The sequence below is a fragment of the Lithobates pipiens genome, unplaced genomic scaffold (assembly GCF_037356315.1).
Source record: "Lithobates pipiens isolate NorthernLeopardFrog02 unplaced genomic scaffold, aLitPip1_a1.2 Scaffold_16, whole genome shotgun sequence".
Taxonomy (NCBI): Eukaryota; Metazoa; Chordata; class Amphibia; order Anura; family Ranidae; genus Lithobates; species Lithobates pipiens.
Genome location: NW_027507748.1, coordinates 73,135,214 through 73,196,161, shown reverse-complemented (window position 1 = coordinate 73,196,161; position 60,948 = coordinate 73,135,214). Strand labels below are relative to the sequence as shown.

Sequence of the window (60,948 nt, the reverse complement as noted above, 5' to 3'; positions counted from 1 at the left end):
GCCTATTATGGTGAATAAGGTAAAAACTGACAGCCAGCGGGAGCTGTTATTATGCCAACGAGGTCAGACTATTAAAAACTGACAGCCAGCGGGAGCTGTTATTATGCCAAGGAGGTCAGCCTATTATGGTGAACACGGTAAAAACTGACAGCCAGCGGGAGCTGTTATAATGCCACTGAGGTCAGCCTATTATGGTGAATACGGTAAAAACTGACAGCCAGCGGGAGCTGTTATAATGCCAACCAGGTCAGCCTATTATGGTGAACACGGTAAAAACTGACAGCCAGCAGGAGCTGTTATTATGCCAATGAGGTCAGCCTATTAAACACTGACAGCCAGCGGGAGCTGTTATTATGCCAACGAGGTCAGCCTATTATGGTGAACACGGTAAAAACTGACAGCCAGCGGGAGCTGTTATAATGCCAACGAGGTCAGCCTATTATGGTGAACACGGTAAAAACTGACAGCCAGCGGGAGCTGTTATTATGCCAATGAGGTCAGCCTATTATGGTGAACACGGTAAAAACTGACAGCCAGCGGGAGCTGTTATTATGCCAATGAGGTCAGCCTATTAAACACTGACAGCCAGCGGGAGCTGTTATTATGCCAACGAGGTCAGCCTATTATGGTGAACACGGTAAAAACTGACAGCCAGCGGGAGCTGTTATTATGCCAATGAGGTCAGCCTATTATGGTGAATAAGGTAAAAACTGACAGCCAGCGGGAGCTGTTATTATGCCAACGAGGTCAGCCTATTATGGTGAAAACGGTAAAAACTGAAGCCAGCAGGAGCTGTTATAATGCCAATGAGGTCAGCCTATTATGGTGAATACGGTAAAAACTGACAGCCAGCGGGAGCTGATATAATGACAACGAGGTCAGCCTATTATGGTGAATACGGTAAAAACTGACAGCCAGCGGGAGCTGATATAATGACAACGAGGTCAGCCTATTATGGTGAATACGGTAAAAACTGACAGCCAGCGGGAGCTGTTATAATGCCACTGAGGTCAGCCTATTATGGTGAATACGGTAAAAACTGACAGCCAGCGGGAGCTGTTATAATGCCAACCAGGTCAGCCTATTATGGTGAACACGGTAAAAACTGACAGCCAGCAGGAGCTGCTATAATGCCAATGAGGTCAGCCTATTATGGTGAACACGGTAAAAACTGACAGCCAGCGGGAGCTGTTATTATGCCAATGAGGTCAGCCTATTAAACACTGACAGCCAGCGGGAGCTGTTATTATGCCAACGAGGTCAGCCTATTATGGTGAACACGGTAAAAACTGACAGCCAGCGGGAGCTGTTATAATGCCAACGAGGTCAGCCTATTATGGTGAACACGGTAAAAACTGACAGCCAGCGGGAGCTGTTATTATGCCAATGAGGTCAGCCTATTATGGTGAACACGGTAAAAACTGACAGCCAGCGGGAGCTGTTATTATGCCAATGAGGTCAGCCTATTAAACACTGACAGCCAGCGGGAGCTGTTATTATGCCAACGAGGTCAGCCTATTATGGTGAACACGGTAAAAACTGACAGCCAGCGGGAGCTGTTATTATGCCAATGAGGTCAGCCTATTATGGTGAACACGGTAAAAACTGACAGCCAGCGGGAGCTGTTATTATGCCAATGAGGTCAGCCTATTATGGTGAATAAGGTAAAAACTGACAGCCAGCGGGAGCTGTTATTATGCCAACGAGGTCAGCCTATTATGGTGAAAACGGTAAAAACTGAAGCCAGCAGGAGCTGTTATAATGCCAATGAGGTCAGCCTATTATGGTGAATACGGTAAAAACTGACAACCAGCGGGAGCTGATATAATGACAACGAGGTCAGCTTATTATGGTGAATACGGTAAAAACTGACAGCCAGCGGGAGCTGATATAATGACAACGAGGTCAGCCTATTATGGTGAATACGGTAAAAACTGACAGCCAGCGGGAGCTGTTATAATGCCAACCAGGTCAGCCTATTATGGTGAATACGGTAAAAACTGACAGCCAGCGGGAGCTGTTATAATGCCAACCAGGTCAGCCTATTATGGTGAATACGGTAAAAACTGACAGCCAGCGGGAGCTGTTATTATACCAATGAGGTCAGCCTATTAAAAACTGACAGCCAGCGGGAGCTGTTATTATGCAAACGAGGTCAGCCTATTATGGTGAAAACGGTAAAAAGTGACAGCCAGCGGGAGCTGTTATAATGCCAACGAGGTCAGCCTATTATGGTGAATACGGTAAAACTGACAGCCAGCGGGAGCTGATATAATGACAACGAGGTCAGCCTATTATGGTGAACACGGTAAAAACGGACAGCCAGCGGGAGCTGTTATTATGCCAACGAGGTCAGCCTATTATGGTGAATAGGGTAAAAACTGACAGCCAGCGGGAGCTGATATAATGACAATGAGGTCAGCCTATTATGGTGAATACGGTAAAAACTGACAGCCAGCGGGAGCTGATATAATGACAACGAGGTCAGCCTATTATGGTGAATACGGTAAAAACTGACAGCCAGCGGGAGCTGATATAATTACAACGAGGTCAGCCTATTATGGTGAATACGGTAAAAACTGACAGCCAGTGGGAGCTGTTATTATGCCAACGAGGTCAGCCTATTATGGTGAATACGGTAAAAACTGACAGCCAGCGGGAGCTGTTATTATGCCAACGAGGTCAGCCTATTATGGTGAATAAGGTAAAAACTGACAGCCAGCGGGAGCTGTTATTATGCCAACGAGGTCAGCCTATTAAAAACTGACAGCCACCGGGAGCTGTTATTATGCCAAGGAGGTCAGTCTATTATGGTGAATACGGTAAAAACTGACAGCCAGTGGGAGCTGTTATAATGCCAACGAGGTCAGCCTATTATGGTGAACACGGTAAAAACTGACAGCCAGCGGGAGCTGTTATTATGCCAATGAGGTCAGCCTATTATGGTGAATAAGGTAAAAACTGACAGCCAGCGGGAGCTGTTATTATGCCAATGAGGTCAGCCTATTAAAAACTGACAGCCAGCGGGAGCTGTTATTATGCCAACCAGGTCAGCCTATTATGGTGAAAACGGTAAAAACTGACAGCCAGCGGGAGCTGTTATAATGCCAACGAGGTCAGCCTATTATGGTGAATACGGTAAAAACTGACAGCCAGCGTGAGCTGTTATTATGCCAACGATGTCAGCCTATTATGGTGAATACGGTAAAAACTGATAGTCAGCGGGAGCTGATATAATGACAACGAGGTCAGCCTATTATGGTGAATACGGTAAAAACTGACAGCCAGCGGGAGCTGTTATTATGCCAACGAGCCTATTATGGTGAACACGGTAAAAACTGACAGCCAGCGGGAGCTGTTATAATGCCAACAAGGTCAGCCTATTATGGTGAACACGGTAAAAACTGACAGCCAGCGGGAGCTGTTATTATGCCAATGAGGTCAGCCTATTATGGTGAATAAGGTAAAAACTGACAGCCAGCGGGGGCTGTTATTATTCCAACGAGGTCAGCCTATTAAAAACTGACAGCCAGCGGGAGCTGTTATTATGCCAATGAGGTCAGCCTATTATGGTGAATAAGGTAAAAACTGACAGCCAGCGGGAGCTGTTATTATGCCAACGATGTCAGCCTATTATGGTGAATACGGTAAAAACTGATAGTCAGCGGGAGCTGATATAATGACAACGAGGTCAGCCTATTATGGTGAATACGGTAAAAACTGACAGCCAGCGGGAGCTGTTATTATGCCAACGAGCCTATTATGGTGAACACGGTAAAAACTGACAGCCAGCGGGAGCTGTTATAATGCCAACAAGGTCAGCCTATTATGGTGAACACGGTAAAAACTGACAGCCAGCGGGAGCTGTTATTATGCCAATGAGGTCAGCCTAATATGGTGAATAAGGTAAAAACTGACAGCCAGCGGGAGCTGTTATTATGCCAATGAGGTCAGCCTATTATGGTGAATAAGGTAAAAACTGACAGCCAGCGGGAGCTGTTATTATGCCAACGAGGTCAGCCTATTATGGTGAAAACTGCAAAAACTGAAGCCAGCGGGAGCTGTTATAATGCCAACGAGGTCAGCCTATTATGGTGAAAACGGTAAAAACTGAAGCCAGCGGGAGCTGTTATAATGCCAACGAGGTCAGCCTATTATGGTGAATATGGTAAAAACTGACAGCCAGCGGGAGCTGTTATAATGCCAACGAGGTCAGCCTATTATGGTGAACACGGTAAAAACTGACAGCCAGCGGGAGCTGTTATTATGCCAACGAGGTCAGCCTATTATGGTGAACACGGTAAAAACTGACAGCCAGCGGGAGCTGTTATAATGCCAACGCGGTCAGCCTATTATGGTGAATACGGTAAAAACTGACAGCCAGCTGGAGCTGTTATAATGCCAATGAGGTCAGCCTATTATGGTGAACACGGTAAAAACTGACAGCCAGCGGGAGCTGTTATTATGCCAATGAGGTCAGCCTATTAAAAACTGACAGCCAGCGGGAGCTGTTATTATGCCAACCAGGTCAGCCTATTATGGTGAAAACGGTAAAAACTGACAGCCAGCGGGAGCTGTTATAATGCCAACGAGGTCAGCCTATTATGGTGAATACGGTAAAAACTGACAGCCAGCGGGAGCTCTTATTATGCCAACGATGTCAGCCTATTATGGTGAATACGGTAAAAACTGATAGCCAGCGGGAGCTGATATAATGACAACGAGGTCAGCCTATTATGGTGAATACGGTAAAAACTGACAGCCAGCGGGAGCTGTTATTATGCCAACGAGGTCAGCCTATTATGGTGAACACGGTAAAAACTGACAGCCAGCGGGAGCTGTTATAATGCCAACGAGGTCAGCCTATTATGGTGAACACGGTAAAAACTGACAGCCAGCGGGAGCTGTTATTATGCCAATGAGGTCAGCCTATTATGGTGAATAAGGTAAAAACTGACAGCCAGCGGGAGCTGTTATTATGCCAACGAGGTCAGCCTATTAAAAACTGACAGCCAGCGGGAGCTGTTATTATGCTAACGAGGTCAGCCTATTATTGTGAAAACAGTAAAAACTGAAGCCAGCGGGAGCTGTTATAATGCCAACGGGGTCAGTCTATTATGGTGAATACGGTAAAAACTGACAGCCAGCGGGAGCTGTTATAATGCCAACGAGGTCAACCTATTATGGTGAATACGGTTAAAAATGACAGCCAGCGGGAGCTGATATAATGACAACGAGGTCAGCCTATTATGGTGAATACGGTAAAAACTGACAGCCAGCGGGAGCTGTTATTATGCCAACGAGGTCAGCCTATTATGGTGAATACAGTAAAAACTGACAGCCAGCGGGAGCTGATATAATGACAACGAGGTCAGCCTATTATGGTGAATACGGTAAAAACTGACAGCCAGCGGGAGCTGATATAATGCCAACGAGGTCAGCCTATTATGGTGAATACGGTAAAAACTGACAGCCAGCGGGAGCTGTTATAATGCCAAAGAGGTCAGCCTATTATGGTGAATACGGTAAAAACTGACAGCCAGCGGGAGCTGTTATAATGCCAATGAGGTCAGCCTATTATAGTGAATACGGTAAAAACTGACAGCCAGCGGGAGCTGTTATTATGCCAACGAGGTCAGCCTATTATGGTGAATACGGTAAAAACTGACAGCCAGCGGGAGCTGTTATAATGCCACGAGGTCAGCCTATTATGGTGAATACGGTAAAAACTGACAGCCAGCGGGAGCTGTTATAATGCCAACCAGGTCAGCCTATTATGGTGAATACGGTAAAAACTGACAGCCAGCGGGAGCTGTTATTATAACAATGAGGTCAGCCTATTAAAAACTGACAGCCAGCGGGAGCTGTTATTATGCCAACGAGGTCAGCCTATTATGGTGAAAACGGTAAAAACTGACAGCCAGCGGGAGCTGTTATAATGCCAACGAGGTCAGCCTATTATGGTGAATACGGTAAAAACTGACAGCCAGCGGGAGCTGATATAATGACAACGAGGTCAGCCTATTATGGTGAACACGGTAAAAACGGACAGCCAGCGGGAGCTGTTATTATGCCAACGAGGTCAGCCTATTATGGTGAATACTGTAAAAACTGACAGCCAGCGGGAGCTGATATAATGACAATGAGGTCAGCCTATTATGGTGAATACGGTAAAAACTGACAGCCAGCGGGAGCTGATATAATGACAACGAGGTCAGCCTATTATGGTGAATACGGTAAAAACTGACAGCCAGTGGGAGCTGTTATTATGCCAACGAGGTCAGCCTATTATGGTGAATACGGTAAAAACTGACAGCCAGCGGGAGCTGTTATTATGCCAACGAGGTCAGCCTATTATGGTGAATACGGTAAAAACTGACAGCCAGCGGGAGCTGTTATAATGCCAACCAGGTCAGCCTATTATGGTGAATACGGTAAAAACTGACAGCCAGCGGGAGCTGTTATAATGCCAACGAGGTCAGCCTATTATGGTGAATACGGTAAAAACTGACAGCCAGCGGGAGCTGTTATTATACCAACTAAACTAGGGGGCCTGAGAGGGTTACGTGACTGGAGACATAAGAGAGGTCTTGATGGAGCAATGATTTTCTCTGAAAACTATGAACCCATGAGATCTATGGAATTTAACGGTTTGCATGAACTGTATTAACGAGAGGACCTATTTAAATATCAATGACTGCCTAATAACCCTAGGAGCCGCTTAATTGATTAAACGCTGGAATTACTAAACTGATAGTTGAAACTAGTACTGAGTTTTAAGCTCACTTAAGGACTATGTATTGATACAGCTTAGTACTCACTGAAAAGGTTATGAACTATGTTACGAACTAAGCTGCAAATTAAATGATGAACTCTGCGATTTAACTATGCGATAAGCTCGGAGCGATATCTACTGGAGAGTAACTTTCCATTATGTGGTGGATAGCAGCTGATTAGACAATTGGGTCAAGCTGAAATAGAGCTGCAAAAGTATAAGGACATTCCCCTTTTTTTTTTTTTCCCCCTATGCGTTTTTTTTTTTTCCTCTCTCTCTACGTGTCCTCCCGCCCCTCTTACGCTATATAGAGATCGGAAAAAAGGGACGAAGGGTACGTTTTTTTATAGGTCCTTTACAGGATCTTTACAGGTGCCCTAATAAAAAAAAAGTAAAAAAAATAAAATCCATCAAGTCGCAGAATTTTCAATTCTTAAAGCAAAAGTGAAGAGAAGTATTCCATCTAAACTAGGGAGCCTGAGAGGTGAAACGGCAGGATATTCTTTTCTCCCTTTACCCCTCCTTTCAAATCAATAAAAGCAAAGATTGGAACCGAGAGGTACTCCCCTCTATACAGGACAACTATTTTGTCAAACAAGATAAGTGAACAAGATACATGATGAGGGGAAGATCACATAAAACAACAGAACCTAAATCCCCGAGGGAAAGTTTAAATACTAGTGTAACTGCTAGTTCAATACAAAAATACTTGACAACTAAAGAGGGTAACCAAAAAAGCCCAGATGTAGAAAAAAAAACATCCTTGCCAACCAAAAACGCAAAAAAGGAAATGGCTAAGTTAAAAGGAGCCCAAGGAGATAAAACAAGAGAAGATACATAAACAGAGAGAGAGATGGAAACTAACAAGGGGGAAGGGGAAGAACAGCGAAGTATAGCTCAAATGCCCACAAAGATCGAGATGATGGCAATGTTTGAAAGGATGGAAAGTTTAATTAAGAGTGAGATTACAAAGGTCCGGATGGATCTGGGCCATTTGCTGCGGAGAGTAGAAGAGGCTGAGGAGAGAACTGAGAAACAAACACAAGAAATCGCAGAATTAAAATCGCAAGTGAAAGCACTGCAAATAAACCAAAGAAATACCTTTTATAAAATGGAAGCACAGGAAAATCAAAATAGACGCCAAAATCTAAGGATAAGAGCCCTCCCAGAGCAAAACGGAGAGAAACTGGAAGAAAAAATAAGGAAAATATTTAACCCCCTACTAGGACGAGAAGAGGACGAGGAGTTAAAGATCGATAGAGTACATAGAATCAGAAAGCCTCTAGGAATGAAGGAGGAAACCCCACGAGATGTCATTGTTAAATTCCATCGGTATACAGACAAGGAGAAAATATGGAGGAACCTCAGAGAGAGACACCCGTTGCAATACGAGCAAACAACTTTGCAAGTATTTGCGGACTTGTCAAGTGAAACATTATCCAGAAGAAGACAATTAAAACCATTACTAGAACATTTAAGACAAGCTAATATTAAATATAGTTGGGGGTTCCCTGCAGCATTGATAGTACATAGGGACGGAAAGACGGTTAGATTGAAATCTCTGGAAGAAGTACAGGACTTTTGTACAGAGTAAGGCCGCGTACACACGGGCGGACTGTCTGCCCAACTAAGTTCGGCAGACAATCCGACAGACAGTCCGTCCAAACTTTTGAATGAACGGACTTGCCCACACACGGCACTTTTTGAGCGGACTAATTACAGCGGACTAAGTCCGCCAAACAATCCGCTCAACTTTTGAAATGAACGGACTCGCCCACACACGCGGAGGAAAGTCCGCTCATTTCGAGCGCGTCTCCAGGTAGGCGGGGCCCACGATGGAGACGTCGCGGGCCCCGCCGCCTGGTATGGACTTAAAGGGGAACCCCAACGCCGAAAAAAATCGGTGTGGGGGTCCCCCCCAAGTCCACAACAGACCCTTGTCCGAGCACGCTACCCGGCCGGCTAGGGGCCGGGTGGGGGGAGAAAGAAGACCCGACAGCAAAAAACCTCGCTAAGTGAGAAAAGAGAAAAAAACAGCCTGACTAAAATCTATGTCTATAGTTAATTGTTTGTCATATAACGTTAGGGGGCTAAATGAATCGGCAAAGCGGTTTAAAATTTTGAAAGAAATAGAACAATATGAAGCGGGTATAGTGTTCTTACAGGAAACCCATCTATCATACGAAAGCAAGATTAGAATATATTCCCCTAGGTTCCCGGTGTGGTTTTATGGAGATTCTTACTCAAGGAACTCAAAAGGGGTAGCTATCGGTATAGGACGGTATGTATACTATAAAATAGAAGAAAGATTAGTCGACCCGGAGGGTAGATTCCTCTTTCTGAAGGGGAAACTATGGGGAGTAGACTATACCCTCGCTAACATATACTGCCCAAATAGAAATCCAACGGTTTTTCTGAAAGGAATATTGGAGAAATTATGGGATTTTAAAAGAGGAAGAGTAATTATAGCTGGAGATATAAACTTTTGTATGAATCCGCAAATGGATAGTTCGTCCCGTGTGCAGGGGATTGGGAAGGAGCAGAGGAGAATAATAAAACACAGGCTATATCAGTATCAGCTTATGGATGCGTGGAGAACTATGCACCCAAGGATACGAGACTACTCGTCCTATTCCCCTGTACACGGGACGTACACAAGGATCGACTACTGGTTAGTGGAACATAGGGTTCTGGACGAGGTGATATCCACAGATATAGGAATTAGAACATTGTCTGATCATTCTCCAATATGCCTGAAGATCAAAATCCCAGGATTTCAGAAATCTCCTTTTTCCTGGAAATTGAATAGGGAACTGTTGGACGAGAAGGGAGAGGAAATAATTAGAAAGGAATTGGAGGTTTTTTTTACCACTAATTTAAATGAAGAGAATATGGAAAATATTATTTGGGAGACACATAAAGCTTATATAAGAGGGATATATATTTCACTAGGTACAAATAGGAAGAGAGAAGGTATTAAAAAGAGTAGGGAGTTGAGGGAGGAAATCCATGGATTAGAGCAAGAACATAAAAAGGCAAATGGCAGGGAAAGTGGACAGGTAGTGGAAATATTACATAAACTGGCTATGAAAAGAGAGGAACTTGGGGAATTAATGGAATAGGAAATGAGGACGATATATAATAGGATTACTAAAGAGAGATATTATAGCGGCATTAAAAATAGTAAGATCTTAGCAAAGATATTGAGGAAAAAAGATCGAAGAATTATATAGAGAAAATATTAAATAAAGAGGGAGAGTCGGTCTATAAAACTAAGGAAATAGAAGAAGTTTTTAGAGAATATTATGGGCAGTTATATTCCGTGAGAAAAAAAGAGACAGAAAAACAAGAGATGAAGAGAAGGGGAAAAATCAAAGACTATATATTTCAAGCAAATATCCCTAAAATACCGGGGGAATTGGCGCAGGAATTGGAGAATCCAATCTCAGTCCAAGAAGTAATACAGGCAATAAAAGAGACCAAAGGAGGGAAGAGTCCAGGGCCTGATGGCTATATAATAGAATATCTAAAAAAGTTTGGAGACATACTAGCCCCAATTTTATGTGCATATTATAATGGACTAGGTATAAAATATGGACTGAGCGAGGAGGCCTCCACTGCGACAATCTCCACGATATTGAAAGAGGGAAAAGAGAATACAATATGCTCAAACTATAGACCGATCTCACTACTCAATACACACGTTAAATTGTTCGCAAAAATATTGGCCGCTAGAATAAAGAAGTTAATGCCTAGCTTAGTCCATGCAGATCAGGTGGGATTTATTGAGGGGCGAGAAGGAAAAGATAATGGAGTAAGGTCAATATTACTGCTTCAGAGGATGAAGGAGAGTAGAATCCCCAGTCTACTCCTATCAATAGATGCTGAGAAAGCTTTTGATCGAGTAGACTGGGGATTCATGATGGGTACCCTAAGGGGAATGGGGTTTGGACCCAAAATTTTGAAGTGGATAAAGGCACTATATAACAGCCCCAAGGCAGTGGTAAGAGTTAATGGGGTACTATCAACAGCCTTCAGAATGAACAATAGGACTAGACAGGGGTGTCCGCTGTCCCCCCTATTGTTCGTTCTGGCATTGGAGCCACTCCTGGAGACGATAAGGAGAAACCCAGATATAAAGGGGGTTGAGATAGAGGGGGAAATACATAAGACAGCCGCATTCGCGGATGATATTCTGTTTTATGTATCTAGCCCACAAATCTCCATGCCAAACTTGTTAAAGGCTTTACAGGAGTACGGGGAATTATCTAACTTTAAAATTAACCCAAGCAAGTCAGAAATCTTAAACGTAAATATAAATTCGAGAGAAGAACTTGACATTAAGAGAGAATTCCCATTTCTATGGCAAAAAGAAATTAAATATTTAGGGATTAAACTGACTGCATCAATAGAAAAAATATATCAAATAAACTATATCCCCCTTCTAGAAGAATTGAGAGAAGAAATAAGGAGAATGAGAACAAAGCCCCTGTCATGGTTAGGAAGAATTAATGCCTTAAAAATGATTATTCAACCTAAAATCCTTTATAAATTTCAGCTATTACCAATATATATCCCCCCTCTATATTTTAAAATGATAAATTCTTTAATTTCTAAATTTATCTGGAACAACAAAAAACCTAGAACCCCACTGAAGACTTTGCAAAAGGGAAAAGATGAGGGGGGTCTGAATGTCCCAGACTTTAGAAAATATTACGAAGCAGCAGTGTTAACACGGGTGGTGGAATGGGCAAAATTAGAAAGTAAAAAAAGATGGGGAAAATAGAACACAGTTTATCAGGCACAAATCTAGGTAGAGAAATCTGGACTCCTTTAAAATATAGATCACTAGGGAAGACAACACCTTTGGTCACAAAAAATGTGTTTAGAGTATGGGAGGGAATACACAAACATAACAAGTGGAAATATAATTCCACTTTAATTTATTTAAAAGATAATGATTTTTTTGCACCTGGTAAAAGTACAATAGGAGGGAAATGGATAAAACAAGATAATATGCAATTACGACACAATTAAAGAGGGGAAATTGAAAACACTAGCAATATTACAGAAAGAAAATGATTGGATGGATTTGAATGAGTGGCGATACCTGCAGCTTAGACATTTTGTCTCAAGACTACCACAACCGCTTAGAGATGGAGAAAATTTGACTGCCTTGGAGCGGATATGTGAGGGGAAAACCCCAAGGGCAGGTATTGCCCAGTTTTATAAGGTCTTGAGACGGGAATGTGGAGCGGAGGTACCAACTTTCATTAAAAAATGGGAAGAATAGATAGGAGCACGGGGTGAAAACCAAAATATAGAAAAAATATTGAAGATGGTGCACAGATCCACGGAAAATAGTAAGATGATAGAAACAAATTATAAAATTTTAGTAGGATGGTATAGGACCCCAGATATAATGGCAAAGTACCAGGAGGGACAATCTGGGAAATGTTGGAGGAATTGTGGACAAACGGGAAGTCTGGCCCATATATGGTGGGACTGTCCCAAGATTAAAGAATATTGGAGAGAAATAATAAGATATATAGAAGTAATAGCTCAAATACAGTTACCTGAGAACCCATGGTTATGCCTATTCCATGCAGTAGATACCCCAATTAAGGAGTATAGGAATTCCCTTACAAGCTCATTAATAAACGTGGCAAAAAGTCTGATTCCGAAAAAATGGAAAGAAATAGAAGCACCCAAAGTAAAGGAATGGTTAGGAAAAGTTGAGGAAATGTATAGTATTGAAGGGCTGGGAATGGAGGAAGAAAGAGAAAGAAAGAGATTCCATGTGAAATGGAAATACTGGAAAATCTTTAGACAATCTATGATTTTTAACGAGGTAATGGGTCGGTAGGGGTGGGGAGAGGGGTGGGAGGGAGATATTTTAGAAGAACTCGAGAAGTAAAGAAAGAAAACCAGAATAATGTGAAAAATTGAAGGGCATGAATGTATTTTGGTCCTATGGTTTTCTTTTAATACTTGATTTTGTTTTGTACGCAACTTAAATAAAAAATTTAAATAAAGAATAAAAATAAAAAAAAGTAGTATAAAATACAGAAAAATTCCAGTATATATCCCATAGTTTGTAGGCACTATAACTTTCACACAAACCAATCAATATACACTTATTGTTTTTTTTTTTTTTTAAAACATGTACCAGAATACATTTTGGACAAAATTTTGGAATAAATTAGATCTTTTTTTATTGGATGTTTTATAGCAGAAACAAAAAAAGTATTTTTTTCCAAATTTTTGTTTTTTTAATATATATCACAGAAAATAAAAAACCCAGCGGTGATGAAATCTCTATTTGTGTGAAAAAATATAATTTTCATTTGGGTACACCGTTGCATGGCTGAGCAATCACCAGTCAAAGTATCGCAGTGATAAATAGACAAAAATGGCCTAATCATGTAGGGGGTAAGGCTAGGTTCACTCCTGTGTGGCCATGCAGGCCGTGGGGTCATGAGAGATCATTCATTTGAATGGGCTGCTGTGCCTGCGATATGCAGGAAAGAAGTCCCTGCACTATTTTCGAGGTTTCCAGCATGGGTGCAATCTCCAGTGCGGGCGGAGTGCCATTAGCATTATTGATGGCCTCCCGCAGGTCCCAAATTTATCTGTGTGGGTGGGTGCGGCTGCTGGTATTTGTGGGGGTCCCGCATTTCTCTGTGCAGGTGGGTGCGGCTTACGGTATTTGTGCAGGTCCCGCATATCTCTGCGCGGGTGGGTGTGGCTGCTGGTATTTGTGGGGGGTCCCGCATTTCTCTGTGCGGGTGGGTGCGGCTTCCGGTATTTGTGCGGGTCCCACAGCGGCACCCACCCGCACAGGTGTGAATGTAACCTTCCGGAGCTGAAGCGGATATACAAGGGCGTGAGTAGAAGAGCGTGTGTAACCAACTCTCTCCCCACTTCAACTGACAGTTTCCAGGACCATCTTTAAGGCAGGGCAAAAGGGGCACCTGCCCAGGGTTCTGTCAATGTTGAGGGGCCCAACATCCTAACAATCCATGCCTTTCACATAGTGCAGCTGCAGGAAAAGGGAATGAGTAAGCGGCGGTGTCCATGCCTGACAGCAGAGCCAGCCGAGTGGAGAGATACACTGACAAGCGGTGGCAGGGGCAAGAGGAATGAGGGAGGTACATCTGAATGAGAACATGTGCTTGACTTGTCACCACCTTTCTCTGCCCCTCTGCTTGCTGTTTACATTACCAGCCCTGCGTGTACATAACGCTGGTCGGTCGGCACGGATGAGCGGACAGCTGGTGTGATTAACAATCCGAATGAGCTAGTTTACCCTGCTGTATGGAACATTCACTGCTTTAGCCACTAAATTACCACTGATCTCTGCCTCTCTGCTCATTGACAGTACTGTTTTGAATGTAATTGTCATGGACGTACGGCTCTTAGACCTGCAACAGGGCTCAGGCGCACCCCAGTCAATGCACAGACGCTGATTACGGAGATTGTGCACATGCGCACAATAACACGGCTTTGGCGCCCAGTGGCCTTTAAAGGGGGCTCCTATTGTTCAGTCCTTGCTGTCTTATCTGCAGCTTTTCCTATGACCTGTTTCCGAATCTCCCCCCGATCTCATACTGACCCGACTCTCTGACCTCACTGCTGTCTCCAATCCTGACCTTTAGCTTTCCTTGACCCTGCTCTGTTTACCTGCCGGCCTGATCTTAAACTGCCAGAATCAACCTGAACTCTGACCATCCCTTGCCTGCCGATTCTGCCAGAAATGATCCACTGTGTATGACCTGGCTTGTCTGACCTTGCTCCTGCCTGCTGTGCACACCCACGTGCTCTTGTTGCTTCTTGGCGCATCTGCAACCTGCTGACCTGCATCCAGCTTACCCGCATCCTGCTGACCTGCATCCAGCTTACCCGCATCCTGCTGACCTGCATCCTCAGCACTCCAGCTGGTTCCAGCTCCTTCCAGTGGTCATCATCTCCAGTTGCAGAGAACTCAGCAGGCACTCTTACCTCACTGTGCTTCTACTGTCCCAAACTCCAGTGACCTGGAAACCAGGGCTGTATGAGAGGTCTCCTTCTGCACATCAGGTTCACCTCCGAGGTACGTGTGAGTAATCTCGGTTGGTTTCATTAATCCCATCTTTTCTGTCACATGTTAAATTCTGCTGCAAGAGAGCACTTCCACTCCGAAAATGGGACTGTTGTTTTTTTTAAGTATAATTTATCTAGCGACCAATCAGTTAGCAGTAATGAAGTGCAGTAACCTGTAGCAACTAATAAATTAGTAGTAATGATGTACAGTAACTTCTAGCAGACAGTCAGCAGTAATAATGTGCAGTAACCTGTAACAACCAATCAGTGAGCAGTAATGATGTGCAGTAACCTCTAGCAACCAATCAGGTGTAACCTCTAGCAACCAATCAGTGAGTGGTAATAATATGCAGTAATCTATAGCAGCCCATCAGTTTTCAGGAACCATGTGCAGTAACCTCTAGCAAACAGTGAGCAGCAATGACATAAAGTAACCTCTAGCAACCAATGGGTGAGTGGTAATGATGTGCAGTAACCTCTAGTAACCAATGGGTGAGCGATAATTATGTGTAGTTACCTCTAACAATCAGGGAGTGGTAAGGATCTTCAATAACCTCTAGCAAGCAATCAGGGAGTGGTAAGGGTCTTCAGTAACCTCTAGCAAGCAATCAGTGAGTGGTAATGATGTGCTGTAACCTCTGAGAACCAGTCAGTGAGTGGTAATGATGTGCTGTAACCTCTGGCAACCAGTCAGTGAGCGGTAATGATGTGCAGTAACCTCTGGCAACCAGTCAGTGGGTGGTAATGGTGTGCTGTAGCCTCTGGCAACCAGTCAGTGAGCGATAATGATGTGCAGTAACCTCTGGCAACCAGTGAGCAGTAATGATGTGCGGTACCCTCTGGCAACCAGTCGGTGAGTGGTAATGATGTGCTGTAACCTCTGGCAACCAGCCAGTGAGCGGTAATGATGTGCAGTAACCCCCCGGCAACCAATGGGTGAGAGGTAATGATGTGCAGTAACTTTTGACAACCAATTGCAATCTTATCTGCTGCAGTAAACTGATTTTGTATTTAGCTGCTATTTATTGTATGTTTCAGAGAATGTGGAGAGTGAAATTGCATGGGAGGAAGAGGGGCCCAATAAAATTCTTGCCCAGGGTCCAATCAACGTCAAACACGGACCAGTCCGTTTCTATGCTAGAAGCAGAGGATGGTAAATCTGTGTGTTTAGTGGAGTAGTAATTTACCTGAACAATCTATAGCTAGAATCTGATTGGTTGCTATATATGGCTGCTCCAGTTTGGGTAAATCCCTGTCTGTCTCTTTTAACATTAGCATCTTACAACTGCAGCCAGTAATGCCCCCTCCCCCACACCTCTCCCAGCTCTCCTACTGCCGCCCATTATAGATACGTGGAAGATCGCGCGCAGCCGCAACGCGTGAACGACAACCAGCGCGTTCCCGACATCCCCGCCCACTTCTTCGGTCCCCGCCTCTTCACTGCCTGCGTCCTTTCCCGCCAAGCGGCTGCGCGAGGTCGAGCGGAAGCGCGTCATTGAACATCCGGTGGAGGGGAGCCAGTCGCTCGTCTTTTCCGCCCAGGCTGTGTTTTGTTTCCGTCGGCCGCGCTGCGTGTTGGCGGCACGGTTCATTTTATCCGAGAAGAGTCGGGGAGAAGCGGAGGAGGGAGAAGGAGGTAAGAGGAGAGGAAGGAGGCCGGGGCCTGTGTGCCGATAAAGAGAACCTGTCACCGGGGAGCTTTCTAGTCTCCTGGGAGTGCATGTGACGTTCTCATACCGGCCCGTGCTCTGATCTGTGCGCCCTTCTAATGGGCCGGACACGTCCTGTCCTTGTTATTGATGGTGTTTTCAGTCCTGTGTTCTGGAGGCTTGTCTCTTCTTCATGTGCCCTTCTCTGGTGACCCCGGCCTCTGCCTTCTAGATTGGGTTTAGGGGGTCACTACCCCCATTTATATCATCAGACACCACTACATCCGGGTACGGAAGTGTGGACACTCCTCTGGGGGGGCAGCATTGTGTGCACTCCATTATCAGATCACATTTCCTTACATTACTTCATGAGAATAGGCACTCGTCCTTTTAAAATGGTTGTAAACTTTATTCATGAAATAGGAACAAAGTATATCCCTGTATAGTGTACTTGTCTTAGTCCAGAGCACTAAGTGTCATTTCTGCTTCCTTCCTCATCAGTATGAGACTGTTCTGGCAAGATTTCCTGACACCAAGAGAAGAAAGGTGACGGGAGCAATCTCCAGCTGATTCACAGACTGGGCTTTTATTCTTGTGTGAAGGGGCAGGGGGTGCACTTCCCACTGTCCGCCCGCGCCACCCCCCTCTCTTCCCACTGTCCGCCCGCGCCACCCCCCTCTCTTCCCACTGTCCGCCCGCGCCACCCCCCCTCTCTTCCCACTGTCCGCCCGCGCCACCCCCCCTCTCTTCCCACTGTCCGCCCGCGCCACCCCCCCTCTCTTCCCACTGTCTGCCCCGGCAAAAACAAATCGTGACAGGTTCATTTAAAAAGTGGATGTAAACCCTATTCGTGAAATCTGACCTGGACACATACAGTTGTGCTCAAAAGTTTACATACCCTGGCAGAATTTGATTTCTTGGCCACTTTTCAGAGAATATGAATAGCACAAACTTTTCTTTCACTCATGGTTAATGTTTGGCTGAAACCATTTATGCTCAACCGTGTTTACTTTTTTATTTTTTTTATCATAATGGCAACATAAACTACACAAAATGACCCTGATCAAAAGTCTTGATAAAAATACCCAGGTGATTTTGGCCTGATAACATGCACACAAGTTGACCCACAGGGGTTTGAATGGCTATTAAAGGTAACCATCCTCATCTGTGATCTGTTTGCTTGTAATTAGTGTGTGTGTATAAAAGGTCAATGAGTTTGTGGACTCCTGACTGACCCTTGCATCTTTCATCCAGTGCTGCACTTACCTTTCTCTACTCTGAGTCATGGGGAAAGCAAAAGAATTGTCAGGAAGTGGAAAATGAGCGGTTCTGTTGAAACCAAACTACGGTCAGGTAGACCAACTAAAACTTCAGCCACAAAAAAATGTTTGGGATGCAAAGAAAAACCCAAATAACTTGAGTTGAAATACAGGACTCTCTGAAAACGTGCTGTGGCTGTTTTAAGATGCACAATAAGGAGGCACTTGAAGAAAGATGGGCTGCATGGTCGAGTCACCAGAAGAAAGCTATTACTATGCAAATGCCACACATTATCCCACTTGCAAAACACCAGAGACGAGCCTCAAACCTTGTGGCACAAAGTCATTTGGAGTGATGATCAAAATTGAGCTATTTAGCCACAACAATAAACGCTACATTTGGAGAAGTCAACAAGGCCTATGATGAAAGGTACACCATTCCTACTGTGAAACATGGAGGTGGATCGCTGATGTTTTGGGAATGTGTGAGCTACAAAGGCACAAGAAATTTTGGTAAAAATTGTTGGCAAGATGAATGCAGTATGTCCTCAAAATACTGGAGGAACATTTGCATTCTTCAGCCAAGAAGCTGCGCATGGGATGTACTTGGACATTCCAACATGACAATGATCCAAAACACAAGACCAAGTGGAGCTGTCATTGGCTACAGCAGAATAAAGTGAAGGTTCTGGAGTGTCGATCTCAGTCTCCTGACCTCAATATCATTGAGCCACTCTGGAGAGATCTCAAACGTGCCGTTCATACAAGACAGCCCAAGAATTTATAGGAACTGGAGGCTTTTTTTCCAAGAGGAATGGGCAGCTTTACCATCTGAGAAGATAAAGAGCCTCATCCACAAATACCACAAAAAAACTTTAAGCTGTCTTTGATGATAAATGGGCAATACAAGGTATTAAGAACTGAGGTATGTACAATTTTGGTCAGGGTCATTTGGGTAGTTCTTTAAATCATAAAGAAAACACAGTTTGATAGTAAATAGCTTCAGCCAAACACCAACCAAGAGTGAAAGAAAAGTTTGTGCTATTCATATTCCCTGAAAAATGGCCAAGAAATCATGAATTCTGGCAGAGTATGTAAACTTGATGAGCACAACTGTATATCTGTAGTGATTGTAAAGCGTCGATTTTATCAAAAAAAGTCATACTTGCCTCCACTGCAGTTCGTTTTGCAGAGTGGCCGCGAACATCGTGTGTGTTTTTTTTTTTTTTTTGGTGTCCCTCGACAGCTCTCGTGGCGCATCAGATGACCCCCTAGGAGAATCGCTCTCACGGGGGGGGGGGGGGGGGGGTTTACCTTGCGGGCACGCTCCCCAAATCCATCATTCAGCGTCCATAGCCACCGAATGTATGACTCGGCCCCCGGCGCCCGCATCATTGGATCTGATCGACAGCAGCAGGAGCCAGTGGCTGCGTTATCAATCCAATCAAGAGCAGAGGGACGGCATGTGGGAAATTCCAGGGCTCAGGTAAGTAAAATGGGGGGCTGGGGGGCCAGACATTGCCACGTGTTTTTTTTTTTTCACCTTAATGCATAGGATGCATGAAAGGGGTTGTAAACTTTCAAGGTTTTTCACCTCAATGAATTCTATGCATTGAGATGAAAAACCTACTGTAATACTGCAGCCTTGCCAAGCCCTTGTTTTACTTACCTGTACCCTTTCTATATCGTCCCGGGGATGAGCACACCAGCAAAAGCCGGTGTCTCAGGCCCTAATTGGATGGATTAATAGCAGCGCAGCCATTAGCTCCCACTGCTATCAAATCCAATGACGCGGGGGGCGGGGCAGAGTCCAGCATTTGTGTCTGGACTCAAATGCTGGACTCGGGTGCTTCCGCAAGGTAACCCCTTTGGGAAAGCTGCACATGGGACGTAACTTCTCATGTAAGCACTTCTCCTAGGGTGTTATCTGATGTGGGGAAGAGCCACCGAGGCACCCCAGAAGAGGATGTTTGTGGCCACCCTGTGCAAAATGAACTGCACAGTGGCGGCAAGTATGATATGTTTGTTATTTAAACAAACAAAAAAAAAACTTTTAGTATCACTTTAACCACTTTCAGACCGGACCATTTTGCTGGTAAATGACCAGAGGTCTTTTTACACTTTGGCACTGCGCTGCTTTAACTGGTAATTGCGCGGTCATGCAATGTTGTACCCAAACAAACTTTGCGTCCTTTTCTTCCCACAAATAGAGCTTTCTTTTGATGGTATTTGATTGCCTCTGCGATTTTTATTTTTTGCGATATAAACGTAAAAAGACCGCAAATTTTGAAAAAAAATGATATTTTCTACTTTTTGTTATTAGAAAAATCCAATAAACTCAATTTTAGTCATACATTTAGGCCAAAATGTATTCAGCTACATGTCTTTGGTAAAAAAAAAGTCAATAATTGTATATTTATTGGTTTGCGCAAAAGTTGTCACATCTACAAACTAAGGTACGTTTTCTGCAATTTACGCAGCTTTTAGTTTACGACTGCCTATCTCATTTCTTGAGGTGCTAAAATGGCAGGGCAGTACAAAACCCCCCCCAAATGACCCCATTTTGGAAAGTAGACCCCCTAAGGAAATTGATAAGAGGCATGTTGAGCCCATTGAATATTTTATTTTTTTGCCTCAAGCGATTGAATAATGACAAAAAAAAATTATTTTTTTTTTTTTTTTACACAAAGTTGTCACTAAATGATATATTGCTCACACATGCTATGGGCGTATGTGAAATAACACCCCAAAATAAATTCTGCTGCTTCTCCTGAGTACGGGGATACCACATATGTGGGACTTTTTGGGAGCCTAGCCGCGTACGGGGCCCCGAAAACCAAGCACCGCCTTCAGGCTTTCTAAGGGCGTTACAGTTTTGAAGGCCATAAAATGCCAAGATGGCACAAACCCCCCCCAAATGACCCCATTTTGGAAAGTAGACACCCCTAAATTTAGGGGTACACTAGTGAGACTAGGTAATAAATGGCGGGTGCCCTGAAACTATAAAAAAATAACTAACCAACCAGCGTCACCTGTAACAGTTATATGGTGATCACTGGTGAAAGGGTTAACTAGGGGGCAATCAGGGGGCTTTATGCGGTAGTATATGGGGGTCCCTGGCGCTATAAAAAGCTGCGGCGAACCTAAATACCTACCTGCCTAACTAGCGTCACCTGTGACACTAATACAGCGATCAGAAAAACGATCGCTTATTAGGCTGGGTTCACACTGGAGCGATGCGGGAACGCCACGAATGCGCGGCGGGTTCCCGCATCGCATGCCTCCCGGCGGCAGTTCACACTGCCCTATGCGAACTGCTGGGAGTGTCAGTGAAATGTTACTGACACCCCCAGATCAGTTCGCATATCGCAGTGCGATCTGCAAACTCGGATCGCATGGTGTGAACACCCATGCGATCCGATTCTGCTGCGGGCCAAAAAAAGGGTCCCGTGCGAATTTGCGGCGGGTGCGGCGAATGGCTGAACTCGAATCGCACAGAGATCGGATGTGATTTGCACTGCAGTGCGGTGCGAATCACATTCGTTCTCATAAACCGCTGCAATGTGAACCCAGCCTTAGTGACACTGGCGACGGGGGGTGATCACGGGGTTAAACCTTTATTGGGGGGGTTAGGGGGGTACATTAGAACTAAAGGGGGCTAACTCTAACTGCCCTAACAGTTATTACAGTCACAAATGACACCAATGCAAAAAAAAAAAAAAAATGACATTGGTGTCACTGTGACTGGGGGGCAGGGGTAATTGGGGGGGTGATCGGGGGGTAAAGGGGGGGTGTGAGTGTGCCTGGCATGTTCTACTGTGTGTGTAGAGTGTTGGTGCAACTCACCGATCCGCTCTCCTCCGTGTCGGAACGAAAAATACCGACACGGAGGAGAGAATACATCACTTCCTCTCCTGTGTTTACATTACAGGAGAGGAAGTGATGTCATGGGGGATTCCTATTCGTCGGGAGCGATCGCGAGGGGGTGGCCATGAACGAATGGCCGTCCCCTCGTCCGGGATCGCTCCCGCACGAATACCGACCGCCGCAGGCACCGGGCGGGGGCCCGATCGGGCCCCCGACCCGCGGGAGGCAAGGGACGTACATGTACGCCAATATGCCTGCCCGTGCCATGCTATCGACGTACATCATCGTGCGGCGGTCGGCAACTGGTTAAGGTGAAACAACACAAGGGTTTACAACCCCATTAAGTCCTGTGTCTTTCTGCTGCTCCGTTCTGTTACCAACCCGATAACTTCTAACAAGTCCCCCGACAACCGAGATAAAACCAGCCTGAAATTTGTGTTAGGGTGGATGCTATAAATTGATAGAAAACTGCTCTACTCACAGGACAGCTCTGAAAGTCTCTACCTATGTGGAGGGGGGTGTCTGCCTTTCCTCCAATCAGCTGTCTGTCAGTGTAAGACAAGAATACATGGCGACTGCTGAATGAGGAATTGACAATTCTAACACTGTGCACTTTCTAAACAGTATATAAAGCTGAAGACAACAGATATACATGTAAAACTTATGTAGGGAGATTTGTTTAATCTCTGTATCATCTGAGGCTGCTCACTTCTCTGGGTATAGGAGAGGGTTTGCATCCACTGACATATGTAGGAATAAGCACACCCCTTTCATAAAGGAAAAAAGTAGATCTAAACTGATTACTTTGTTCAGACACAGGTTAGAGAGATACAATGTGTTTTAAAAAAATAAATTGTTGGTTGGAAAAGTAGATGTGCCTTGTGTACTTAGTCTTTGTATATAGTCCATACAGTGTCCACCAATGGGTAATTGGCACTGGTAATCTGTTAAAAGTGTATCTTTTTATATCTTTGTACAGTTATGGGCATTTTTCTAACTTTTCATTTAAGAGCATCATACATCTAGATATATTGTAGGTCACCCATATCAGAAGCGAGGTAGTAAATTACTTCTAGATTTGGAAATATTGAAGTGGGTAACTTCTCCTCTGACATTGTCTGGATAAGGTTTAATTTTGTGAGTGTTCCTTTTGTATGCATATCAACTGTCTAAGGAATAAGTATGTTGCCAGGCAAGTTGTTGTCCTGGGAGAAGATATAAATACACCATCTCTTGGTGTGGTAAAATGTCACCATGTCTTTGTTTGCATGTAGTCACACATAGCGGTTATCTGCAGATTTTTACACTGCTGTGATTGAACTTCCAGTTAGAGAATGGCCAATATTCCTTTTTTTATGGCCCCACTGTATGTAAGAGCATACCGGTTTGCCTTTCTCATTCTTTCACTCTGTGAAAAAAAATTTTTTTTCCCACACTTTGCTTTTACACAGGTAGCAGCTCTGAAAAGCGGTGCACAGTGGATTGCTTTTCAGATGACATTTAAAGCTGGTTTTACAAGTGTTCAGGATGCAATACTGCCACTTCCTGAGCTGTCTTTCGATCCCAAGAGGAATTTTACATTGAAATGCCAACCACCATAGCTGCCTCTGACAGGTTTGAGGCACCGTTCCATTGACTTTAATGGGCAGATTCAATTAATAGAAATTCAGGGCTACGAGTGGAACATGTCAAACAGCGCTTGCATGCAGATATTTGGATATTTTCATAGGTAGCCGTGCCGGCTGTAAAAAATCAAGAAGCGGGAGATTCGTTTGTTCAAACTTTGCAGTCCTTTCTTTTTTTCTTTCCCTATTCAGCCTGCAGGCTAAATACCCTAAAGTGGGCCACACAGATTTTTTGTTATCTGGTTTTCTGGTGTACAGTCTACACTAGAATATTACTTCATCTTTTATATGACTTGCGTTTTTATTTTAATCTTTGTTCAGAGATCCCCCACCGCTCGGGTTATGTTCTTTGTCACGGCTAGGCTGGATTCCTTGTTTTTCTTAACTCCTTTTTAAATCTGTTTCCTGTGTAGCATTTAGTCTGCATTCACTTCCTGCAAGCGTCTTCCGGAAGCACATGTGGATGTCTGTTTTCACTTGTTTCTTGTATTTTGTAGACCCGTACAAGTTTATTAAACCGTGAGTTTCGGTAAGATTTTTCAGCGTTCAGACATTTTTTGCCACTCTTTAATAATTTGGGATTATCAAATTCATTACTACACAACTTCCTTTTTTTTTTTAATAAAGGAAGAATTCTGTGTAGGAAAATGTTCTATTAATGCTTCATGACCTGTAAGGAAAGCTTGGCCTACAAAATGCCTGTGACATACAGACGTTTACCCAGCGCTGCAATACAGCTATGGCCAAAAGTTTTGAGAATTACCTAGATACTTTTCTAAGTCGTCTGCCTCAGTTTTTATGATGACAATTTGGATATACTACAGAATGTTATGAAGAGTGATCAGATGAATTGCATTTCATTGCAAAGTCCCTCTTTGCCATGAAAATTGACTTTAATCCCATAAACATTTCCACTTAATTTGTGAAGAGTGCCCAAGAAAGTCCCAGCAAGCACCAGGACCGTCTCCTACAGCTGATTCAGCTGTGGGATCGGGGCACCACCAGTGCAGAGCTTGCTGAGGAATGGCTGCAGGCACATGTGAGGTCATCGGCACGCACAGTGAGAAGACTTTTGGAGGATGGCCTGGTGTCAAGGGCAGCAAAGAATCCACTTCTCTCCTAGAAATACATCAGGGACAGAATTTCCTGCAAAAGGTACAGGGATTGGATTGCTGTAAACTGGGGTAAAGTTATTTTTTTTCCTGATTCCCCCCCCCCCCCCTTTCCGATTGTTTGGGGCATCCGGAAAAAAACTGTGTCCAGGGAAGAAAAGGTGAGCGCTACCATCAGTGGTGTCATGCCAACAGTAAAGCATCATGAGATCATTTGTGTGGGGTTGCTTCTCAGCCAAGGGATAGTGGGCGCACTCACAATTTTGCCTACGAACACTGCCATCAATAAAGAATGGTACAAAAATATCCTCCGAGAGCAACTTCCTCACCAAACTGTTCTTTGATAGTTGTGAGAACAATGCCTTTTCCACTTTTCCAGAATGATGCAGCACTTTGCCATGAGGCAAAAGTGATAACTAAGTGGCTTGGGTCCATGGCCAGAAAATTCCCCAGACCTTAATGGTGAGGAGGGGTAGAAGTAGCCAAGAGCCCACTTGCCCTAACATGTCTGGTCTATACTCGCATATGTATAGAAAGGGATTTAAGTGCCATCTAGTGGGCAGTGTTGAATGTTAGAACTCATGGTGCATATCTGGCCACATGCAAATTAATCTACATGGGTGTCCAGACTCTAGATCCACCGATGGTAGCAAATCAGGGCTGCTTGAGGTGCTCGCAGGGCTAGAGGAGATGTAGAGGCGGTTCGCCCCCAAGCGCACTTCACTTCCGCCCTATACCCACGGGTCTTGGAACTTCTCCTCTAGCCCTGTGCACACCTCCAGCGGCCCTGACTTGCTCCCATTGGCGGACCAGGACACCAATGTAGGCCAGATATGTACTTTGAGTTCCACATTCCTGTTCAAATTGTATGATTCTTTGCAGTGCGATTTGTGGAAAAATCTATTGACGCAAATCACAACACAAAGTATCGGTATCGGCAAGTACTTGACCAAAGGTATCGGTACTCGCTGATTAAAAAAAAGAAAAAATAAAATCGGGTTAACCCTAGTCGCCCAAAAATGGAAAAATAGCTGAGCCCCTGCCAGTGTGTTTACTCCCTCTGTCTTCTCTCTGCCCACTGACTTCCGGGCGTGACGCCTCCTCGTTCCTAAAGACATCGGCTTAAGCATCAGAGAATTTGCAAGAGTAAAAGTAAGCCTGCAATCCAAGAAGAAAGAGGAAAAAATAAATAGTTAAAAAAAAAAAGATAATTGCCTATATACTTACGAAGGGATTAATGATCGAATAATGGTCACTGCTAGAATCTCTGGTACTATACCTGTAAGTGAGCATTACCGCTGTATGTTGTGGCTGCTCATGTATTTGTCTTTTCCTTTAGCTTTGTATTGACAAACTCCTTCAGTAAACAGTATCAAGTAATGACATTTTTGTAATGTATGCATTTTCGTGGAAATGTCTCAATTTTGCTAATCTAATTCTTTGTTCTAGGCTTGCCTTTGTGATATTTCAGCCATGACGAAGAGGGAGGCTGAGGAGTTGATAGAGATAGAAATAGATGGCTCAGACAAGACAGAGTGCGCAGAGGAAAGGTATGTGCTCAAATCACACCGGCCCTGACTATGCTTATTTAATGCAGTAGTAGTCTATGCAATAAATGTAAAAAATGGCGGCCCCCTGAAGGTTTTAAACTGTTAAGTATATAAAAAGATAGTTCATAGTTTGTTTGGGCCAGCTTGGTCCCAATGAACTACCATATGTCTCTCATGAACGTGAGGCAGCTGGACGTGCTGTATAAACTGCATGTAGCTGAGGCTGCAAACAGCACTGTGCTTTGGGGTGCAGGCCTAGACCTTCCTGTATCATACCAAGAATACAGTAACTGATGCGGCACTTAGCCATTCAGAGTGATTTATTCTAGCAATGAATACCAAGCTGCTTCTGGCTAAGTCAGAGGTTGTGACGTCAGCCCGTCTTGGCTAATCTGAGGAAGCTTTGTATATATTGCTAGAATACTTCGCTTTCTCTGGCTGTGCGCCAATTGGACTCCATTGTGGTCCAGGTATGAGTTTGGAAGGCTCGGCTCGAACCTGGAACACAGTGCTGTATGCGGCCTCGACTACAAACAGGAACAGGACAGGGTTTGTCAGGACAGCTCGTTTGGCCCAAGCTGGAGCCTTACCATGTAAAATATATCAAAAGCTGCAGTTCAGCTTTGTCATTTTAGACTAGTATGCACCGCAAGGCTTCACTCCCGGTTTCCATTGTCAAGATGGCAGCACAAGCACCTTAAAAGCTGATTAAAGAATCTGCTCAGGTGAGGACACCGCTGGATGCCTGGATAGGCATGTGCCCTAATAAATGTATTTCTAGCTGCTGATTAATTGTTTTCTGAAGGAGCCTCAAGCTCCTCTTTAAATCCGTTTCTGTATTTTTCTTTCTTTGTACAGAAAGGTGTAAACTTAGAATGTATTGTCTGTCTGTGCTGGGGAGAATTTCCCTTTGTCCTGGTGACGATTGGAAAATCGTAGCTGGTGCAATTACCAAAGGAAGACTGATGTACAATCCAAAGGTTCAGAGTCTTCTCTGGAACAAGAGTACGGGGACACTTCCGTGGGCACACCTCTTCTAGTAGACCACTGTATAAGAGGGGAGAGATTGCCTTCTAGCTTCCTCTGTTGTCTCTGGGAAACTGAGTAAAGGGAAATTTCCTCATTTTGTATGCAGACAGCAAATAAAAAAACAGGGGTTTTACCCTTTCCTTGCTCAATCTAAAACTTAAAGCTGAAATCTTGGTTCACAAAACCTACCCATGCGTTTATTTTTATTTTTTTTGGGGTATCCAAAAAGGATTGTTGCCTTGCTCCTTTTCTCATGTTACCATGTCACCTTGGTAATGTTCTTTGTTTGGGGTTGCTTAACCACCTAAGGACCAGGCCTCTTTTTCAGACTTGGTGTTTACATGTTTAAAACAGTTTTTTTTGCTAGAAAATTACTTGGAACCCCCAAACATTTTATATTGTTTTTTTTCTAACACCCTAGAGAATAAAATGGCGGTCATTGAAATACTTTTTTTCACACCGTATTTGCGCAGCGGTCTTACAAGCGCACTTTTTTTGGAAAAAATTCACTTTTTTGAATAAAAAAATAAGACAAGAGTAAAATTAGCCCAATTTTTTTTATATTGTGAAAGATAATGGTACGCCGAGTAAATTGATACCCAACATGTCATGCTTCAAAATTGCGCCCGCTCATGGAATTGCGTCAAACTTTTAGCCTCAAAAATCTCCATAAGCGACATTTAAAAAATTCTACAGGTTGCATTTTTTGCGTTAGAGGAGGTCTAGGGCTAGAATTATTGCTCTCGCTCTAATGATCGCGGTGATACATCACATGTGTGGTTTGACCACCGTTTTCATATGCGGGCGCTACTCGCGTATGCGCTCGCTTCTGTGCGCAAGCTGGTCGTGACGGGGTGTTTTTAAAAAAAATGTATATTTTTTTTTTTCTTATTTTAATTGATTTTATTTATTTTTACACTGTTTTAAAAAAAAAAAAATGGATCACTTTTATTCCTATTACAAGGAATGTAGACATCCCTTGTAATAGAAAAAAGCATGACAGGTCCTCTTAAATATGAGATCTGGGGTCAAAAAGTCCTCAGATCTCATATTTGGGCTAAAATGCAACAAAAAAAAAGGAAAATCTGACATTTTAAAAAAAATATACCTTTAAGAGGTATGGGCGGAAGTGACGTTTTGACGTCGCTTCCGCCCTCCTATGGTATAGAGACGAGTGGGGGCCATCTTAGCCTCACTTGTCTCTATGCCCAGCTAGGAAGAGGACCCGATCGCCTCCACCGCTACCGACGGCTCCGGTAAGCGGCGGGAGGGGGGGTGGTACCTCTCCCGCCGCCGATGGCGGTGATCTCGCTGCGAATCCGCCGCGGAGACCACCGTTATCGTACAGCCGACCGCCGCCTGAAGAGATGGATATCTCGGTTGTGGCAGCAGCTGCTGCCGTTACCGAGATATCCCTCTTCAAAAATAGGACGTACATCGTCATGCGGTGGTCGGCAAGTGGTTAAAGGGGTTGGTAACCTTCATGTTTTTTCACCTTAATGCATACTATGCATTAAGTTGGAAAAAAACTTGTCAGTCACCAGCCAACACACACACACTCTTACTTTACTTACCTGAGCCCCGTAATTCCACGCCAGACGCCCTCTCCCTCTGCGTGGGGTCTCGGCTCTTGATTAGATAGCGACACAGCCATTGGCTCCCGCTGCCGTCAATCAAATCCAGTGATGTGGGGCAGAGTCAGGCATTCGTGTCTATGGATGCCAAATGCTGGACTTGGGAGCGTGCCCCCAGAAGTCGAGGATCGGGCCACTCTGTGCAAAATGAGCTGCACAGTGGAGGTAAGTGCGATGATGTTTTTTTTTTTTTTTTTTTAAAAAGAGCCTTTACAAGTCCTTTTTTAATTATGTACAATTACAATAAATCAACATTAACTAGTCAAGCCTCTTTAGTCCTAGTAAGTGCAGTCAGTGCTAATATAATGCATGTCTCATCTAGTTTTTCTCTGTTCCTATGCCAGTGTTGGAATTTTTAATTCTAAATTCATGTTCTTGTCCTAATTCTTTTAGCATTATAGAGCAGACTTATACCACAGCAGAGTTTGTGAGCCAGTCTATTGATATAAATGAACCAGTTGGAAATCTTAAGAAGCTTCTAGAGCCCAGACTACAATGTTCTCTTGAAGCCCATGAAATCTTCCTGCAAGACATCCAGGTATAAGTCAAAATCTTTGTATCTCTAGGTCAGTTTCATCTTGGAGTTATAGTACTTCAATGAAAGATGTGCAAAGTGTCTGGCATATTTAATCCCAGGAGCAAAAAAAGTGTTTGTATTAATACTCATTATAGAATTTTCAGCTTATCAGCTCATAGATGTGGGGAATGCATTTGTTTTCTTGTATTGAACTTTAAGTACAAAATACCTCCTGTGTTGGCATGGCCCCACTCAGGACAAAGAGGCACCTTTTGAACAGAATTGCCTGGAGGGAGGGAATGTTAGATGGACTAGCAAATTTAGTTTCACTAACAAATTGAAACCAATCTTTTTTTTCCTTTTTTTAAAATAACAAATTTGTTACACTTGCCTGCTCTGTGTAGTGGATTTGCACAGAGCAGCCCGGATCCTTCTCGAGTCCCTCTTCTGTGCTCTTGGCCTCTACCTCCCTCCTGTCGAGTGCCCCCACAGCAAGCGGCTACCTATGGGGGTACCCAAGCTGAGTCACAGCTCCCTGCGTCCATTCAAACATGGAGCCCTGTCACCACCCCCTCTCTCTCCTCTGATTGGCTAGCTGACAGCAGTCAATAGTGCTGCTGCTTTCTCAGCCACTCAGGAGCGAAATTCTTGGACGGCTGAAACACTGGTGGACAGAGGAGGACCTCGGGTAAGTTTTAGGGTGGCCTGCTGCACACTGAAGGCTTAATACATTAAGATAAAAAAAAAAACTTCTGCCTTTACAGCCCCTTTAAAGACATACAGATTCAACCACTTTTAGCTGATCTCCTTGCGTTAGTCAGTGGTAAATGTGGTATACACTATATACAATCACCCAACACTAGTTCAGTCCATGACTTAACTTCATAGTTCACACAAATACATTTTAAATTAAAACTGTAGCACTGACGTAATTTTTTCTTTCCCTACAGTAGCCTGACAATCCCTCCACCTCCGGTCTAATCACTCTCACCTTATGCAATAGACCCCTGTGCAAACATATGGTCATGCAAGCGGGTAACACGGACCATAAACTTCTCTCACGTCTCCTTAGATCTCAGCAAGGACGCCAGGTCATGGGTAGAAAGAAAAGATCTAAGTGCTCACCGTTTAAAGCGGTTCTCCACCCTAAAGTAGAAGTTCCGCTAATCTGATCCCTCCCCCCCCCCTCCGCTGCCACAATCTGCACCTTTGAGGGGGGTGCAGTTACCTGGATAATCCAGGTATCTGCACCCACTTCCGGGACACACCACCGCAGAAAATAGTTTGTCTTATCCCTGTAATATATCTACAAGAGCGCTTGTTCTTTTGAAAAATAAGACTTACCGGCCAGATTACCAAAAGAAATGCTAAAGACAATGCTGCACTCGCATCTAAGCACTGGTAAGCTGTATATAACATTTGCTTTTAATACCACTTTAAAGAGCTCTTATACTGTATATTATTTTAATAAAGTGGTTTAATAGTGGAACTAAACCCATCAATTTATCACTTTCCCAAAACCGTTACATACAAGGCATGCTGTGATTGATAAGTGCTTGTGCTCTCAGCTGAACTGTCATGCCATCAAATGGCAACTGCAGATCAGAGAGAGGCTAAGATGCCAGCTTGCTTGGCTGTAAAAGACCGCAGGGTTTAATTCCGCTTTTAAGAAGTTGGAAGATATTGACGACGATGGTTGCTTGGTGACGATTGTTACACACCTATTATTCACCTGTTTGTTCTAGGTATGTGCATGGTATTTATATGGAGCATTTTTGTGATGAGTACATTATAAACTGTTTGTTAAAACTGTTCTGTTTCAGCTTGATCCGGACAGAAGTTTATTTGATCAAGGAGTTAAAACAGATGGGTCTGTACAGCTTAGTGTGCAGGTTATATCCCAGCAAGGTTAGTATTCGTTCTAAGATTACAGTAATGTATTCTCTTCTACACTACTGTTTTGTTTTTAAAGACCAGTTAATAAAGATGTGTTTAACCCATAGATGACAGGGAATATAACCCTCAAGCAGGGTACACACTAAGAAAATCAGGCGAATATTTGTCCTGATTTTTTTTCTCATTTCACAGCAAGTCGCAAGCGAAGTAGAAAGTGTACGAAAGCTCTCATACAACAGTCTATTTTATTTATTATTTTTTCTTTAATACGGTTTCTGATCATGCCCAGTCCTTTTTTTTTTTTTTTTTTTTTTTTATAGTCTTTTCTTTTTAGGGTCCTTTCACACGGGGCGGATCAGTTCTGATCCGCCCCGTGGATGTCCGTTTGCTCAGCGGGGATCACTCCGCCGATCCCCGCTGAGCAGGGAGATGACAGGTCTGTCTCCGCACACTGTGCAGGGACGGACCTGTCACAGCGCCGCTCTCCCCTATGGGAGATCGGATGACGACGGACCGCAGTGCCCGTCGTCATCCGATCCGATCCGCAGACGGATGGAAAAATAGCTTTTTCCTCCGTCACACTTTTTCGGATCGGAGCGGGTCGGATGTCAGCGGACATGTCACCGCTGACATCCGACGCTCCATAGAGCTCTATGGAGCACCCGTTCAGGTCCGCCTGAAAAACTGACAGGCGGGCCTGAACGGGACATTGGTGTGAAAGGGGCCTTATTGTAAGAAAATGTACACATAAAGAATTGTTCGTTATGTTCCCGTAGAAGAGAAACTTTGGTGTTTGTCCCCTTTAGAAATTTTCGTTTGCAGTCCAAATTGGTGTCAAGTTTTTTTTTTTTTTTTTTTTTTTTGTATTTTTTTTTTTTTTGTACACACTACGAAAATCAAACAATTTTGTGCCTTGTATGGAATTTTTCTTCCGAAAAATTATATATATATTTTTTTCCCTAAGTGTGTATGGGGCTGAAAATAAGAATTTGAAATCTCAAATTTAAAAAAACCTTCCGTCGGCTTCCTACTTTGCCATATCTTTCATTTGTGCCTCACACCCTCCCCCATCCAGGACACTGCAGTTCAGTTGGAAGGTTCTAGCAATAGACAGTGTTGTCAACTTAAAGCTGTGGGAAGAGCTAGGTGTTTCCAGGTGTTTATTGACCAGCTACTACAGGCTTTTCAATAAGCAGTGACAATAAACCCCCCCCCCCCCTCCCCCCCCCCTCAATATCTCATCCCCTCATCCCACTGTATTGCAAGTTGGCAGTCTACATGAGGGATAGCTCTGCACTGAAAGCTGCATTGGGTGGGCTTCACTGGCAGGATCAACAAGTATTTCTGGGACTTTGCAGGGGGAGTAAGGGAAAGGGGCCAAGTGCATATGCACTTGGTTAAGTCTTGCAACACCTTATGTTCCCTTTTATTAGTTGAACTAGATGGACTTGTTTTTTTTTTTCCTGACTATGTAACTATAATTTACAGGTTTATAATTTCCTGCTCTGCAATAGGTTCCCCAATCCCCCTCTTCAGGGGTCCCCCACCAGTGCTCCTGGCTCCTCTTCTTGGCGTGCCACTATAGGAAGCCACTTCTAACCCACAGCTGTGCCACAATAAGTTCTCAATCTGTGTGTGCTGCCTGTGCCTATAGACGGCCAAGCTTGGCCCTGCTCCCTCATAACAAGCTGTGATTGGCAGGAGCCAATGGCTTCACTGCTGTCTCTGAGCAAGTGAGAACGAGGGACAGCAGCTCTGCTGCGCTTCGAGCACAGCACTGGATCGAGATCGAGCTAAGCATAGGAGGTTTTTTTTTTTTTTTTTTTTTTTTCTTCCTTCATGTAGAGAGTGCATTAATGTAAAAAGCCTTTACAGCCACTTTAAGGGCAGATAGTATTTGTGCAGGCACACATGGCACAATATAGCCTTTCACATGTTTAGGAATACAGTAATTGTAGTACTTTGAATGCGTACGTGTCTGATCTTCACGTTCTGACCGTCTCACTTTAACATACTGTAGCAAATTGGCATTTTTGAGACCAACTTTGAATGCATTTGATTGCTGCACTGATTTATTTTTTCTTGTGTAATGGTATAAGACTATTTTCAGAAGTTTGTTTTTAGTAATTTTTCTTTTGTGGCTGTTTTAGGACTGGAGCCAAGGCTGAACATACTTGAGATTGTAAAGCCAGTGGAAACTGTGGAGGTGGTGATTGATCCTGATGCCCATCATGGTGCAGTTGAAGCTCAGATTGTAGAGGAAGGTCAGGTGATCACTCTGGATGATACAAAGCATGTCACTGTTTCTGATGAGACCTCTGAACAGGTGACACGATGGGCAGCAGCGTTGGAGGGCTACAGAAAGGAACAAGAACGCTTGGGCATACCCTATGGTAAGTACTGTAGGTGGATGTTGCATGCAGTAGTTTGATTTTCAGATGTTGTTGAATGTCTGCAATATGTTCATATACAAGGAAAGGTGGTTTTTGTTTTTAGCACCCACAAATGGTTCATATGGTGGACTAGTTTCTAGACAGCTCATCTATGGGCAAAAAAAATGAATGGACTTTTAACCTATATTTCCATTGCTAGCTGCAAATATATACTGTGAAAAGCCATTAACTGCAGACTGATATCCTATCCTATCCTGTCCTGTCTTTTGACTCCACTCTTTTGTCAGAATAGACTGGCCTGGTTAGTGCCTTCCTTACATTCACATTACTTTGTTATATTTGCTGTTGTCACCAGCACATCCTATACAAGTCAGTGCTAGACAGTGGGCATTTAAACTCATATTGCCAGTTGGTAAGCTTGCTGCTTTGCTGTAAGGGCTGTGAATAGTTGTGTGTGTGTGTGTGTGTGTGTGTATATATACTAATATGGTACTTATTTCACCTTTTGACACGCTGTCCAAGAGTCCTCGGAGCAGAACATCATATGTTCTCATAAGTGAGGTGGGAACTTGGTGTCAGCACTAAAATATATATTTTTTTGTTTTATTTTTTTATCTTGTGCTTAAAGTGGGACTAAACCCTCCTGTCTTCTGGGAATTGGTGCCATCTTAGTAGCTTTTTTAGATCTGCTGGTGCCATAGTTCTGTGCATATGACCAGAACCATTCAAGGGATTGAACAGAGCACACTGGCAACTATGACAGCCATCAATGCCAGAGGCATGCCTTGAATGTAGCATACACTGTGTACATGCTAGTTGGGCAGAATGTAAATGAAAACCCTGCAAAAAAGTGTATGATTGATTAAAGATTTAATAACCTTTTTATTACTTGCGATTACTTTTTGGAAACGGTTGGATTTAGTTCTGCTTTAACCTCAGTATTGACCTTTTTTGTTCAATTTTTTACAGATCCCATTCAGTGGTCTACAGACCAGGTCCTGCATTGGGTCCTATGGGTATTGAAGGAATTTGGTATATCGGATATCAATGTGAACGCCCTTAGTATTCCAGGGAGGGATTTGTGTCAAATTAGCCAGGAAGATTTTTTCCAGAGAGTCCCCAGAGGAGAGATATTGTGGAGTCATCTAGAGCTGCTCAGAAAATGTAAGAAACCCTTCCAAAAGTCTTACAAATTTTGTTACTGTATATGAGTAGATGGAAAACTAGCATATAAAAACTGGTCACACCGCTATTTATTCTTAACCTGAAGGATGCTGTGAATTCAGTATTTTTTGTATGTTTTTCTTATTGCAGGTACTGCTCCTCTTGTGTACTCCTAATCGCCTAGCAAAGCTTACTGAATATGCTATTGAGAAAATGTTTTACCACATCCTATGATTAAGACACTGTCAGGAAAGTCGGTGTAGATTAAAGCGGAGTTCCACCCAAAAATGGAACTTCCGCTTTAATTACTTGTGACCCCCTGACGTGCCACATTTGGCATGTCATAATTTTTTTGGGGGGGGGGGTACCCTGTTTTTACAGGCACCCAGCTCCCACTTCCTCCCCTGGCTTCATGGTGCAGTAAAGATCACATCTCTACCCTCCCTCCAATCTTCTGGAACACGTCACAGGTCCCATCCCAGAAGATTGCCCGGCCATTCACAGTGCGCATCGTGGCTTGAGCATGTGAAGCCACAGACGGGTGCCCACGGTTAAAGCGCCGGTGCCTTGGAGAGGAGGGGGAGAGGAGCGAGGCTTCCTGCACCCGCATCGCGTGACCGGTGAGTGTTTCATTATTAAAAGTCAGTAGCTACAGTTTTTGTAGCTGCTGACTTTAAAAAGGGTAGAACTCTGCTTTACGAGGTCAAGCTTGATAGTAAGAACACTTTACAATTTCTGATCCTTAAAGCGGAGTTCCACCCAAAAGAGGAACTTCTGCTTTAAGCACTCTTCACCCCCCTTACAGGCCACATTTGGCATTTATATATTTTTTTTTTTGGGGGGGGGGGGGGGGGGGTGGCGGAGGTCAAGCGGGGACCTAGGTTTAACAGGCACCCAGCTCCCACTCCCTGTTCACATTGCCTCGCCACCTAGGCGGCGACTCCTCTCCCCCCTCTGCAATCTTCTGAGGCACGTCACAAAGCGCCTTGCCACTTAGAGCGCAGTGTGCACCTGGCTGTGAAGCCTCAAGCTGTTGCAGCCAGGTGCCCACACTTGCAATGGCAGAGGAGAGGAAAAAGGCTTCGGGTGAGTGTCTATTAAAAGTCAGCAGCTATTTTTTGTAGCTGATGAATTTTTTAATAAACTTATAAATGAATGGAACTCTACTTTAACCACTGCAGCTCTTTTTTACATTTAAAAATCCTATTCTAGCAAAAAAAATTATCCTTTAAACATAGTTGAAAAGACACGAGTATCTAGTTCATAATGTTTTTGTCATGTTTAAACAGCAGTTTTAATGCAAAAAACACAATACATAACCCTTATTTTATTATTTTCAAAAAAAGTTACACCGACTAAATGGATTTCAAACATTTAAAATTGTGCACGGCCTTGCAGCAGCGGCAAACTAAGTAAATTTTACGATCCATAGCTGACACTTTAAAATAATTTACATGTTACTATTTTAGATTACAAAAGGAGGTCTAGTGCTAGAATTACTGCCTATCTGACATTCGTGGCGATACCCCTCATGTGGGACTATTGCGGTTTGCGTGCATGCGGGACTGATGTGCGCATTCGCCTTTGCGCCCTAGCACAAGGGACGGGGGTCACTTTAATCATTTCTGGACCAGCTCAACTTTATTTTTATTTTTTAACATGACATTTAGTTTTTAAGGCTAAAAGTTTGACGCCATTCCACGAGTGCAATTTTGAAGCGTGACATGTTTATCAATTTACTCGGCGTAACATTTATCTTTCACAATATAAAAAAAAATTAACTTTTTTACTGTTTTTTGAATGAAAAAATAATTTTTCCCAAAGTAATTTTCTAGCAAAAAAAAATTAAATTGTAAACAAATTCCAGAAAGAGAGGTTCGGCCCTTAAGTGATTAATAACAAAAAACACTATCACTTTTATTGGTGTCACAAGGAATGTGAACATCCCAGTAACAGATCCTCTTGAGGGATTTGGGGCCTTATAGACCCCAGATCTTTCATCTGCAAGCATTCAAAACCCCAAGATGTGTGTTTTTTGAATGTTTTTATTTATTTTTTATATTTTTAAAGGCGTGGTTGACATCCAGGTAAGCTGGAAGTGATGTTATCGCAGACGGCCATTTTTGCTGAACCCAAGTTTGCTTGGCCTGTCCGGCCAGCTGGAAGATGTGCTGCGGGCATCATCCTGGTATAACCACCAAAAGTTCAGTGGCATACTGGTCATTAAAGCGGAGTTACGCTCAACCCTCCCAAATTAAGTCCACAGCTATGCATACTGTAGCTGCTGACTTAATATTGGGACACTTGCCTGTCCTGGAGTCCATAAATGTTGGCACCCCAGCTGGTGCTGCTGTCGCCATTGCCGGTAAGGGAAACTGGCAGTGAAGCTTTGCGGCTTCCCAGCCGGGTCCCTGCTGCGCTCCCTTACTGGTCCATCAGCAGAGGGGGAGGGGGGGGGGCTGATTTCTGATGGATCTCGCTGCGGCAAGGTCTGACGGAAGTGGGGACAAGGTACCTGTCAACGGGTACCAGCGCGCCGTGCCCCCCCACCCTAATTAGAATTGTTTTAGAGCCTGACAAGGTCACCAAATTGTGCTAGCTGTTTCATTCTATTGGCTTTTTTTTTTATTTTCAGTAATTTTGCCTGAAAGAATCGCCCTACGTTTACAATCAATTGCAGTTCTCTGTTTTTGTCAACATAAGTTTAATTTAAATCAAGAGCTGCAGTTAAAGGCCTCTTCCAGTGGTTAGATTTCCAAGGATGGCCACACACTAGTTAGATTTTCCATAGAACTGATTTACTCTTGGTAAATTTTACTGATCTATCAGCTGTTTATTTATTTTTTAATGCCCAGTATTAGGATTGCTGCATATAATCAGTTTTTTTTTTTTTATATTTTGTTCTGCAGATGTGTTGGCTAGCCAAGAACATGGAGAAATTGCTACAGTTACTATTGATCAACGTAAGTCAATTTTTGTGTTTGGTCTTTATTTCAGTGCTGTGTTATCGACCAAATATTGTTATACTTTTTTTTTATTTATTTATTTATTTATTTTTTTTTCCTCTTGGTGGTTGTAAAAGCAGAAGGCTTTTAACCTTCATGAATAACCTGAGCACAGCTTTCCCCCTGCTGAGCATTGTGTCTCTATAAGGGAGCAGCGTGATTCAGGCAGAGGGCCAGAGCTGTGTGTAAGGCATGTAAAATTCATGTTCTGGTCCGTGGGATTCAAAATTGTGAGTTTAGTTGTTTGTGAGGTCGAAAGGTTGGCGACCACTGGCTTGGACTGCTGTAAGTCACAGCCAATGAGGGGGGGGGGGGCAAGGCAGAGCCGCACTTGTGTGTCTAATGGACACAGGTGGCTCTGAAGTGAGTGCTCTCCATAGCAAGCAGAGTGCTATTGGTGGGCACTCGGGGTGAAGGGGCCAGGAGCAATGGTGGGGGAACAAGAGGAGGATCCATTGCACAGAGCAGGCAATATGACATGTTTATATAAAAAAAAAAAAAAAAAAACTAGCATCACTTTAATCTGGAAACTGACATTTTATTTCATAACGTGAGATATGGAAGGGTTTTTACAGTGACTAGATAGCATTTGCTCATATACTAGACAGTTGGCTCTTTTTAACAATCATGTTTTCTTACAGCTGTACAGATAATCCCAGGATCCCTTGCAAATTCAACTCCCACAACAACTATTAAAGTCATAAACACTCAAACCAAAGTGGCTAAAGTGCAGCGGGCACCTCGCATATCAGGAGAAGACAGAAGTTCTCCTGGTAACAGAACAGGTATATATAAAATCTTATGCTGATTTGCATTGCTAGTTGGTATTCCAAATGTGCTTCTGTGTATTACAAACAAATACATTTATGTGAACAGCAACTTATTTCATTATTTTCAAGTGTACTATATTGGTCAGCCGATGAAGGAGCAATTGCTTTTGCTCAAAATGGTTTCTGTGCTCCATTTATGGAGATGCGCCCTTAATGGCACAAATCTAAATGCAAGTGTCAGTTCACCTTATCTGTATGTTTTATAGATTTTGCAGGCCCTGCTTCCAACATGGGCAAGAACAAAATGGTTATAGGTGGCACAGAAATTGCTAGAAACTTTGCTTGTGTAGAGATATTTTGCCTAGAGTGAATGGCTAGTGTGTTGTCATTGATCCCACCTCATGGCTTTCTGTCTGTAGGTAACAACGGTCAGATCCAGCTATGGCAGTTCCTGCTGGAGCTTCTCACTGACAAAGATGCCAGAGACTGTATCTCATGGGTAGGAGATGAAGGAGAGTTCAAATTGAACCAACCAGAGCTTGTTGCTCAAAAATGGGGCCAGCGCAAAAATAAGCCCACCATGAACTACGAGAAGTTGAGCCGTGCACTTCGGTAAGAATTTTTATTTCCCTCATCTTTCCAGAGCTAAATAGAATGTGAAAAATTGGAATTTAGCTGAAATACTTGATGAACTGCAGGGTTTCAGCATGTCTGGAGATATGTGCCTAACAGTAGCGAGAAAATAAATATGAACCTTTTGGGGGTAACTGGTTTTCTGCAGTTATTTGCTGTGTGATGTGATCTTCACCTTAAGCTGGCCATAGACAGTTGGAATCTTTGCTAGTTCAGCAAGAATCGATTATGTACGTGCAGGTTGAATGTACCAAAGTTGGTCGAACAACTTGGGCACAACCAGCCTGTCTGATTTTTATTTTTTTTTAATTTATTTATTTATTTTTTTTTCATGCGATTATTACTAGCAGCTTTTATAGCCACAAGCAGTGTTTGCCCAAAGATGATGGCTGTGAGATTTATGAAGGGATAAATGTTAATGTAATGTGTGTGTTTTTCTTTTTATTTGCATAAAAAATAAATTGGAATTAGATGATGGCTCCCCCGTCATTGGTTAGAGTGATCCAGTCTGAGCCCAGACCATGTAAACAGCCCTTATAATAGAAAAAAAGCATGACAGGACCTCTTAAATATGAGATATGGGGTCAAAAAGACCTCCGATCTCATATTTACACTAAAATGCAATAAAAATTGTCATTTAAAAAAATGTCCCTTTAAGAGCTATGGGCAGAAGTGACATTTTGACGTCTTTCGCCCTGCGGTGTCATGGAGACGGGTGGGGGCCTTCTTTACCTCACTCGTCTCCATGCACAGTCATGGGAAATATCAGTTTTCCGCTGCCAACAGCTCCGGTAAGCGGGGGTGGGGGGGGGGGGCTCTCCCACCGCCGATAAGTGATCTTGCGGTGAATCCACTGCAGACACCACTTTTATCTCATACCGGACCACCGGCCGAACGCAAATCGATACCAGGGTTATGGCAGCTAGCTGCTGCTATAATGATATCCATCCTCAAAGCGACTCCAGAAGTGGTTAAGGATATTCTGTTGCATTACGAAGATGGGGATCAGATCACATTTTATGGCAAATTACTGCATAAAACCAGTTCATTCCAAAGGTTCACTTTTTTTTTTTTTTTTATGCCACCATTTTACTTGAAGACAAAGATCTTTAGCTGTAAAATTCAGTCCCCAGTGCCAGCAGTTAGGAGAATCCATACAGACATCTATGATGCTGATGACAATCGTGGCCAGTTGCAAAGAGGGCAGAAGCAACTTTTCAGTTAAAGAACTTTTTAGGTTGGTGTCAGTATACAGTGCATCCGCAAAGTATTCACATTGCTTCACCTTTTCCACGTTTTGTTAGCTTACAGCCTTATTCCAAAATTAAATTCATTATTTTCCTCAAAATTCTACAAATACCCCATTATGACAACATGAAGTTTGTTTGAATTTATTCATTTATTAAAAACAAAAAAACAAAACAATTTCCTATGTATATAAGTATTCACAGCCTTTGCTCAATACTTTGAAGCACCTTTGGCACCAATTACAGCCTCTAGTCTTTTTTTGAGTATGATGCTACAAGCTCGGCACACCTATTTTTGGGTGGTTTCTCCCATTCTTCTTTGCAGGACCTTTCAAGCTCTATCAGGTTGGATGGGGAGTGCCGATGCACAGTCATTTTCAGATCTCTCCAGAGATTTTCAATCGGGTTCAAGTCAGAGTTGTCCCGTAGCCACTTATCTCAACTGTGTTCTTAGGGTTGTTATCCTGTTGGAAGATGAACCTTGGCCCCAGTCTTTGGTCCCGAGTGCTCTGGAGCAGGTTTGCATCAAGGACTTCTCTGTACATTGCTGCATTCATCTTTCCCTCGATCCTGACTAGTCTCTGTTCCTGCCACTGAAAAACATTCCCACAGCATGATGCTGCAGTCACCATGCTTCACTGTAGGGTTGGTATTGGCCAGGTGATTAGCGTTGCCTGGTTCCCCCAGACATGCTTTTTTGCCTTTTAGGCCAAAGAGTTCAGTCTTTGTTTTATCAGACCAGAGAATTTTCTCATGGTCTGAGTCCTTTAGGTGCCTTTTTGGTAAACTCCAGGTGGTCTGTCGTGCTTTTTATTTTATTTTTAAACTGAGGAGTGGCTTCCGTCTGGCCACTCTACCATACAGTCCTGATTGGTGGAGGGCTACAGAGATGGTTCTTCTGGAAGATTCTCCTCTCTCCACAGAGAAATGCTGGAACTCTACCAGAGTTGCCATCGGATTCATGGTCACCTCCCTGACTAAGGCCCTTCTCCCCCGATTGCTCAGTTTGGCCAGGCAGCCCACCCTAGGAAGAGTCCTGGTGGTTCCAGACTTCCATTTATGGATGATGGAGGCCACTGAGCTCATTGGGACCTTCAATGCTGCAGAAATGTTTCTATACCCTTCCCTAGATCTGTGCCTCAGCCTATGTTGGCACCTTAAAATCACTGTAGGTGTTTGGTGGTCCCACACGCACTCAAACAGCGTTTGTCCCACACATGAGGGATCTCACTGCAAATGTCAGATTATGGGCAGTAAGTCTAGTGCCAGACCTCTGTAAATCGCCCATGAATAGTAAATCCATTTTACTTGGTGTAACCTCTTACATTTTTTGAAGAATTGGGTTATGTATTGAGGTGTGTTTGTTTTTTTTTTTTTTTTTTTTTGCCTTTGAAAAGTGTATATTAAAAAAATAAAATCGAAAAAACGCTGCGCAAATAACATGACAAAATAAATGCAGCAACCACCAAGGTATTCGCTAGGGCCTCTGCTTTAACCACTCCCTGCCTGCCGCAACATGACAGCCGCAGGGTGGTTGTGTTATACTGACTTGGTGACATTTAACAGGAGGATAAGATGCGGGCGCGCAGAGCGCCGATCGGTGGTGCAGTGTGTCACTCTGAGGCACCACATCTTTGAACTTGGTAAAGTGCCTATGACGTAGACTCTTTACCATGTGATCAGCTGTGTCTAATCACAACTGAACAAAATATTACAGCGCACACAGACACTTACCCTCCTGCAAGACTTATTTAAAACACGTAGACATTTTCAAAAATCATTATCAAAAAAGATGCGGATTTGGTCACACCATATTGCTATATGGTGCTTAAGGTGGTTGTATACCCTCCCCCACAACTTTGTCCCTTGTAAATCAGCATAAAAAAATCCTAATGAACACTGCTTGTAGATATCTCCTTACTTGCTTAGTATTGTTATCCTTGTTCTGTAGAATGAAGTCACTGAGCATGCCCAGATCTCCCCTGATTTAAGGCACACTCTCTGTCTTATCTATCTGTTATCAGGACTTCCTAGGGCACAACACTGAACGCTGCTAATCACTCAGAGCTTCCTCCTACACACCATGTGACCATGTGACATCACATACAGTCTAAACTGCAGCCATTACTGCAGTCGTATCAGCTGAAGCTGATAAGTCTGACAAAGGGAAACATTATACATCGGCACAAGTAAATACTATGAAATAAACAAGTCAGCTATGAACAGGGAAGCAGGGTTGCCATAGAAATGTTGGATTGAGAAGGAGGCTTGGTTAACAGTACAGGAAGTGCTCCATGTAAGGGTGGATATACACTCCACTGTGGACTCAGAAAACAATACTTAAGATGGTGCTACCTAACCCCTGGAAACAAGTTTTTTTTTTTTTTTTTTTTTAAAGTTAACATCCTAAAAGATGCATTAAAGATGGTGCAGCCATAAGACCATCGTTAACCAGGCAGTGACATCCATCAACCTTTTCCTCTTCACGCTGACAAGGCACGAGTAGAGGAGAGCCGATCAGCGGCTGTCCTGGCGGTCAGCCAGCCCATGCCTATCTGTGTCCATCAAAGGAGAAAAATTACTTATTTACAAAATTTTATAACAAGTGAAGAACTTTTTTTTTTTTTTTTTTTTTTTCCACTTCAGCAAATAAACCCAGTGGTGCTCAAATACTTCCAAAACAAAACTCTATTTCTGAAAAATGGATAAAAATGGTTTGGATATAGTGCTACATGACCGCAATTGTCACTCAAAATGTGACAGCGCTGAAAGCTGGCCTGAGCAGGAAGGGGGTGAAAGTGCTCAGCATTGAAGTGGTTAAATATATAATGTATATTCTTGCAAAAAATGCAGATTTTTATTTGTAAATAAGTGTCAAAGCCCGGAGCCGAAGTGGTTAAAGAGTAACTCCACTTTTGAGAAAAAACCTTCCATCTGGGTCATCAATGTACATCGCAAGGATTTTGATGAACTTATTCGCAGATTCTTACCCAGTTGCTCTTGAGGAAAAGCTGTCAATGTGCACAGTGAATGGGAGTAACTATTTCTTTGTTAGCTGATCCTGTTACAAATATCCAACCTTGTGAATAAACAAGTAAAACCACACACTTAAATAAGTGGAGAGGTAATACAATCAAGTCAGTAATGTTTCGTTTGGGATTAGCACAATGCTGGTTGAGTGATCAGCTGGGGTAAGTCTCCTTTGGAACACGCTAGTGCTGGCAGCTCCTTGCCAGAAGATTTGGGGATATCCTCATAAAACATGCAAAGAAGAATAAAGCAGCATGTCGAACTTGACAAAGGAGGCGGGTCCTCAAACGTGTTGCTGCCCACCCATCTGTCATTCTCTACCACCTATTACAATCTCTTGTTGGCAGGAGTGAGGCAAGAGAACACTGCCAATTGTCTTCCATGAGTGGGTCCTCCCTTGTGCCTAGCAGCAGCTGCCGGTTCACCCAGACGAGAGAGCGCTTTCTTTGGAGATTTAATTAAATGTAGCTGCTTTATTCTAACGCTTATCTGGTGCCCTGCTTTATTCTTCTTTGCATGATTTTGTTACAAAGTTTGAGGAAAGTTGCAGTGTCTGAGTCTCTTCAGATGTGTTTGACCCTCGCCAAAAATGAAATGTTTTCTGCAGAGGATGCCTAAAATCTGGCCTGATCTTAGTGCAGACTTCTGGGAAAATCTGTGAACCAGTTCCACAAACAGGAAATTACATTTCTGAGGCGTGTTCCATATAAATGTGTACAGAATGCCTCCAGGTTGCCATATAGTGTTAATTTTATAGAAACTTGCAGCATTGAAAATTGGAAAGGAAATGTTTAATATTTTAAAATGTGCAATATCACTTATGTAGCATTTTTTTTGTAAGATATAGAGAGCTGATTATGTATATAATTATGAAAACTTTCTTTTTTAATTTTTTTTTTTTAATGTTTACCTCTTCCCAGATATTACTATGACGGTGACATGATCTGTAAAGTTCAAGGGAAGAGATTTGTCTACAAATTTGTGTGCGATCTGAAGACTCTGATTGGTTACAGTGCAGCCGAGTTGAGCCGCTTAGTGTCTGAGTGCGAGCAAAAGAAAATGGCCAAGCTGCAGTTACATGGCATTGCACAGCCAGTCACAGCCCTAGCCTTGGCCACCGCATCACTGCAATCGGAGAAAGACAACTGAGCACTTGGCGGGCCAGACTTCTAGTGTGAGACCCCTGCCTCTCCAGAGCCCGAAGACCCTTTATTTTCAGACTGTACAGTGTTCGGCATGATTTTCTACAGAGGACTTTAACAAATTTGGAACTTGTTACTTTTCGTATTACAAGTTTCTTTGCAAGAGCCCTTAATTTAAGGGAGCATGATATATTTTATATATTTTGAATATGAACTTATCAGTGATTTACACTTTTTAGTCAGGTTGTCGTTCCCTTCCCATGATGAACATTTGTCATCTCAGCTAGAATGACTTCCCTCAGCCATTCATTTTTTTTTTTTTTTTTTTTTTGCTTAATCTGCTGGTTCTTGTCATTTATTATTATTTTTTTTATTTTTTTTTTAAGATCTCAATGCATCATTTTCCCCTCTGCTTTAACAACACTATAAAAAGTATTGTTTTCATATTCAGTTTTTTTATTTAAACTTTAATTTTGCGCTTTATAATCCAAGCCCCTTTTCAACATTTGAAAATAAGGTAACTTGATGTGCACATGTCATTTTGTAGCAAACAATATGTAATATGATCAGACACTAGCCTTTATTTTAACCCGATGAAAGAAAAAACAACTGTGTGATAAGCTTCAAGTGGTTGTAAAGGCTGAAGATTTTTTACCTTAATGCATTCTCTGTATTAAGGTAAAAAAAAAGTTAATGCTCAGCTTCCCACACCGAGCCCTGCCTTGTACTTTCCTGATCTGAATCAAGCACTGTGCATGAAAGCAGAGGCGCTCTCCTTCATAGGCTCAGACAGCAGCAGGAGCCTAGTTGCAGCCATTGAGGAGGGATAGACTGTCTGGGCCAAGCCATGTGTGTGTGTCAATGGACACACAGGGCCGACTTGGTATTGAGCCTGCACCAATGCCCCTATAGCAAGTGGCTTGCTATGGTGGGCACTTGGCAGTGGGGAGGAGGATCGGGGCTGCTCTGTGCAATATCATTGCACAGAGCAGGTAAGTATAACCGGCTATTTAAAAAAAAAAAAAAAAAAATTACTTTCAGCTGCAAGCTGTAACCTACTCTTATCGAAGTTTTTCAGGGCAGCAGTGAACCCATTTAAATTCACTACAATTGACAGGCATTGCCCCTAGCATGCAGTCCAAGAGTGTGGAAATATAAGCTTTTTTTCTTCATTTCTTCACACAGGTTTAATTTGTCAAAGTTCTGTAAGTGTGTTCCTCCATTTTATAAGCTTAGTCTAGAAGGATAACCAAGCTTTACATATTAAAATGGACTTATCACTTTCATTTAAATCCCTTGGAATTCTGCCATGAATGTCCTTGTTCGGGCCTTGTTTTGTCAAAGGGTGAACCCTGCCCCCCATTTGTGATCCTATCTCATGCCCCCCTCCTTAGTAGTGACCATAAGCAACATGCCCCTACTCAGTGTGCAATTATATTCCACTGCTGTCACTAGCAGGATGTCTGTCCTGAGCAATTATATGCAGCCAATTCTACAGCAAGCATATTAGCACATCTAAACTGGAAATGGCTGTGATAGACTTGGGGGACGGGGGGAGATCAGCAATGCTACAGTGCTCAGAAGTCTGAATGTACTGTATCTGTTAGGTTAAGCAAACGAAATGTTCTCTAGTGAAGGTTTACATCTACTTTTTGTAAGCGTGTTACTATAGCATCTTGATGAGGCTCGGTTAGAGATGAGTTTAATTGATCAAAGATTCTGCAGGGTAGGATAAATGAGCATCATCAAAATTACTGATGGTAGAACATTGATCTGATGCTGCAGCTGTCCCTTGCTGGTGCGAAGACCAAGAACAGAGCAATTGCATGACTACTGATCGCTTAGTTCTTGGTCTTCACTGGCTCCTCTGCTCTAGTGCTCGCTGGAGCATGGGCTGTGGAGGGGGCAGGAGTGGCTGGCTTAGGGTTCTCAGTGGTATGCCAAGAGCCTAAGCCAGCTGCCGGTCAGGCATCTGGGCTATCCCAATATTGCCAGAATCCCTGCCAACCTAGAGAGGCTCTGTGACTTCATCCAACAGCGGGATACAGTAGTGCAGAACTAAATGCACTCCTGTTTACCCCTAGGCAGGCATGGCTAAAAAAAAAAAAGCTTTGGCCATACTTCCAACTCTTCCACAGATTAGCTATAGTTGGTCAGCTGGACTCCTTTTTGTACTGGTGAAAGTGTTTCACAGCTCATCTAAACTGCTCCAGTTCTAATGAGTGATGTATAATGCAGCCTTATACACTATATTGTCAAAATTACTGGGGTGCCTAACTTTTACATGGTCTTTTAATGGCATCCTGGTCTTTGGCCCCATACAAACTATTAGATTTTCTGCAGATTTTTGTCTTCAGATTTACCAAAACCATGTAGTGCAAGGGCCTGTCTGCATAAAAAAAAACTCTTAAGGTTTGACCTCCATAGTATATGGTTTTGGTAAATCTGAAGAAAATCTAATAGTGTGTATGGGGCTTTGGTCTGCAGGATCAGTATTGAGTTGGCCCGCCCTTTGCAGCTATAACAGCTACAACTCTTCTGGGAAGGTTGTCTGCAAGGTTTAGGAGTGTGTCTATGGGAATGTTTGACTCTTCTTGCTGAAGAGCATTTGTGAGGTCAGGCACTGATTTTAGTGGAGAAGGCCCAGCTTGCAAGCTCCACTCTAATTAACCCCAAAGGTTTTCTATTGGGTTGAGTATGGGCCAGTCAAGTTCCCACACCCAAAACTCGCTCATCCCTGTCTTTATGGACCTTGCTTTGTGCACTGGCCCATATCATTTGTAGTGGGGATTATGGTGCGGGGTTGTTTTTCAGGGGTTGGACTTGTCCCCTTAGTTCCAGTGAAAGGAAAGCTTAAGGTGTTGGCATACCAAGACATTTTGGACAATTTCATGCTCCCAACATTGTGGGAATGGTTTGGGAATGGCCCCTTCGTGTTCCCACATGATTGCACAAAGCAAGGTCCATGAAGACATGGCTGAGTGAGTTTGGGGTGGAGGAACTTGACTGGCCTGCACAGAGTCCTGACCTCAACCCGATAGAACACCTTTTTGGGGTGAATTGGAGCAGAGACTGAGTCAGGGCTTCTTGTCCTACATCAGTGCCTGACCTCACAAATGCACTTCTGGAAGAATGGTCAAACATTACCATAGACATGCTCCTAAACCTTGTGCACAGCTGTCCAAGAAGGGTTATAGCTGCAAAGGGTGGGCCAACTCAACATTCAACTCTACAGAGGGGGATGCCATTAAAGTTAACTACTTGCCGACGGGCTCACACCACTAAGTCACCAAAGTGGCCTGGGTGCGTAAAACAACGTGCCTGTACATTGCTGCATCATCAGCGGCTAATGGGCTTGTGGCCCGTGCTCATGACGCAGAACAGGGAGATGCAAACGGGGCATTTCCCTGTTCTGCCTAGCAACATGACGGGATCTACTGCTCCCAGTGATCTGTGTCGTTTTTTAGTGAGCCCACCCCACCCCTACAGTTAGAACACACCCAGGGAACACAACCCCTTGATTGCTCTGTAGTGTTTAACCCCTTCCCTGCCAGTGACAGTTGCACAGTAATCTGTGCATTTTTAAAATAGTGTCAAGTTTCTGATCTGTCCTGCAATGTCTGTCACGATACAAATCACAGATCGCCGCCCTCCCTAATTAAAAAATAAAAATGCCATAAATCTATTCCCTATTTTATACTTTTATCAAAAATATGTAGAATACATATCAGCCTAAATGGAGGAAGAATTTTTTTTGGAATATTTATATATATATATATATATATATATATATATATATATATATTTTTTTTTTTTTTTTTTAGCGCATAAAATAAAAACTGCAGAGGTGATCAAATACCAGCAAAAAAAAAGCTCTATTTGCGGGAAAACGTGAATTTTGTTGGGGTACAATGTCGTATGACAACGCTATCAGTTAAAGTGATGCAGTGCCGTATTGCAAAAAAAGGCTTGGTCGGGAAGGGGGTAAATCCTTCTGGGGATGAAGTGGTTAATGTGCGTATAAAGGCAGGTGTCCCCATTTATGGTGGAAGAAAGGTTGACAGCACTTTGATCACCTTGCAACTCTGATTAGATCACTATAGACACCTTATCTGCACATTAAGAACTTTCTAGTGATTGCTCGTACATTGTTACTTCTATAAAGGACTTTCTACAAAGCGCTGTTTTAATGCGGACATTCTCAGATTTACCGTGATGAATTGTTTGTATTACTTTTTTAAGGTGTCCCCATACGTTTGACAATATAGTGTAGGTAGCACAGACCTCTCCATACTATCACCGTGGAATGTGTTGAAGATGTTGATTGTCCAAGAACGGAATGGAACGTATCAAAGTTTGTAGACATGTTCTAGTTTAATGAAGGGATTTTTATCAAAGAATAAATGATGCCATAGGAACAGAGTTCCACATCTCCAATGCTGTTCTTGGACAATCGGAATCTGTCTTGATACAGTCTATAGTGTTTGATTTAAGATTTACTTACATTAGAACTGAAGAAGTGTCTTGGATAACCTGTGACATGTCTTCATCATTCCAGAACAAGTCCAGTTGAAATGCATATACCATGACCTTGCTAAATGAGAGAAAGTTCAGACATTTTCCCACAAATTCCTATCCAGTGATGTTATCTTAACCCCTTCCTGCCATTGTTATGCATATATGGCATTGGTCTTTTTTGCTATGCTGTCACTGACAGCTGAGTCGGTGTTTACAATTGGGATCTTGTCTAAGCAATCACAGTGATCACTTGATTGGTTGCTTGCTTATTAACCTCCAGTGCTAAAATCCCTGATAGGGTTGCCTCCTGCTGGCAGAAAGGATTTAACATGCTGGAGAGCAGCTTAAAGGCTAGGTTGCCCCTCCCCCCCCCCTCACCACAAAGGCTTTTCCTTTTACAGCTAACATGCATATAATATTATAGAAAATAGACATGCTACTTTCTCTCTCTCCATATCCTTGGATAGTAAATGACCGGTGCATCTGAAGTACCCCTTTACCACAAGACAATAGAGGTAACTATTTTGTGGGCTGAGCCCACCTGGCCCCTCGGCTCACTAGAAATATTGAAAGCATCGATATCATTATTTTCTCTCATTTAAAGTTGCTTTCAAATGGTATAAAATGGCAACCTCTTGTACATGTAGAGCTTGATGGAAAACAAACTCTTGAAGCAAATGTGCTACAGCTGTTTTACAATGTGGCCTTTTTGCTTCTTACTGTGATCTTTTATATTAAAGGATTAGTTTGTCCCCATAACCATGTTTTGGCTTTTCACTTACATACTTTAAAGTGGAAGTAAACTCCCTCAATAAACCGTAACCATTTCTAATCTTTATGCTGTTAGCCTTAGTAAATGGAAAGGTATATCATATTGTTTTAAGATGTTTATTTTTTTATTTTTTTTACACTTTAGATGCATTCTAGCCCAAAATGATGTCACACATTCCAGGAGGTTTTTCCTTTTGTTTGGTTGAGGGGCTTTTTCAGCTAAGCACACCCTCCCGCCTGCATGTCGGAGCCTAAAGTCCAACTCCAGGCAAACGAGTGGTTTCCCATGCAGTGGGGCTGCGTATGGACCGGACAGGTCAACTGCTAGACATTGCATAGTTCACTGCACCGGATGCAGTGTTCTTTTCCCCTTAAGTGCGAGCAGATACCTGGATTTGACAGGTATCCTCCCCCTCCCCCTGAAAGGTGCCAGATGTGGCACCGGAGGGTGGAGAAATCCGATCTGCAGAAGTTTCATTTCTGGGTGGAACTCTGTTTTAGCCTAGATCAGTGGTCATCAACTCCTGTCCTCAGGGCCCACTAACAGGCCAGGTTTGCAAGATAACTGAAATACATCGCAGTTGATATCATTTGCTGCTCAGTGATTGCAGTATTCTAGTCTGCATCTCCCCAAGGCAATACATAAAACCTGGTCTGTTAGTGGGTCTTGAGGACATGGTTGATGACCACTGGCCTAGGTCAACATTGGAGTTGTTTGAGGGATCAAGTCGCAGCCTATTGGCAGCAATGGCACCGCTCCAATGGCTGCGACACAGATTTTGCGGCGCTGCACCAGTTTGGAAAAGTAGTTCCTGCGCTACCTTTGCCGATTTCAGGTGCGACTTCAATAGACATCTATGTATGAAGCCACACAGATGTCTATCAAGTATCACCTGTAATCACGCTGACATTGCTACTTTGAAAGTGTGCTACTTCAAGTGAAGTGTAAACCAGGGCTTAAGCTTGAGTTCAGCTGAACTCGCACAATTTCAATACTGCATTTTAGTGCGCGTTTGAGGGCGATTTGAGACATCTGTCTAGGACTAGGTTCATGTACAGATGTCTGTTGAAATTGCCCCCTGAAGTCGCCAAAAGTAGTGCAGGAGCTGCTTTTGGAAAGTAGTGCAACGCCGCAAAGTCTCAATTGGGATGGGGCTGTTGCCGGCGATAGACTGCGATTTGGCATGTCAAATCGTGCCGATTTGTACGAGGGCTTAAGGGCGGATGGATTCCAGTAAGTAAATGCCACATGAATTATCTGCCCTTACTGTGGGTAGAAATGCTAGTGGGTGTTTTTCAAAGTGGTTTCTCAACAAAATAACGCATGGAGACATGAATGGGTGGGTTTGTGTTGAATACTAGAACCGTTTAATTTTGTGGTGCTCAGATATAGTTTAATTCCACTTTAAAGTTGCGCAATTAAAAAAAAAAAAAAAAAAAAACTGAAAATACAAATTTCCTGCCTGTTTTGCTTACACTGCCATTTGATAAGTAGGCCCAGCGCAGGTACAGCGTTGATGATTTTGAGGGTGGGGATTTAGAAGTACTGAAGTGAGATACAGCCAGGCAACTGGTATGTTCAGAAGGGGTCAAGCAATGATCGCCTTATGCTAGGCATACTTTTTCAATTAAAGCTGAACCCTGGGCACTTCACTTGTCAGGGTTTTACAGTGCTTAGTAGCTAGTTACCTCTTTGCGGTAATGTTAAGCTTGCTTTCTCCCAACAGCTTAAAACTTCCCTTTTAGTTCCCCAAATAGTACAGATGTGGCTGAACTCTCAGCTCTTAACCTACATCGGTGTTGTGTGTGTACTGATCATTATTGCTGCTCTTGTCTCTCTGCCACCTCTCCATTTGACCATTCATAAAACAACCTGTGACCGGGCTTTTGAATGGCTAAGTGCAGATCTCTATTATAGATATGCGATTGATGTTTATTGTGAGCTGTGCTCTCCAGGTACAAGGTGTTCTGTGAATGGACAGGTGAGAGCCTTTCACATAACGCCTAGTATTTTTAGAGAAGAATACGAGGTGTTTTGTGATTGGACAAGGAGACCAGAGGGCATGTGGCTCATTCCTTCACAGTTGCAGCAGCTGCTCTTAACTCATGCTGTGCTGAAAGATCGTTACTGTTTGGGAGTATTTTTCCAATAACCAGTAAAACCTGGGCTATGCTTTCATTAGAGGTAAATTGTGTGATTGGTGGTGTGCCTCAAAAAAAAAAAAAAAAAAAAAAATCCATCTCCTTGAGCTCTGCTTTAAAAATTGCAAGTGTTAGATTAATTTGCCCCTTCTATTCTAGGGATTCTTTATAGCTCCGGTGTTTAACTACTTCATTACTGGGCCCTTATACACCTTCCTGCCCAAGCCAATTTTCAGCGCTGTTGCACTTTGAATGGCAATCATGCTACACTGTACCCAATTTTTTTATTATTTTGTTCCCACAAATCGAGCTTTCTTTTGGTGGTATTTGATCACCGCTGCGATTTTTTATTTTTTGCACAACAAATAAAAGAATAAAAGTTTCTTTGTTTCTGTTAAAACATTTTTTGGAAAAAAGTATGTTTTCTTCTTCAAAGACGGGCACTGATAGGTGGCACTGATGGATGGCATTGCTAGGCATTACTGATTTTATTTGTGCCATAGAGGTGCTCATTTGTGGGCACTGATTGGCATATGTTGGGCATTCATTTGCACAAGTGGATGGCCATGGGGGATGTACCTGACCATCCACATGTTAGGTGCTTCTCTTAGTGGTCCTGGCAGCTTCCCTGGTGGTCCAGTGTGGGCATCCAAGGGGGGGGGGGCTGCATTGGTAAACAATCAGCACAGACCCCCCCCCCCCCCCCCCTCAGGAGAGCTGCCGATTTGCTCTCCTCTACTTGCATCTCTCAGAGTGAGGAAAAGATTATCAACGGCTCTTCCTGTTTACATCGTGATCAGCCGTGATTCAACATGGCTGATCAGGGGATAAAGAGCGGTGTGTCAGACTGACACACTGCACCACCGACTGCCTCGAGTCACAGCACATGGCAGCTGTTATCCTACAGTCAGGATAACTGAACCACTGCCATCATTCTGCTATAGGCCGGGCGGGAAGTGGTTAAGGGTTGACCACCAGCTCACACTATGACCTACACTCCTGTTCAGTTCACATTTGATTCAGTTGATTGTGATTTGAGCCCTTCCATTTTGAATGGGCTTAAATCACACAGCATTGCACCAAAGCCGTGCATGTACCAATTTTGGATCTGCGCTGCAACCAGATTATAGGGTTGTTTTGTACCATGCGATCTGGTGCAGACAAATGCACTGCATTTGGGTTGTTAAGATTGTACTGACACTCACTGGAAATCACAAAGGCAGTGCGATTTGAATGCAGCACCGGAAACTCACTCGGATTGCCGGTTTCCCTGCACTGCATTCTAGTGTGAACCTAAGGTGAGGGACAACTGGTTCTTTTTGCAACAAATCTGACCAAGTTAAAGTGGTTCAAAAGGCTCCAAGGAAAGGATTTCACAAGTAGAAAATGGAATATGATTTGCATTCTATCAGCAAAAAAAGAGGGAGGAAGTTTGGGACTTTGAATGAGGTAGAGACCTGGTATGGTCCCATGCCTCCATCCCTGTGTGTATGAATAAAAAGAGGGGCAAAGTGGGACTTTGAGTGAAGCACGTAGTCATCAGTGAGGGATCAAGACAAGGTACATTTATTGCATATTAAAAAAAATTCATACAAATCAGTAAGTAATGTCACAACATAATTCATCTATATACAAAAAGGAACATGATAATACATGACCGTGGAAAGGGATTGAGCCTACACAACCTGAGAACTTCCTATTGCATCAGAATTATTTAAAACTCATGAGCATATATATGATTGTACATATGAATAATATACAAAGGCTTGGCGCGTTTCGTGAAGTATTTATATCCACACTTCAGGAGCAGCAATGTAAATATCTGAAATGAAACAGGTTTCTGGGTCACTGCCTTGGAAAAAACCGAAAAAAAAAAAAAAAAGAGTATCAAAGGAATACTCACAACCGCCATGTGAAAGTGCAATATTGAGAGCTGGAAACTCCACTTTTCTGGGAGCTGTGGCAGCATAAGGCGCAAACGGGGCCCCCACATGGCCACACCAGGGGCGAACAATTATCCATGGAGTGGTGGGCCCTAAAGCACAGTTGTGGGTAGTAACTAGAGACGTCTTGAAGGACTTCTGTAAGGAATGTGAATGTGTATAATTAGTATTTATGCCAAATACTTTGTGCTTCAATGATAGCAAAACCATGGAACTGTGAACATATAATTATGTATGCTACCTGGTACTTGACCATGTGTGACCATGGTATAAGGTATAGAGCAGGCAGGGCCGATCCTAGGCAGGGTGCGCCGCAGAGGTGGGGGCTCCGAAGCTCCAGAGTGCTGCTCCGCTCCCTCCTCCTCTTCTGTCCAGAGGCAGAGGTGGAGCGCATGTAGCGGGTGCTGCGGTTCCCCATCCCGCCGGCAACTGACAAGAGCACATACCGCTCCCACTGTCCCCGGAATCCGTGCTGTCTGAGTACCGCTGTGGAGCCTAGTACCGGAACACATTCCAGTACTAGACTCCACTAATCTTTATGTCCAGTGCATGTGGAGCAGTCTCCTGTCTGCCCCACCCCCTCTGCGTGTGTCGGCTCTTCTCTTCTGGGTTGGCCGGAGCTGCTGCCAATCATCCGGTGCACTGATCTATGGGGACACCTGCTGTGGGGGGGCTCTGATGGGGACACCTGCTGTGTATGGGGGGCTTTGATGGGGGACACCTGCTGTGGGGGGGGGCTCTGATGGGGGACACCTGCTGTGGGGGGGCTCTGATGGGGACAGACTCTGATAGGGGACACCTGCTGTGGGGGGATCTAATGGGGGGGCACCTGCTGTGGGGGGCTATGATGGGGGGACACCTGCTGTGGAGGGGGCTCTAATGGGGGGGCACCTGCTGTGGGGGCCTATGATGGGGGGGCACCTGCTGTGGGGGCCTATGATGGGGGGACACCTGCTGTGGAGGGGGCTCTGTTGGGGGCACCTGCTGTAGGGGGGCTCTGATGGGGACATCTTCTGTGGGGGGAGACTCTGATGGGGGACACCTGCTGTGGGGGGAGGCTTCTGCCAATCATCCAGTGCACTCCCAGAAATGCTGTTCGAGTGCCGCCCTCCTAGTAACCAAAGATGCCACAGATGCCCCGCCCCCCTGGAACATGCACGGTGCTTCTGCTCCCAACGCGGCAAAGCTACAGGGATCTATTGGACAGGTACTGATCTATGGGGACACCCGCTATGGGGGGGCTCTGATGGGGACAGCTTCTGTGGGGGGCTCTGATGGGGGATACCTGCTGTGGGGGGGCTCTGATGGGGACAGCTGCTGTGGGGGGCTCCAATGGGGGACACCTGCTGTGGGGGGCTCTGATGGGGACAGACTGTGATGGGGGACACCTGCTGTGGGGGGCTATGATGGGGGACACCTGCTGTGGAGGGGGCTCTGTTGTGGGGGGGAGGCTCTGATGGGGGACACCTACTGTGGGGGGGGGCTCTGAAGGGGGACACCTGCTGTGGGGGGGGGGGGGCTCTGATGGGCACTTTAATATAAGCTGTGTGCTGCAGGTCACTCTCTCCCCAGAATTCCCTCATTCTCAACTTTAAAAGTTGGGAGGTATGCAGGAGTAGATCAGGGGAGGAGAGACTGTGCCACCACCATCCCTGTTATCAACGGGAAGAGGGCTCTCTGTGTTTACTGCCCATCCCCCTCCCTCCTCCTTTCAGAGGAGAAGAGCAAAGCAGTCGGATATTGGAGAGCCCATGTCTGAGTGGAGAGAGAGCAGCTGCGGGATCTAAAAGCCCCCCTCCCTCTCCTCCTCGCACTGCTGTACTAGTGAGCAGCAGTTGCCAGGTCAATTGCCCGCTATGTTTCTTCTCCCTCCTTCATATTGGCCAGGGAAGAAATACAACAAATAAGGGAGCAGAGAAGAGGATTGTGGGACATATAGTCCCAAGGACTGGTGGCTCCATTGTGACCCGGAAACTGCAACCCACACAGCATGCTCAGCTGAATAAGAGAGGCTGGGGGGAGAGAGAGAGCCCGGGAAAGCTTTCGGGGAAGTGCACCCAGGACTCCAGGGAGTGGACAGTGCTGAGGGGATGCCATCAGAAAGAGAACCCCGCTGCCCTGTGCCACCAGAGGGAAAGCCGCACAGCCTGGCGCCATCCCCGGTGAAGAAAGGAATGGAGTCATTGCCAGAATACAGATCTGAGCACCACCCAGTGGAGTTGCCAAGGACAACCCAGAGTGAGCTGGCTCCTGATCAGAAGAACTGATGTTGGATTATCGCCAGGTCTGGTGAGAGGGCTGGTCGGCCATTACTTCCATCCTTAGGAACTGCAGTCTCTGACCTTCTCCTGTAGCGTGTCTGCTGTCTGCGATCAACTCCTGTACTATGTCTGCAGTCTGATCATCTCCTGTACTATGTCTACAGTCTCTGATCATCTCCTGTACTATGTCTACAGTCTCTGATCAACTCCTGTACTATGTCTGCAGTCTGATCATCTCCTGTACTATGTCTACAGTCTCTGATCCTCTCCTGTACTATGTCTACAGTCTCTGATCATCTCCAGTACCATGTCTGCAGTCTCTGATCATCTCCAGTACCATGTCTGCAGTCTCTGCAGACATACTACAGGAGATGGTCAGAGACTGCAGACATGGTACTGGAGATGATCAGAGACTGCAGACATACTACAGGAGATGGTCAGTCTCTGATCATCTCCAGTACCATGTCTGCAGTCTCTGGCCATCTCTTGTAGTATGTCTGCAGTCTCTGACCATCTCCTCTATCATGTCTGCAGTTTGTCTGGGGGCTCTTTCTAACTCTCTAGTGGAAGCCCTCTCTGTGTGCATTAGAGAGACCCCCCTCCAGGTCCCATTGGTGTACTCATTTTCTTTATTGTTAAAAGATCATGGGAGGATCCCAGGGTAATAAAGACTTCTTAGGGGAGCATCTCTGTGCTTGAGTTGAAGCCATAGGAACATTTTTAAAGTGGAGGAGTTAGTAAGATGACCACGCCCATGTGGGGGCGCCAGAAACATTTCTGCACTCAGGCGTCTGTGACCATAGGATCGGCCCTGAGAGCAGGGATATGCAATTAGTGGACCTCCAGCTGTTGCAGAACTACAATTCCCATGAGGCATAGCAAGACTCTGAAAGCCACAAGCACGACACCCAGAGGCATGATGGGACTTGTAGTTTTGCAACAGCTGGAGGTCCGCTAATTGCATATCCCTGGTATAGAGTGTTTAGCCATGATGTCAGGGAGGACCAACAAGATGGATAATCTGCAAGATGGAAATCTCTGGATTACAGCTGAAAATGAAAGCAATTGCTGGTTTTATTATATTTTCTTTTAATGAGCCATCCATTTTATTCTTTTTGTTATCTGTACTGGAAAAATAATACACTTATCGCTGCAGGAATTTAACATACTTGAAGTCACGTACTGCAGAGGATCTACATAACGCACTGCAAAGAAGTGGGCCCTACAGAACACAAATGATCGTCTGCTTATCCTCCCACTGTAAGCAATCAAACCACCAACACTCCGCATCCTAGGAGACACGGCTCTGTATCTGTGATAGTAATAAGTAATCGTCTGCGTTAATAACAAGCTGTAAACCCATTGCACGGTCATTAGATACAATTCCGTAATCTTTCATTTATTCCTAACACAATTTGCAGACTGCAGATCCCGCACATTACAGCTGCTTTCCCCCCAGGTGAACTGCTTCTATAATTATTTCAATTGCTTCAGTGATATTTTCCAAATATATAAAATTGTTCAAAGTCATTAGTCATGTTTATGATTGCACACAGTCCCTAATTATATATAAATGTCTCCATCGATGTTCTGACTGTGTATTACATCACTGCATAATTAAGAACATGCAGTAGGCAGTAACATGGCTTAGCAACTCCATATAATTAACAAGATGCCGTCATATGATTGTAATATGTGCACTCCAGCAACATTCACTCTTGTCTGCCAGGGTCGGGAACAATGATATACTAACAGCCGAAGTGTACGATCCACCCCAGCCTTTGGAACAATTAAAAATTGGCTGGAATGCTGGGAGCTATAACACACCTTGCCATACATGCTACAATCTATACAATCTACCAACTGTGTAGTACAAGGGCCTGCCTGATTGAATGCAAATTGCTTGGATAGATTAGGTAGGTCCCCATATTACATATGTAGCGGTACCCCCTTAGGGGCTGCTGGCAGATGTGGTCTGCCTCTCACCCTGCACAGCCAGGCACACAAATCTTCAGACACTCAAGAAGCAGTCCTTGTACTGTGTTTTTTTGCTTTGTTTTATTTAAGGGATTGTAACTTGGATGGGGATGGGGTAGATATGGGATGCCTAGTTGACTGTAAAAGGGACTTAGAACTATATACACCTCTGGTATAGAACTACAACTCCTAGGACCAGCTAGCACTGAATTGCAGGCCTGACACTGGCTCAGACAGGCTCAAAGCAGAAAATGCCCTTTGCAGGCAGGGACCACAGGCCCCTATGGTGTAGCAAAATTGGTAGTCCTGGTGCTAGCTGTCCCAGTACCACCTCTTCAGGCCCTGCCAGCCCTCCTTGCTGCAGATGTCTCTTTCCGGTGCCCATGCCACCACAGTACTCTCCACTGGCTCTGCACACATCCCAAATAGGGATGGGTAAATGGTTTCGGCCCGAGCATAAGTTCAGATGCTTTGCGAACACCGAACAATATGCTGTGTACGGGGAAAATTCGGAACACTGTTAAAGTCTATGGGATATTAACATGAAAAATCAAAAGTGTTACCGTATTTATCGGGGTATAACACACCGGCGTGTAACACGCACCCCAAGTTTAGGAGGGCATTTTAAGGAAAAAAGTTTTAGGAGGGAAGTTTAAGGGAAAAAAAAACTTACATTTAAATGCCCGTCAATGCAGCCTTATCAGTGTGCATCTGCAGCCTTGTCCATCATTGCAGAATGATCAGTGTCATTTGCAGCTTTCCCCGCGCTGTTTGCAGCCTTGCAGAGTGTCATTTGCAGCTTGCCAGTGTCATTTCCAGCTTGCCCAGTGCTGTTTACATCCTTGCCCATGTTTAAATATCCCGCCGCCGAGACAGACCGAGCGAGCGCGGCCGAAAAAGACCGAGCGCCGCCGAAAAAGACCGAGCCGTTTGCTCGGCTCCGCTCGTAGTCCCGCCTCCCTGCTGTTTCTGGAGCGAGCGCTGCCGAAAAACACCGAGCCGACTCTACTGTGTATTCGGCTTGGCTCGGCTCGCAGTCCCGCCAGTATGGGCAGGACTGCAAGCCGAGCCGAGTACACAGTACAGTCGACTCGGTCTTTTTCGGCAGCGTTCGCTCCAGAAACAGCAGAGAGGCGGGACTACGAGCGGAGCCGAGCAGACGGCTCGGTCTTTTTCGGCGGCGCTCGTTTTTTTTCGGCGGCGCTCGGTCTTTTAGACTCACAGACAGTGGGGATCGGCGTATAACACGCACCCACGACTTTCCCCCAATTTTAGGGGGAAAAAGTGCGTGTTATACGCCGATAAATACGGTAATTTTAAAGTCTTATATTTAAGTTATTAAAAAGTTATATAAAAAGTGTTAGGGGGCCCGGGTCCTGCCCCAGGGGACATGCATCAATAACATTTTTTTTTTAAAACGGAAATTTTTTAGGAGCAGTGATTTTTTCAATGCTTAAAGTGAAACAATAAAAATAAAAATTTCCTTTAAATATCGTGCCTGGGGGGTGTCTATAGTATGCCTGTAAAGTGGCGCATTTTTCCCGTGTTTAGAACACGCTTATTCCTCCATCTTCTTCTGGTCTTCCTTCGGTTTTCTCCTTCTTCCTCCATCTTCTTCTTATTCCCCTGCTGCTTCCTCCATCTTCCTCTGCTTCTTCCTCCGGTCTTCCCCTTAATTTCCATATCAGACCCGAAGAGCCTGGTATGGATTTTAGGGGGACCCCCATGCATTTTTTTTTTAATTCTGCTTCAGGGTTTCCCCTTAATATTCATACCAATTTTCAATGATTTTTATCTATATTGCCAAGACCCGACAATTCATTACAGCCGCAATCAGTTTTAAATGACAATTGTTCCTTTAGAAATGTCATTTTGCCGTGGTACTGTTCTAAACACGGGAAAAATCTGCCACTTTACAGGCATCAGGCATACAACAGACACCCCCAGGCATGATATTTAAAGGAACATTTCATTTTTATTGTTTCACTTTACCCCACTTGACCACTGGGCACTTAAACACCCTTAAAGCGGAGGTCCACCCTAAAGTGGACCTTCCGCTCATTGTATTCCTCCCCCCCTCCGGCGACACAATTGGCACCTTTCTGGGGGGAGGGGGGTGCAGGTACTTGTACAGTACAGGTATCTGCACCCACTTCCGGGATAGCTCTCTACGGAAAGGGGCGTAGATTACGCCCCTTTCCGAAAGTCCCCCGCTGCCTGCTGGGAAACACACAGATCCCAGAGGCAGCGGGTCCATCCTTATTGCGCAGCGCGACTCGCGCATGCGCAGTAGGGAACCGGGAAATTAAGCCGAAAGGCTCCACTTCCTGATTCCCATACCCAAGATGGCGGCGGCAGCACCCGAGAGACGATCGAGAGATCGGCTTCGGGTGCCGACATCGCGGGCGCGCTGGACAGGTAAATGTCACTATTTTAAAAGTCAGCAGCTGCAGTATTTGTAGCTGCTGTATTTAAAAAAAAAAAAACGCGGACTCCCGCTTTAATAACCAGACCAATTTTAAGCTTTCGGTGCTCTTACATTTTGAATGACAATTACTCAGTCATGCAACACTGGACCTATATGAAATTTTTGTCCTTTTTTCACACAAATAGAGCTTTCTTTTGGTGGTATTTAATCACCGCTCATTTTTTTATTTTTTGTGCTACAAAAGAAAAAATACAGAAAATTCTGTAAAAAAATGAATTTTTCTTTGTTTCTGTTATAAAGCAGATTAGTAATTTTTTCTTCATAAATTTTGGCCAAAATTTATACTACTACATATCTTTGGTAAAAATAAGTACAAATTGGTGGATATTATTTGGTCTTTGTGAAAGTTATAGAGTCCACAAGCTATGGTGCCAATATCTGAAAATTGATCACATCTGAAGTACTGACGGCCTATTTCAATTCTTGAGACCCTAACATGCCAGAAAAGTACAAATACCCCCCAAATGAC

At 43.9% G+C, this 60,948-nt stretch overlaps 1 protein-coding gene across 1 annotated transcript; it reads left to right on the top strand.

Annotated features, from left to right (window-relative positions):
• Positions 1-16,327: 16,327 nt before the first annotated feature.
• On the top strand, positions 16,328-44,823 carry GABPA (GA binding protein transcription factor subunit alpha). Its single transcript, XM_077480036.1, has 10 exons — positions 16,328-16,493; positions 25,819-25,919; positions 28,976-29,120; positions 30,923-31,007; positions 33,146-33,388; positions 34,358-34,552; positions 37,462-37,515; positions 38,199-38,342; positions 38,747-38,939; positions 44,158-44,823. Exons 2-10 carry the CDS (start codon positions 25,843-25,845, stop codon positions 44,384-44,386), a joined length of 1,365 nt encoding a protein of 454 aa, XP_077336162.1. The 5' UTR covers positions 16,328-16,493; positions 25,819-25,842; the 3' UTR covers positions 44,387-44,823.
• Positions 44,824-60,948: the final 16,125 nt, after the last annotated feature.

What these genes read in the sequence shown, in the direction of transcription:
- GABPA (XM_077480036.1), top strand. Translation starts at nt 25,843, where the DNA reads ATGACGAAGAGGGAGGCTGAGGAGTTGATAGAGATAGAAATAGATGGC. An exon ending in GCAGGTTATATCCCAGCAAG is followed by an intron (nt 31,008 to 33,145) that starts GTTAGTATTCGT and finishes TGGCTGTTTTAG; the next exon opens with GACTGGAGCCAAGGCTGAAC. An exon ending in AAGTTGAGCCGTGCACTTCG is followed by an intron (nt 38,940 to 44,157) that starts GTAAGAATTTTT and finishes ACCTCTTCCCAG; the next exon opens with ATATTACTATGACGGTGACA.